Source organism: Salmo salar, chromosome 02 (assembly GCF_965601325.2).
Source record: "Salmo salar chromosome 02, fSalSal1, whole genome shotgun sequence".
Lineage (NCBI taxonomy): Eukaryota > Metazoa > Chordata > Actinopteri > Salmoniformes > Salmonidae > Salmo > Salmo salar.
The window spans coordinates 16,819,297-16,890,540 of record NC_138292.1 but is presented as its reverse complement, the minus strand read 5'-3'; the positions used below and the strand labels follow the sequence as shown (position 1 = coordinate 16,890,540).

At 42.6% G+C, this 71,244-nt stretch overlaps 5 protein-coding genes and 1 non-coding gene across 11 annotated transcripts in view; 2 read left to right on the top strand and 4 right to left on the bottom strand.

Moving 5' to 3' along the window:
* LOC106576002 (disintegrin and metalloproteinase domain-containing protein 22) overlaps positions 1–17,312 on the bottom strand; it is a 107,386-nt gene extending 90,074 nt beyond the window's left edge. For both annotated transcript variants that reach the window (XM_045698510.2, XM_045698520.2), the window contains exons 1-3: positions 17,180–17,312; positions 16,678–16,838; positions 13,177–13,253 (exon numbers count right to left, since the gene is read on the bottom strand). In XM_045698510.2, coding sequence (XP_045554466.2) covers positions 13,177–13,253; positions 16,678–16,838; positions 17,180–17,270 — 329 coding nt within the window. In that variant the 5' untranslated portion in view covers positions 17,271–17,312. The remainder of the gene's footprint in view (positions 1–13,176; positions 13,254–16,677; positions 16,839–17,179) is intronic.
* Positions 2,059–2,115, bottom strand: LOC123739662 (U7 small nuclear RNA). Its single transcript, XR_006767840.1, has one exon. It is a non-coding gene; the product is annotated as a U7 small nuclear RNA (small nuclear RNA).
* Positions 17,313–23,626: 6,314 nt separating the features above from the next.
* LOC106576036 (protein DBF4 homolog A) lies at positions 23,627–32,796 on the bottom strand. Of its 2 annotated transcripts, XM_014152873.3 has the most exons (13): positions 32,579–32,796; positions 32,152–32,244; positions 31,866–32,038; positions 27,878–28,072; positions 27,696–27,746; positions 27,427–27,496; positions 27,237–27,319; positions 27,097–27,142; positions 26,196–26,241; positions 25,946–26,071; positions 25,515–25,638; positions 25,242–25,366; positions 23,627–24,916 (listed from the first exon to the last, which is right to left on the bottom strand). In XM_014152873.3, the coding sequence occupies exons 2-13, from the start codon at positions 32,195–32,197 to the stop codon at positions 24,049–24,051; spliced, it is 1,953 nt and encodes a 650-aa protein (XP_014008348.2). In that variant the 5' UTR covers positions 32,198–32,244; positions 32,579–32,796; the 3' UTR covers positions 23,627–24,048. The 2 variants fall into 2 exon arrangements, with proteins under 2 accessions (XP_014008348.2, XP_014008339.2); XM_014152864.3 differs by having other exon boundaries at positions 32,152–32,786.
* A 205-nt stretch (positions 32,797–33,001) lies between these two features.
* LOC106576048 (solute carrier family 25 member 40-like) lies at positions 33,002–48,495 on the top strand. Its single transcript, XM_014152881.3, has 11 exons — positions 33,002–33,285; positions 33,399–33,512; positions 33,662–33,721; positions 33,817–33,923; positions 38,055–38,122; positions 38,636–38,760; positions 43,214–43,387; positions 43,727–43,836; positions 44,064–44,145; positions 46,862–46,942; positions 47,226–48,495. Exons 2-11 carry the CDS (start codon positions 33,404–33,406, stop codon positions 47,345–47,347), a joined length of 1,038 nt encoding a protein of 345 aa, XP_014008356.1. The 5' UTR covers positions 33,002–33,285; positions 33,399–33,403; the 3' UTR covers positions 47,348–48,495.
* Positions 48,496–51,426: 2,931 nt separating this feature from the next.
* On the bottom strand, positions 51,427–64,230 carry LOC106576055 (RUN domain-containing protein 3B-like). Of its 3 annotated transcripts, XM_045698493.2 has the most exons (11): positions 63,604–64,230; positions 58,576–58,691; positions 58,295–58,428; positions 57,754–57,839; positions 57,505–57,594; positions 57,323–57,403; positions 57,017–57,194; positions 56,512–56,669; positions 54,107–54,236; positions 53,750–53,853; positions 53,523–53,660 (listed from the first exon to the last, which is right to left on the bottom strand). In XM_045698493.2, exons 1-10 carry the CDS (start codon positions 63,696–63,698, stop codon positions 53,779–53,781), a joined length of 1,143 nt encoding a protein of 380 aa, XP_045554449.2. In that variant the 5' UTR covers positions 63,699–64,230; the 3' UTR covers positions 53,523–53,660; positions 53,750–53,778. The 3 variants fall into 3 exon arrangements, with proteins under 3 accessions (XP_045554448.2, XP_045554450.2, XP_045554449.2); XM_045698492.2 differs by lacking the exon at positions 54,107–54,236 and having other exon boundaries at positions 51,427–53,660; positions 63,604–64,203; XM_045698494.2 differs by lacking the exons at positions 53,750–53,853; positions 54,107–54,236 and having other exon boundaries at positions 51,427–53,660; positions 63,604–64,218.
* Positions 64,231–69,115: 4,885 nt separating this feature from the next.
* LOC106597751 (ATP-dependent translocase ABCB1) overlaps positions 69,116–71,244 on the top strand; it is a 35,260-nt gene continuing 33,131 nt past the window's right edge. The window contains exons 1-3 of one of the 2 annotated variants that reach the window (XM_045698466.2): positions 69,116–69,265; positions 69,741–69,810; positions 70,051–70,126. In XM_045698466.2, coding sequence (XP_045554422.2) covers positions 69,749–69,810; positions 70,051–70,126 — 138 coding nt within the window. In that variant the 5' untranslated portion in view covers positions 69,116–69,265; positions 69,741–69,748. Of the gene's footprint in view, positions 69,266–69,740; positions 69,811–70,032; positions 70,127–71,244 lie in introns of both variants that reach the window. The other variant, XM_082960309.1, reaches the window with a different exon arrangement.

The window sequence follows — 71,244 nt, the reverse complement described above, 5'->3', positions numbered from 1 at the left end:
AGAGAGACAGACAAGCAAAGAGAGAGAGAGAGAGAGAGAGAGAGACAATGAAAGCGAGAGAGGGATTGCACAGTGTGCCATCACAGCAGCAAGATTTGTGACCTGTTGCCACAAGAAAAGGGCAACCAGTGAAGAACAAACACCATTGTAAATACAACCCATATTTATGTTGATTTATTTTTCCTTTTGTACTTGAACTATTTGCACATCGTTGCAACACTGTACATAATATGACATTTGAAATGTTTTTATTATTTTGGAACTTTTTTGAGTGTAATATTTAGGGTTAATTTTTAATTGTTTATTTCACTTTTGTTTGTTATCTTTTTCACTTGCATGGCAATGTAAATATATGTTTCCCATGCCAATAAACCTCCCTTAAATTGAATTTAATTGAGAGAGAGCGAGAGAGAAGTAGTGAGGCTGGGGTAGAGGATATAGGAATATAGCATTAAAGGACATTGCTGAGGTGACATTATCACAATAAAAAGGTATGATGAGGAAATGAAGGGAGATAGTCGATAGAAGAGATACTCAGATTCCACCCCCCTCAGCCTTATTTTCATCTCCTTTAGATTTAAACACGCTTTCTAAATGAATATGACCTGCAGAGGTGTGCGTTGCTCAATCTCTGAGATTAGAAAATATACACAGAACTTGATCTAAAACCAGTTGGATGGAATCACAAAAGCATCATCACTTTCCATAATACCCACTGTTTACTGTGTTGGGCAGTCTATGTTAAATCAGTTACAGTGTGTTAGTAACAAATATGTGTGGAACCCAGATCCTCTGACCTTCAATTACCTTCCCAGCTGTTTGGGGAATCCCTCTCTCCCTCTCTCATCCCATTCCGCTCTCTTCCACTCATCCCCTTTCCTCCCGATGCCTCCCTCTCTTCACTTCAATCCCTCCATTTCTGTTCACTTGTCTCTCACTAAGATACCAGTTGATTTGTCCCTGTTCCACCTGAGCCCCAAACCATAGACAACACAAATACCCAGCAGCAGGCCTTCCACTATTCACATCTGACGTATTAGTAACCCTATAGATACTCCATTCAAACTGAGAACAACTAATTACACCCCCCGCCCTGCCCCCCATCTCTCTCTTACGCACACACGCACGCACACACACACACACACACACACACACACACTCCATCTGCCCTTCAGGTATTACAGGAAATGTCAATCTGAGCTGAATCCATGCATCACTCCGTCCAATCATAAACCAACATTTACCAAGTAGCTTCTAACATCACACGGATACATAAGGTTGAAACAAGGCTTCATAGACACTAACCTCCTACTCCTCATTCTGTAACACTATACACTCCTCCCTTTGGTGGAACGCATTATGCATTTTCCGTCAAATAGTAATTGACTATGTTATTAGCATAAACAGTCTCTGTCTGAGTCTCTGTTGGCTGAAATGGCCAAGTGGTGGAAAGAGAGAGTGGTGGGATCCCACATGAAAAAAACACTATAATATACTATGGTATCAATACTATAAATCAAATCAAATGTTATTTGTCACATAAACATGGTTAGCAGATGTTAATGCGAGTGTAGCGAAATGCTTGTGCTTCTAGTTCCGACAGTGCAGTAATGTCTAACAAGTAATCTAACAATTCCCCAACAACTACCTGCTACACACAAATCTAAAAGGGGTGAATGAGAATATGTACATGTAAGTATATGGATGAGCGATGGCCGAGCGGCATAGGCAAGGTGCAATAGATAGTATAAAATACAGTATACATGCAGATATATATAGTATACTATTCTATGAATACAATAGTATACTATGGTTTAAATACTATAGTCTACTACGGTATAAATAATATAGTCTACTATGGTATAAATACTATAGTATTCACTGTAATGTTTTTGCTGACTTTACTGTAGCATTTACAGTAGCATACTGTAGTGTAAATACCATAGTAAAAGAAAACTGTAGTATATACTATAGTAATTAATGTAGTGTTTTTGTGGACTGTAGTATACTGTAGTATTTATTGTAGTTTTTTTGTTTTATTATCTTTGACATATAATTGGAGGCTTTCTCCTCGAGGAAACCTACTGGAGAAATACTAAAAGAACAAATTTACTACAGTCTTTTCGGGGAGATAATACTGTAGTATTTACTATAGTATTCTACAACATTTTATAGTAAGTACTGTACTCCACATGATTGAGGGACACTACAGTGTGTAGCATAGTATTCTACAGTATACTACAGTTTACTATAGAATTATATAGTAAGTACTGAAGTATTCTATAGTAATCTGTAGTATTTTTTTCATGTGGGGAGAGTCGACACCAAAAATCCTGAAGACGTTAAAAACAAAATCAGCCAGCTAGTCTGGCGTAGGCTACTGAATAGCCTTAAGTATTTTGTTTAGTAGAGATTGTCAGATGGCTCCATATGCATTGCTTATTAGGACACGTGCACACACTGACATAGCAGCTGTAGCTAATTTTAGCTAATTGTGGTCAGTTTTGTCAAATTTGAGTCAGTCGAGAAAGCGTCGACTCCAACGACTCTGATAGCAGGAGTCGGAGTCGACTCCAATAGAAACAGAATATCCAGTCTCTCTCTGGCCTCTCGTTGTCCTGACAACAGCCCACACAGGAACAGCAAGGAACCAGCTCAGTGCTGGAATCGTATCACTCATAACACCAGTTTCATAAACAGACAGGTTATAGCAATTACTGACACCCACTAGCACCTGCCCACCTGCTCCTCTCCTCTCACACGAAGAGGGGGGAGAGACACACACACACACACACACACACATAAATTATTCTATTCTGTCAACACTGAGATGAAATTCTATGGTGTTGTTCATAGAAACTATACGGTATAACAACATCCCTTTATACAACAATGACCTTTGAAGCCTCTGAGAATATTTCATAACATGTCATAACACTGGTTAGACATGTAGTCTACAGACCACCTAACCTCATTCTAAGAGTACATAAAACATGGGGAATATGAAGTGTTAACCCTTTAAGTATTCATGTCATGTTTTAAGACCAAATATAATGCACGACATACAAACAAGACATAAGAGATCTTCTAATCTTTGTATTAGATCATATAAATTATATTTTGTATGAGTTGTAATGTAAATCATATCAACTCAAACTTTGTCCAATGCGCCGAATACAACAAGTGTAGACCTTACCGTGAAATGCTTACTTACAAACCCTTATCCAATAGTGCAGTTCAAGAAGAGTTAATAAAATATTTACCAAATAAACTAAAGCAAAAAATAATAAAAGTAACACAATAACATAAACAATAACGAGGCTACAGTTGAAGTCGGAAGTTTACATACACCTTAGCCAAATACATTTAAACTCAGTTTTTCACATTTCATGACATTTGATCCAAGTAAAAATTCCCTGTCTTAGCTCAGTTAGATCACCACTTTATTTTAAGAATGTGAAATTTCAGAATAATAGTAGAGAGAATTATTAATTTCAGCTTTTATTTCTTTCATTACATTCCCAGCGGGTCAGAAGTTTACCTACTCTCAATTAGTATTTGGTAGCATTGCCTTTAAATTGTTGAACTTGGGTCAAACGTTTTGAGTAGCCTTCCACAAGCTTCCCACAATAAGTTTGGTGAATTTCGGCCCATTCATCCTGACAGAGCTGGTGTAACTGAGTCAGGTTTGTAGGCCTCCTTGCTCGCACACGCTTTTTCAGTTCTGCCCACAAATCTTTTATGGGATTGAGGTCAGGGCTTTGTGATGGCCACTCCAATACCTTTACTTTGTTGTCCTTAAGCCATTTTGCCACAACTTTGGAAGTATGCTTGGGGTCATTGTCCATTTGGAAGACCCAATTGCGACCAAGCTTTAAGTTCCTGACTGATGTCTTGAGATGTTGCCTCAATATATCCACATAAGTTTCCTCCCACATGATGCAATCTATTTTGTGAAGTGCACCAGTCCCTCTTGCAGCAAAGCACCCCCACAACATGATGCTGCCACCCCCGTGCTTCACGGTTGGGATGGTGTTCTTCGGCTTGCAAGCCTCCCCCTTTTTCCTTCAAACATAACGACAGTCATTATGGCCAAACAGTTCCATTTTTGTTTCATCAGACCAGAGGACATTTCTCCAAAAAGTACGATCTTTGTCCCCACGTGCAGTTGAAAACCATAGCCTGGCTTTTTTATGGCGGTTTTGGAGCAGTGGCTTCTTCCTTGCTGAACGGCCTTTCAGGTTATGTCGATATAGGACTCGTTTTACTATGGATATAGATACTTTTGTACCTGTTTCCTCCAGCATCTTCACAAGGTCCTTTGCTGTTGTTCTGGGATTGATTTGCACTTTTCGCACCAAAGTACGTTCATCTCTAGGAGACAGAACGCGTCTCCTTCCTGAGCGGTATGACGGCTGCGTGGTCCCATGGTGTTTATACTTGCGTACTATTGTTTGTACAGATGAACGTGGTACCTTCAGGTGTTTGGAAATTGCTCCCAAGGATGAACCAGGCTCGTGGAGGTCTACAATTTTTTTCTGAGGTCTTGGCTGATTTCTTTTGATTTTCCCATGATGTCAAGCAAAGAGGCACTGAGTTTGAAGGTAGGCCTTGAAATACATCCACAGGTACACCTCCAATTGATTCAAATTATGTCAATTAGCCTATCAGAAGCTTCTAATGCCATGACATAATTTTCAGGAATTTTCCAAGCTGTTTAAAGGCACAGTCAACATAGTGTATGTAAGCTTCTGACCCACTGGAATTGTGATACAGTGAATTATAAGTGAAATAATCTGTCTGTAAACAATTGTTGGAAAAATTACTTGTGTCATGCACAAAGTAGATGTCCTAACCGACTTGCCAAAACTATAGTTTGTTGACAAGAAATTTGTGGAGTGGTTAAAAAACTAGTTTTAATGACTCCAACCTAAGTGTATGTAACCTTCCGACTTCAACTGTATATACAGGGGGTACTGGTACCGAGTCAATGTGCGGGGGTACAGGTTAAAGGTAATTTGTACATGTAGGTAGGGGTGAAGTGACTATGCATAGATAATAAACAGCGAGTAGCAGTAGTGTAGAAATCAAATAGGGGGGTCAATGTAAATGCAAATTGGGGGTCAATGGGCTTTCCTCTGACACCACCTATTATATAGGTCTTGGATTGCAGGAAGCTTGGCCCCAGTGATGTACTGGGTCGTACGCACTACCCTCTGTAGCACCTTATGGTCAGATGCCGAGCAGTTGCCATACCAGGCAGTGATGCAACCGGTCAGGATGCTCTCGATGGTGCAGCTGTAGAACTATTTCAGGATCTGGGGACCATTGCCAAATCTTTTTAGTCTCCTGAGGGGGAAAAGGTTTTGTCGTGCCCTCTTCACGACTGTCTTGGTGTGTTTGGACCATGATAGTTCATTAGTGATGTGGACACCAAGGAACTTGAAACTCTCGACCCGCTCCACTACAGCCCCGTTGATGTTAATGGGGCCTGTTCGGCCCACTTTTCACTGTAGTCCACGATCATCTCCTTTGTCTTGCTCACATTGAGGGAGAGGTTGTTGTCCTGGCACCACACTGCCAGTTCTCTGACCTCCTCCCTATAGGCTGTCTCAGTGTTGTCGGTGATTAGGCCACTGTTGTGTTGTCAGCAAACTCAATGATGCTGTTGGGAGTCGTGTTCGGCCACACGGTCGTGGGTGAACAGGGAGTACAAGAGGGGACTAAGTACACACTCCTGAGGGGCCCCAGTGTTGAGGATCAGCGTGGCAGACGTGTTGTTGCCTACCCTTACCACCTGGGGGCGGCCCGTCAGGAAGTCCAGGATCCAGTTGCAGAGGGAGGTGTTTAGTCTCAGGGTCTTTAGCTTAGTGATGAGCTTTGAGGGCACTATGGTGTTGAACGCTGAGCTGTAGTCAATGAACAGCATTCTCACATAGGTGTTCCTTTTGTCCAAGTGGGAAAGGGCAGTGTGGAGTGCGATTGAGATTGCGTCATCTGTAGATCTGTTGGGGCGGTTTTTGAATTGGAGTGGGTCTAGGGTATCCGGGAGGATACTGTTGATGTGAGCCATGACCAGCCTTTCAAAGCGCTTCATGGCTACCGATGTGAGTGCTACTGGACGGTAATCATTTATGTATGTATTTGCTGTAATGTAAACAATAGGTTTGAATTAGTTGTAATATAAACAATAGGTTTGTACTAGTTGTAATGTTAACAATAGGTTTGTACTAGTTGTAATGTTAACAATAGGTTTGTACTAGTTGTAATGTTAACAATCGGTTTGTACTAGTTGTAATGTTAACAATCGGTTTGTACTAGTTGTAATGTTAACAATAGGTTTGTACTTGTTGTAATATAAACAATAGGTTTGTACTAGTTGTAATGTAAACAATAGGTTTGTACTAGTTGTAATGTAAACAACAGGTTTGAATTAGTTGTAATGTTAACAATAAATTTGTACTAGTTGTAATGTTAACAATAGGTTTGTACTAGTTGTAATGTTAACAATAGGTTTGTACTTGTTGTAATGTAAACAATAGGTTTGTACTAGTTGTAATGTAAACAATAGGTTTGTACTAGTTGTAATGTAAACAATAGGTTTGTACTAGTTGTAATGTAAACAATACGTTTGTACTAGTTGTAATGTTAACAATAAGTTTGTACTAGTTGTAATGTAAACAATAGGTTTGTACTAATTGTAATGTTAACAATAGGTTTGTACTAGTTGTAATGTTAACAATAGGTTTGTACTAGTTGTAATGTTAACAATAGGTTTGTACTAGTTGTAATGTTAACAATAAGTTTGTACTAGTTGTAATGTAAACAATAGGTTTGTACTAGTTGTAATGTAAACAATAAATTTGTACTAGTTGTAATGTTAACAATAAGTTTGTACTAGTTGTAATGTTAACAATAGGTTTGTACTAGTTGTAATGTTAGCAATAGGTTTGTACTAGTTGTAATGTAAACAATAAGTTTGTACTAGTTGTAATGTAAACAATAGGTTTGTACTAGTTGTAATGTAAACAATAGGTTGGTACTAGTTGTAATGTTAACAATAGGTTTGTACTAGTTGTAATGTTAACAATAGGTTTGTACTAGTTGTAATGTAAACAATAAGTTTGTACTAGTTGTAATGTACACAATAGGTTTGTACTAGTTGTAATGTAAACAATAGGTTTGTACTAGTTGTAATGTAAACAATAGGTTTGTACTAGTTGTAATGTAAACAATAGGTTTGTACTAGTTGTAATGTAAACAATAGGTTTGTACTAGTTGTAATGTAAACAATAGGTTTGTACTAGTTGTAATGTAATGTTAACAATAAGTTTGTACTAGTTGTAATGTTAACAGTAGGTTTGTACTAGTTGTAATGTTAACAATAGGTTTGTACTAGTTGTAATGTAAACAATAGGTTTGTACTAGTTGTAATGTTAACAATAGGTTTGTACTAGTTGTAATGTAAACAATAGGTTTGTACTAGTTGTAATGTACACAATAGGTTTGTACTAGTTGTAATGTAAACAATAGGTTTGTACTAGTTGTAATGTAAGTAATATGTTCTGTGGGCCCCCAGGCTCTAAACTGGCCCATAGTTTATAAGAGCCACATTAAGGCTTAATTGGTACAGCAGTAAGAGCACCAAACTGAGCCATTCACACACACACACACACACATCCCATTTCAGCTTCCCCCTTTAATCTTACTGGGACATCAATTATTCAGCGTGAGCAGGTGGGAGGGGAGGTGAGGGGTGAGGAGGAGGTGTGGTTTATGAGGAATTGGGAGCATCATTCAAAGAAGCACCCCCATCCCATCCCAGCCCACTCCCACTCCTACCCCATCCCAGCCCACTCCCGAGGCCATGAATGGCAATTTGGAGGCAGCCAAAGATGTAAGAGGGAGAGGACAAAGAAGCCTAAGGGAGTGATGTGTGACCTTAGTACGCTAGGCAACACAGACACACTTCTGCCCTGTAATACTTTGGTATTTGTACTACTACATTGTTACTGACTACTGCATTGTTGGGTTTAGGGCTTGCAAGAAAGGCATTTCACTGTACTTGTGTATGTAACATTAAAACTTGAAACACTAAAAATACACACACCCTCACAGTTGCAGTTACAGTAGGCATAAGCTAAAAATACCTGATGCGTTTCTGAGAGGTTCTTCTTCATCATCAAATCTGGGATCTTATTAAAAGATCCCAGTGGAAAGAGAGAGTAGCATCTCAAAATAAACTGAAATAAAAACAAGCAGCCTCTTGTTTGTTATGCTTGTAACACACACACACACACACACACACACACACACACACACACACACACACACACACACACACACACACACACACACACACACACACACACACACACACAGAGGAGAGAGGCCATTGATCAACCTAAGGAAACTAGGTCTCGCTGCATGAAGCCAAGAAACATGCACGCCCAACCTCAATGCCCTCCTCACACACACACATCAAGAAAGTTATCTCGTCAACAAAGGGAAAGGGGGATACCTAGTCAGTTGTACAATGGAATGCATTCAACTGAAATGTGTCTTCTGCATTTAACCCAAGCAGGGTGCAGTGTGATTGGTTAAAGAGTGAGGTCAGTGAGCAGCACTTGGGGAGCGAGGGATGGATGGAGAAGAGAAGAGCAGCACACACACACACACACACACCACACACACACACACACACACACACACACACACACACACACACACACACACACACACACACACACACACACACACACACACACACACATTTACATTTACATTTAAGTCATTTAGCAGACGCTCTTATCCAGAGCGACTTACAAATTGGTGCATTCACCTTATAATATCCAGTGGAACAACCACTTTACAATAGTGCATCTAAATCACACACACACACACACAGAGCATATAACAGAAACTCATGAAACACATAGCCACCGCAGGAGAGAGAGAGATGGAAAGAGGGAGGGAGAGAAAGATACAACAGGACAGAGAACCATTCTCTCCATACTACCATTGTACTGATCACTACAACAGGACAGAGAACCATTCTCTCCATACTACCATTGTACTGATCACTACAACAGGACAGAGAACCATTCTCTCCATACTACCATTGTACTGATCACTACAACAGGACAGAGAACCATTCTCTCCATACTACCATTGTACTGATCACTACAACAGGACAGAGAACCATTCTCTCCATACTACCATTGTACTGATCACTACAACAGGACAGAGAACCATTCTCTCCATACTACCATTGTACTGATCACTACAACAGGACAGAGAACCATTCTCTCCATACTACCATTGTACTGATCACTACAACAGGACAGAGAACCATTCTCTCCATACTACCATTGTACTGATCACTACAACAGGACAGAGAACCATTCCCTCCATACTACCATTGTACTGATCACTACAACAGGACAGAGAACCATTCCCTCCATACTACCATTGTACTGATCACAACAACAGGACAGAGAACCATTCTCTCCATACTACCATTGTACTGATCACTACAACAGGACAGAGAACCATTCTCTCCATACTACCATTGTACTGATCACTACAACAGGACAGAGAACCATTCCCTCCATACTACCATTGTACTGATCACTACAACAGGACAGAGAACCATTCTCTCCATACTATCATTGTACTGATCACTACAACAGGACAGAGAACCATTCTCTCCATACTACCATTGTACTGATCACTACAACAGGACAGGGGTTCAAATCTATATGCAGGCTTCCCAAACCATACAGACACACAGTTACAGCACAGACTCCATATGATGGATGACATCCAGCACCTCAGGTCACCAAACACAACATACGACAGAGACGTGCCTGACCGTGTCCCACAGGGACACTGTGTCATGACACATGACGCTTCATGCATCATACAGTAACCCTACGAGTGGCAGCACTGTGCTGTTTGGATATTCCTGTGATGTCATTTCCATTTCTCTCAGTCTACTGTGTGTGAATGGCTCTGGGTGACAGGGGAAATAGATCCTCGTACAGAGAGAGATGACTTCAGTTATAATGACACGACAGAGTACAGACTCACTCTAATGATGCAGACTCACTTCTACACACAACTGCCTGCTTAGGTGAGCTTGTTTGATTTATTTCACCTTTATTTTGACAGGGAGTCATGCTGAGACCAAGGTCTCTTTTTCAGAAGAACCCTGTGATTACAAAAATGATACACATCAATACACTACAAAAAGCACAACAGAGATACAAAACACAATCACAGAAAACACACATTCTTCAGTAAAACAGATAATCAATCAGCAGCCATCTGAATAGCCCTAGAGACACCAAAACATCACATTTAAAGAGTTTTGGAAACTATTCCAAGAGTAAGGTGCAAAAAAACTTAAAGCAGATTTACCAAACTCAGTGGAGATGGAAGAGATGTCCCGAGTTAGCCCTCCCTGAGACCGGGTCTGGTAGCTCCTACATCTGTAGGTTAACAATGACGCAAGGTACGGTGGAAGTTGTGTAAGGGGGCTTTATAAACTAAAATACGAGACCTCAAAGAGGGCCAGCCTACTTTCATCAATGTACCGATCTACGAGACCTCAAAGAGGGCCAGCCTACTTTCATCAATGCACCGATCTACGAGACCTCAAAGAGGGCCAGCCTACTTTCATCAATGCACCAATCTACGAGACCTCAAAGGGCCAGCCTACTTTCATCAATGTACCGATCTACGAGACCTCAAAGAGGGCCAGCCTACTTTCATCAATGTACCGATCTACGAGACCTCAGAGGGCCAGCCTACTTTCATCAATGCACCGATCTACGAGACCTCAGAGGGCCAGCCTACTTTCATCAATGCACCGATCTACGAGACCTCAAAGAGGGCCAGCCTACTTTCATCAATGTACCGATCTACGAGACCTCAGAGGGCCAGCCTACTTTCATCAATGTACCGATCTACGAGACCTCAAAGAGGGCCAGCCTACTTTCATCAATGCACCAATCTACGAGACCTCAAAGAGGGCCAGCCTACTTTCATCAATGCACCGATCTACGAGACCTCAAAGAGGGCCAGCCTACTTTCTGATACAGAAAGCAGTGATGTGTACTGAACCTGTCACCCTGTGTCTTTGTGTCTGTGACACAGACAAACACAGACCGAGAGAGAGAGAGAGAGAGAGAGAGAGAGAGAGAGAGAGACACACAACTTCCCCTCATTAGTGAAAGACCATTGGTCAGCAGAGTGTTAGGGCCAGATAGAGAGAGCTTGAGAGAAGGGAAGAGAGGGAGAGAGAGAAGTGGAAAGAGCTGACAGAGAAACAGTGAGTGGGAGTAAAAGTGAAAAAGGGAGAAAGCTGAGTGAGAGAGAGATGGCGGGATGGAGAGCGAGAGAAATAGCCCCAAAAACACACAGCATATAATTTCTTCCCCAAAACAAGTTGGCCCAAGCCTCCCGGGTGGCGCAGTGGTCTAAGGCACTGCATCGCAGTGGTAGCTGTGTCACCAGAGACTCTGGGTTTGAGCCCAGGCTCTGTCGCAGCCGGCTGCAACCGGGAGGCCCATGGGGCGGCGCCCAATTGGCCTAGCGTCGTCCGGGTTTGGGAGGGTTTGGCCGGCGGGGATATCTTTGTCTCATCGCGCACTAGTGACTCCTGTGGCGGGCCGGGCGCAGTGCACGCTGACTAGGTCGCTAGGTGTACGGTGTTTCCTCCGACACATTGGTGCGGCTGGCTTCCGGGTTGGATGCGCACTGTGTTAAGAAGCAGTGCGGCTTGGTTGGGTTGTGTTTCGGAGGACGCATGTCTCTCGACCTTCGCCTCTCCCGAGTCCGTGCGGGAGTTGTAGCGATGAGACAAGACTGTAACTACTAACAATTGGATACCACGAAATTGTGAAGAAAAAGGGGGTAAAAAAAACACACAAAAAAAACAAGGTGGCCCAAAAGACACTGGACACTGGCAGGAAATATGGTCCTGTCTGCTCTGTACCACTACGATCAGCCAGAGGTGAAAGATGTCTCATTCCTCATGCCTCCATTACAGAGACCATTAGAGCACTGTGATAAAGATGTACTGCCAGATTCTGTTGTTCTACATACCCAGAGGCACAACTCGTGGGTCCCATTTTAATGTCTCTGCATGCACCATGAAGGACATGCACCTGTAGACTTCCAAACATTGCGCTAACACTAGTTAGCACAGGCTCGCGAAACTACCTCTTAACTTCCTTTATTCTGTGCGCAATGACAACTGCTAGAATCTTGCAGTATCCCTTTAAGACCTCATTTGAAAGCCTGGTTATGAACGGCTTATAACCTGCATAATAATGGCTTAGAACCTGCTTATGAACAGCTTATAACCTGCTAATGAACAGCTTATAACCTGCTTATGAACAGCTTATAACCTGCTTATGAACAGCTTATAGCCTGCTTATGAACGGCTTATAAACTATTGTTCCCGAGTGAATAAGCAGCCTATAAGCAGTATTACCAACCAAGTATTCATAATCAATGATAGGCGTAGAGCACTGCCACTAGCAGGTTTTCCCAGATCAAAGCTTCGTGAGGAAGACATTAGGGACTAATTAAACAGCTCTTAAAGACATGCTCCGGTACTTTGGCGACTAGTAAGTATTTTTGAAACCTCCCGCTTTGGCCTGGATGTGTCAATATGTAGTTCACCTATGCATAATCTATGATCGGAATTACTGACTTACCTCAATTAGGCACGAAACTGCTCGTTTGAAAGTGACTATTTTCTGGAAGCTGTGCTGCGCCATTTTCCCTACATTTCCTCCCGCATGGGCCAGACCCTAGCAATTTGAGTTCCAGCCAATGAGATTCAGCCCCTCGTAATTTGAGTGACAGCTAGCAAGAATCACACACAGCAGAGCGAAAGAGAGAGCAATGACATGGTGCACATACAGTATCTGCACATATGTGATGTAGTACACTATTTTCGGGGACCACTTTTGGCTCATGGGTGCTACTTTCAGAACTACTTGCTAATAAGTATACAAAAGTAACGGAGAATCCCTTTAATCCTACAAAATATCGTCTAGTACTACTGGCTATTTTACTATCAGAAATCATGACATAGAGAGAAAGGGGATTTATCGCAGTAGATACAGAGAATGTTGGTGATAGGTCAAAGGTTATACTCACTGGTTCAGTTCAACATCCAAGATGAACTGCTCACCAAACGCGTCCACCTGGAAGCTGGCTTGGGCCACGTGGTTCCCCTGTGAATAAAAATAATTTCATAAACGTTGTACAAGCATCTCTATTCCATTGAGTGCTGAAAAAGCTTTTACAAAACAACTAACAATATACATACTGTACATGAACTTTAAGGAAAGGAAGACATTCTGAGAGACAGGGTAGCTGTGATGGAAGCTGAACCAGACCCAGACATTCTGAGAGACAGGGGAGCTGTGATGGAAGCTGAACTAGACCCAGACATTCTGAGAGACAGGGGAGCTGTGATGGAAGCTGAACCAGACCCAGACATTCTGAGAGACAGGGGAGCTGTGATGGAAGCTGAACCAGACCCAGACATTCTGAGAGACAGGGGAGCTGTGATGAAAGCTGAACTAGACCCAGACAAGTCCTCGTTGCCCCTGGGGCCTGTAATAGACCACGCGCCATATGTGCCCAGAGCTAGGGATGTATTAGACCTTCCCCCTCAACCCAATCAATCAAAATGATGACTTCCCACTATTGTTCCTGTGTAACTCTGAGGGAGTCCCCAGCTAGTCTAATACAGGACTAACCCCTCCCCCAGGCATGGCCCACGGGCCTGAGTCAATACACACCGAACGCTGCATTAAAACCAAGGGAGTGTGTGTGTGTGTGTGAGTATGAAATGCCCCAATCTTCACCCAAGGATGACCTTAGACCTCGGGGTACCCTGTGGCCACAGACACTATTGTTACTATGTGTGTGTGTGTGTGTGTGTGTGTGTGTGTGTGTGTGTGTGTGTGTGTGTGTGTGTGTGTGTGTGTGTGTGTGTGTACGTACGCGCATATACCGGTACACGAGTATGTGATTCCTTTTCAGGGCACACTTTAAAATCAAATTAAGCGAATTGAATCCACATGAAGTGGTACCAGTAATTGTGTTCTCCTGGACCAGATTTCCCAGTTTGACTGGGCCGAGCCGAGGCACCGAGACCATCAGCGACTCCTGTTTCATTGATTACTGCATCATAGCAGGACCTAACTCCGCTGATGGAGCTAGGGGCCTACCAGGGAGTGCTGTTATCCTACTACAACACAGACAGCCTTACACACACACACACACACACACACACACACACACACACACACACACACACACACACACACACACACACACACACACACACACACACACACACACACACACACACACACACCAGACTCCACTGATGGCTATGGGCCCATGACTATAAGTGCTTTTCTTCCACAGAAACACTTAAACAGCACTCAGCTGAGCTCTTCTCAAAGCTCCTCTTTTAAAAATGTGTACAGTAGGTTACGCCTTTAACTGAAAATAGTAGACTCAACCCAAGTCTATAAATAGTTATTTTTGTGTGTCATACGTTTAAGAATGATTTGACAGGTTCCTTTGAGATGTTATGATACCGAGCTAAAAACAGCCGAAATCAGAGCAGAATCAGACAATATGACGCTGAGAATGCAGGCTGTGTGACGAAGTGGCTGATTTGAGGTCAGTTTAAAACTCTCTCTGGGGATGACAAGAAACTCAAAGACTGATCAGATCAAATGAAGATTCCATCATATCTCTCTCTCTTTCTGTCCCTTTGTGGGGCAGTATAATTTCATCTGGAGACACCTGATGCAGTTGTGCTTTAAATAGTGGGAAAAAGATGAGGCAGTGTTTCCCCCAAGAACTTTCTTTTAGGCGGCACAAGAATCTTATTTTGAAGACAAATGAAGCCAAACCAGTTGATCAGTATCTGGCAGACATGTTCCAGTCCCAAGTTAACTGTTCTAATGACGTACGCTCATGTTCCTTATTAGAGCTCAACATATAGAACACCAGTGAGGTCATATAAACAATGTTGAAGCCAATGACAGATGTGTCCAATTAGTTTGGTTATCATGGCTAGCCTGGTTCTCTCTCCCTTGGAGTGAGAGACAAAGGGTTAACACCTCCCCTGCCTGCCACAATCTGCAGCCCTTTACCTGACCCTGTGGGAGCCCTGAGCAGGCTAGCCTTTAGAATAGCCTCTGGAACTATAAACCCATAATAGGTTAGCGTCCAGGGGCAGATTGGCCATTTGGCAAATGCCAGATGGTCTTTGCGTAATTTCTCCGTTATTCTACTCCATAATGAGCCTTTGGCTGATCAGTGGGCAAAGGCCGCCCCCCCTACCAAGATGGGCCTGCCTGGTTTTCTGATAGGCTGAGCTGAGGTCATGTTAACTCACATTCAAAGTTAAACGCAGTATGAGCAAAGGGAACTGCTCCGACCTTGTCATTATACTAGTAAACACACTGAAAGGGTGGATATAAACGGAGAAAGAGCACATTCTACATAGTCACCTCACTCAAAACGTCCTATTTTTGGGGCGACTAAAACCATGGTTTGGTCAAACTATAAAGTGCATTATCCTCATGATTCCTGTAATGAAAGTGTCTGCCCTTGTGCCTGTGCTCTCGATGTCCCTCTGCTCAAATTTCAGGCGGTCTTTTCAAACAGCTCTTATACTAAATGGGCACTATCATCATTTTCACAGTATTATTCCAACTTCATAGTGTAGAAATATATACACAGACAAATCACATGTGTTGACTGCACTGGGCCTTTAATATCAATGACACAACTAGATTTTAGATAAAAGGAAGGAATAGTGGAATATAAATCTGATGATTTATAACGTGTACATTTCAGAGGTAGAGAGCCTTATGATTGTATCTGAGTATCCAGACTAGGTCTTCACATCAAACAGATAATAGCCAAAGCAACCAGCCAGCTAGTGAACTGTAAAGGATGCCAACCAGACAGAGAGCAGACTCTCTTTAACCATCCAAGAAGCAGTGTGTCTCAGACATAGGGCCATGTGGGTTACGGGCGAATCCATTGTAAGGGCACAAACCAATCATTATTCAATAGATTCTGAAGATATTGTGTCAGGTCCACTCACCTTTATAATAATAAGAATCTCTCCTACTATATAACAAAAACTAAATATTTGACCCAATTAAACATGTATGGATGTTATAGGTGTATTTGTCTATTCATTCTAATGCATAGGCTTCATCCCCATGTGTTTCATGCATGGGCTCTTTTGCTGATCAGGCCTGAGCCTGTCTTTTGTGTATGTATGTGCATAGAAAAACCCACAATATACCACTAGGCTATCTTTATTTTGCTCAACGAAAAGACACTGCCTACGCTTTTAAATGTGGCGAAATTGAATAGCCTATACTTCTGTAAATAGACCACAAGTCAAAAGAACTAGCTTGTTATAGGTGAAAATGTGATCTTGCCGAATTCTCTGTGAAATGCATAAAAAGGAGATGATTCAACAAAAACATAAACAACATGAGAATAGCGGGATGTATCCAATAGCAACGCGTACCAAAGGCATTTGTCGCTCTGCACATAGCGGAGCTCCATCGCCACCATAATAAATAACACCAGCACTGTGTAGGCTACCTGTGTGGGGCTGGAACTGGCTCTAGTCCTGGTGCTGATGACATCGTGGGTGATTTGACTGTGGTTGTGCATGCTGTAGAGCAGACGGAGAGGGACCGTGTCCTCCTTCCCGGCGAACCTGCTCGCATCACGAACAGCCTTCGCCTGCGACAAGGCGTCTCCTGCACAGGGAGGAAACAGCGATGTTTAAGACTGTGATAGCTATCCTGGCGCAAAAAAACACAGCTACAAGCTCCTATACCAAAACATAAATCAATGTGAAATAGCACTGTAATGGTTTTGGAATATCTTTCCTCAAATAGTTTTAATTAATAATAGACCGATTCCCTTTCATAAGGTTACATTATATGCATATTTTACAGGTTGTTTACGTTGGGGATTCAGGCTCCCTCTCTGGCAGCATAATAACATGGAATGTGGAACATGTTATTGGTGATGCTGTTGCCATTCGGATCTATTCCAATAAAATACATAGAAATATTTGTTGTCATAAATACATTACCATTCCGAGGCATATGATTGCTGGAATGAACGATGCACATCAGTCCATAGACGCACAAAAGGGAAATCCACCATCGCCGATACATCGTCATCAGTTCTTCTTCATCGAATGGACAGAAAGAGGAGGTGGGTGGGGGGGGGGGGGGGGGGGCGATATCCTAAAACGGATTTGGGCACCTCTCTCTTCGCTAGAAGAGGTTCGGGGTTGAGAAGCACAGATGAAAGCGCGCGCTGGTCGTCTGCTTAGCGCAGTCTCTTGTGCTGGTGGCCATCGGGGTGCTCTTGCTGCCCCTGCATTGAGACGCTCCCGCTGCTGTTTCTACCGCTAGAACGCCAAGTGCATCTTGTCGGGAACTGTAGTGTGCACGCTCCATCTCCATACAGACCTAGACTACATTCTGACCTCTTCTGCGCATAATCATAGAAGGGCACAAACACTGAAGGGCACGGTCAAGATAAACAAACTGTAATACTGCTATGTTGTGTAATAACAGCCCATCATGCTCTTTCTAGACTATATTCTCAGTTGCTGTATAATTAGCCCAACCCACAGCCAGATGACGCTATTATTCATTTTACGTCATCTGCGTCCACCTGTTATGTGCCCAGCCGGCTATACACTGGTGTCCCTCTGCGACCGGCTCATACATAAAACATCCTCCGTTCAGGCTGCAAAGGCATAAGTTTCCTCCTAAAATCGGTTTAATTGCCCTTCGGCCTAAAAAACCCTGAAAATATACGTACTATTTGAATAAAACACAATTTTCCACTACCATGCTAGAGTGGCTAATGCTACTTCCTGATGTTGCGCATTGTGTTTTGCCATGGATAAACTACTGTAAGCAGGTCCCCTACAAGCATACACATACACCAGAAATCATCACAACTTGATCATGTATTAAACCCCTTTAGGCCTATAGCGCATTTTAGGAGCAATCCAGAGGTAAAAACACACAAGTGCAAGGTGACCAAGAACCCGATGGTCACTGACAGAGCTCCAAAGTTTCTCTGTGGAGATGGGAAAACCTTCCAGAAGGACAACTATCTCTGCAGCGCTCCACCAAATCAGGCATTTATGGTGGAGTGGCCAAACAGAAGCCATTCCCTAGTAAAAAAGCACACAGCCCGCTTGGAGTTTTCCTAAAGGCACCTAAAGGACTCTCAGACCATGAGGAACAAGATTCTCTGGTCTGATGAAACCAAGATTTCCCTGTTTGGCCTGAATGCCAAGAGTCACGTCTGGAGAAAACCTGGCACCATCCCTACAGTGAAGCATGGTGGTGGCAGCATCATACTGTGGGGATGTTTTTCAGCGGTAGGGACTGGGAGACTAGTCAGGTTTGAGGGAAAGAGGAACAAAGCAAAGTACAAAGAGAACCTTGTGGCCAGACGTAAGCCACTCCTCAGTAAAAGGCAGTAGCCAGCCCGATTGGAGCCAAAAGGCACCTAAAGGACTCTCCGACCATGAGAAACAAGATTCTCTGGTCTGATGAAACCAAGATTGAACTTTTTGGCCTGACTAGTCAGGATCGAGGGAAAGATTAACGTAGAAAATTACAGAGAGATCCTTGATGAAAACCTGCTCCTGAGCGCTTAGGACCTCAGACTGGGGCGAAGGTTCACCTTCCAACAGAACAACAACCCTAAGCACACAGCCAAGACAACGCATGACTGGCTCCAGGACAAGTCTCTGAATGTCCTTGAGTGGCCCAGACAGAGCCTGGACTTGAACCTGATCAAACATCTCTGGAGAGACCTGAAAATAGCTGTGCAGCGACACTCCCCATTCAACCTGACAGAGCTTGAGAGGATCTGCAGAGAAGAATAGGAGAAACTCCCCAAATACAGGTGTGCCAAGTTTGTAGCGTCATACCCAAGACTCGAGGCTGTAATCACTGCCAAAGGTGCTTCAACAAAGTACTGAGTAAAGGGTCTGAATACTTTTTTAAAATACATTTGCAAAAATGTATAAAAAGCTGTTTTTGCTTTGTCATTGTAGGGTATTGTGTGTAGATTGAGGGAAAAAACCTATTTAATACATTTTAGAATAAGGCTGTAACGTAACAAAATGTGGGAAAAGTCAAGGGGTCTGAATACATTCCAAATGCATTGTATGGCTAGCCCCCTATTCTCCTCAACATTACTTCCACCTGCTCTCATTAACTATTGATTGCTCATTGTCAGCAAATAATCCTTGCCTCTGTTCAGGCATGTGCACAGATAGGGCTCTACCTGTGCAGAGCACATGCCCCTTCCAGTCTCCAAAGTGCCCTTTTCCGTGGTGGTATAATTTCCCCCCAAAATGTGTAAAAAAAAATACAATAAATATGTCATTGTTCTAAACCCACTGAAGTCGAATTCGAACCAAAAATGTGTGCGTCTTGATTGTTGACCAATGACCAGCAGCGTTGCATGGGTAAAATCACTGGGGAAGCCTCCAGTATTCCAGCACCATTTCAACTTCAATATCATCAAATCACCTTTGCTTAGTCTAATAGAGTGACAGCTAAAAGATACCAAAAACGATTTAGTCCAATCAACATATGCTAAATATGATGTGGCTGTCCATGGTTCTGATTTTATGTGTGTGTGTGCGTGCTCTTTCATGCAAGTAGAAAAACATGTTGACTCACTCTACTTGTAGAGAAACGCCAATGCCATCCTCCTCTCTTTCATGTTGACGAAATGGTCTATCACTCTGTCATACAGTACACGCTTTTATTTTTTGGTGTCCTGGGCTACCTGGCTAAAATGCTTGCTAGCTAGCCTAACTTTAATTCATGGGCAACGCTAGCTATTTAACATTAGTGTTCTACATCTAGCTACATATTGAACGTCCATCCTCTCAGGCCAGGGGCACAACAATATATAAATTAATGGTTGGATCAGAATCGCTGTTATAATCATTGGAAAGTACAGAGAATTAAGTAAAACCACAAGTCCAAATCCCTATATCCATCCATGGCTAATTTAGGAAAGTGCCAATTTTAGCTAGCTGGCTAGCTAGCCAGTGGAGGACAACAACACAACGAGATGCAACAATTAAAGTTTTTCTGTCAATGAGGTATGCGCTCAATGGGATTTGATAGTAGTGAAGCCAAAATCCAAGCTGGCTTCCCTTGACACTTTGTTTTGGTGCGCCAGGTCCATTAAATTGAGCTCGCTCAGTTTAGCTCAATGCTGATATACTTTTTTCTGTCAAGGGAGGCCTGACAGAAGGTTAAATAAAGGTTAAATAAAAAATAAATGTTTAATTTAAATGCTCGTTGGCTTCCCTTGCCTTCAATTGTCACGTCCTGGCCAGCATAAGGGTTAATTGGTATGGTAGTTTGGTCAGGACGTGGCAGAGGGTATTCGTTTTATGGTATTCGGGGTGATGTGTTTGTTGTAGGGGATTTGATTTGTGTATTCCGGGGTTTTTGGGCACTGTTCCTTGTTATGTATGTCTATGATTGATCTAGCTGTTGTATATCTATGTGTGGTCAATTGGGGTTGGGACTCTCAATTGAAGGCAGGTGTTGTCCATTTGCCTTTGATTGAGAGTCCCATATATTAGGCTGTGTTTGTATGTGTCTTTTGTGGGAGATTGTTGTGTGCACTGCGTTTGTTTGAGCCTGCCACACTGTTGCCGTTGTGAGTATTGTTTGTTGTTTTTTTCTCAAGTGGATACCTTACATGTTTTTATCAGTAATAAACAGGAGTGTCCATAATCCCGCTGCATTTTGGTCCTCCTTTCCTCAACACGACGAAATCCGTGACATCAATGCTTCGGCGGCAACAATGTCATCCTCGTTTGGACCAGACAGAATCAGATAGATGGCCTACACATGCAGACAGAGGGGCGCTGTTTCGCTCTCTCAGATGCTTTCTCCTGTGAGATACAGTCAGCCTCTTACGAATTAAAGGAAAATTATGAAACACAGAGACGAAAGATAAATTATTTAGTTTTTTATTTGTTCCTTGGTAATTTTGGGGGGAAGCCTGGCTTCCCTTGGCATCCATGAATACACTCCACTGCCAATGACCAGCCATCAGCATTGTTGGGCAAAGGTGGTATGGGTTAAACTAAGCTTAGGTTTAGGGTAGGGACGTCCCAAGGATTCCAAATAGCCCTAACCTATCCAGATTAGTGGCCAGAAAGACTTTATTTCCGAAGCATCGTTACCCATCGCGCCACAAAAGCCGCGGCCCTTGCAATGCAAGGGGAAACCCTACTTCAAGTCTCAGAGCGAGTGACGTCACCGATTTTTAAACGCTATTAGCGCGCACCACCGCTAACTAACTAGCCATTTCACATCGGTTATGCAAGCACTTTGTAGGCAGGCTGCCCTCCAAAGTAATGGCTGGTGTAAACGGAACGCGCTTTCTGAAATTGTGTGTACTTTACTCATCAGATAGAGCTGCTTTTCTCTCATAATTTTTGATTAATGAATCTGTAAACGTAGTGCAGGTTTTTTTTTAGTGGGGGGGTGTGCCCTTTTGTTTTTGTTTGAGCACATGCCCCCCCCCCCGAAAAGGTCTGTGCACGTTGTCTGCCAGTTTACACCCCAAGTTTAAATTGCATCTCCTTTTCCGTCACTAATCACTTGCGCCACATAGCAACTCCCATCTGACCCCAGTGCATTTATTTTAAAGAAATGAGGGAGAACAAGAGCACTATGCTAAATACAGGCACACAAATAAGGAAAATCTAGAAAACCGATGCATTTCTCCTTCAGTTATGCTGAGGGGAATTCTAGATGCATTCAGTACATGAGAAAGTGCAAATACTTCTTTATTACTGTGTCGTGTCTTTGGGTACCATTAAACTGAAGACATGTTTATCAAATAACTCCCTGTAATTATTATTACGCAATTAAACTGATTAATCGTTTAACTGTAATTAACTAGGAGATCGGGGGAAAATATTCAGATTACAAAGTTATAATTTTCCTAATATAACTTTCCTATATTGTAACATATATTATAGTATCTGACCGATTATCTTCTTGTTTAAATTGTCTATTCTACCTCGTCCAGTCTCATTCCAAACGTCGTAAATTGTTGTATCTGCACGAACCCAGTCTTCACTAAGTCATCCATACATCAACTGTCTTAAAATCATTTATTTACTAAACAAAGTAATTCACAGAAAGCATACAAACAGTAGTTATCGTCACAAAGAATTGGTAGAGTAATGTGGGCTAAACCGGCATGGGGGCTTGTTAAACAAACAAGGGGTTGGGGGCAGTGGAGAAGGCAACAGAGTTGATAAATATTAACAATTGATATGCTAATGAACGCTCACTCATTCGGGAACAATTGCAATCAATATATATTTACGCTCAGTGTGTCGTCGGGATCCTTGTTGGAAAGTTTTTTGTCCGCGTTCTCTCTCTCTCAGTTAGAATGGATCTTTCAAAGCGACATTCATTAATGTTGTTATAGAATGGATGTTTCGTCGGTCTTCGCGTTCGATGATATCGAAATTCTAGCTGCAGACTATTAATTAATATCAAAGACTTATTATTCTGTCGGTATCGATAGTCTAAAAGTTTAACCACGTGGTACGGTTAAACTTCAGTAGAGGAATGCATGGTCAAACCTTGGCTCTCTGAGGTAAACTGGTCTTAAGAAAGTAACCCTGGGTGGGCTTATATACTGAACGTAGAAAAACTGTCACATGACTCCTTGTCCTGTCTGTGTCCCTGGGGGCGTGCCGATGACTGAGTTAAGCTTTGAACAGAAATACAATTCTATCACATTAACATCAGTACATAGCCTCTCAACATATTCCAAATAGCTTTAATCTTATTAAATCATTGTATACAACCATTTGATGTAAGTCTCACCACTGAGGCTAGTATATAAACCTTAGTATGGTAATATGGCCATATTGTCTCTAATGAGCCTCACAAAATTGTACCAAGCGGACCTGATCTGTTATACCTTCTCCAGAACATAAATGTCGTTCGGTTCTCCAATTCTGTGAGGTGGAAGAATCCTTTGTTCTCTCCATGAAAACACTCTCTCTCTATACTGGGGCCATGAGGCAGGACATTCTCCTTTGGAATTTTACGACCGCCTTCACACAGCCTTGTGTCAGAAGTATAGAGGTCGGGGGATGGTGCATAGAAAACCCAGAGGGCAACGTCACGACAACTGTTATGGAGGGAAAGAGGAAGCAATCCCTCTCGCCTTGTCTCAGAGTGTCTCTGTGTTGGTGGCTGTGTAAGAGGACGATGTGCTTTATGACAAGTTAGCCTTGAGGGAGTCCTCTCCTTTGTGTAACACAGCATGTCCAGGGTCAGAGCTATGTACTCCATCTATGAGAATGTGCTCATTCAACTGATCACAGACATGTCAGAGCGGTTTAGGTAGTCTTTCATTTATCAAACAGACATCACGTAGATACTTTTTTCACCTGTACAATACATACGGAAATGTAATGACAATTCAATAGAAGACCTTCGGTTGTATCTCTTTTTATTATTATTACATTTACAATACCACATACCAAAAACACAACCATGCAGTTCCTCTGGACACCAGAACACATGCAGGATAGTGCTCCAGCCTGTTCTCCAGATAAAACCAGTCATGGTAAAAAAGCCAGGTAGACTAAAAGCTGCCATGGTTAAATCAACACAACAGTGTTGCGCCACCACCCTCCCAACCTGAAGGGAACTATTCCCTTTATAGGTTTAAAGAGCCACAGTCAATGGGTTCCCATGTAGATCTGCTATGACACTCAATGAAACTGTCATACAATAAGTTCATACAGTGAGTCTGTTACAGGTTAGTGCTCATATTGGGAAGATTCTGGGTCACCCTAAACCCCCCCACTCTCCTCTCTAGCTGGGGAAGGCCTGGAACTCCCAGTCTATGTTCTCACTGCTCACTGGAGTTGAACAGTGGGGAAAAGCCTCTGAACTCACAATCCATGTCCTCACTGGAGTGGAACAGCTGCCAGAGGTTCAGCAGAGAGCTGCTGGGAACATTGCTAGTTTTTTCCTGCTCCTGAGCAGTCTGCTGCTTCTCAACTTTCCTTCTCTTCCGTCTGTAATCCCTGACCCTCCTCTGTAACGTCCTGGCAGGAGGAGGGGTGTGTGTCTCCGTGTCACCTGCCTCGAGCTCCAGAACACCTCTAGTATTCCCGGGAAGAGTATCCCCAGCCAACGTATCGTGACTCAGTTCACTCTCCTCTAAAGCTCTGAGCTTGTGGTGTTCTGAAGGCCCTGCCACCTCGTGCTGACTGGAAGGGACCTTCACACGTACAGCTGGATCGCCACATTGTAAATCCTCTGTGTGACCAAATGAAGAGCGGCCATCTTTGTCTGTGTGAGTTCTCTGGCCCTGATGGGAAAGTCTGGGGTTGACGACAGAGTCATGGGTAGAAGGGTCTATTTCTGCATTAGACACAGGTGTCTGACTCAGCCCAGCCCCCTGGGGGTGCTTGTGCGGGGATCCCTGTCGGCAGCGTTGTTTGCAGGACAGGGATCTGTGCTTGGGCTGGGGTCTGTCTGGAACGTAAGAGCACCTCTTCTCCCCCTCGCTGATGCTGTGGGGAACAGGGGCTCCTCGGCTGCGCTTCCGAGGCTGTTCCAAGGGGTTTTCCACACTCTGGGAGAGAGGGGGCTCCACTGTAGTAGACCAGAGGGACATTAATCCCCCCTTCAGCTCTTTGGTTTCCACACCTCCCTCCATCTGTATGCTGGGTCCAGGAACACACAACAGGGAGGTTATGCTGTACTTTGACCTGTGGGAACAAAAAATTACTTATAGATGTGGTGATCAGCACAACATAGAAAATCAGGGGTGAAAAAAAAACAGGCAATCTGCAAAATGTTTCACACAACATTGCATTAGTTTTCCTAACAAACATGTGACTGAACAACATTCAATATGTGTGCATTTACTTTTGATTTGGGTAGATTTTGCTCGTGTGGACAAATGGTAGCGCATGGTGCCTGCAACGCCAGGGTTGTGGGTTCCATTCCCACAGGGAATTATGAAAATGTAAGTCGCTCTGGATAAGAACATCTGCTAAATGACTCAATTGTAAAAATGTAAGACTACTGCACCTTGTGGTTGGAGTTTGTGTTGTTTTGACGTGACTGAAGTTGAAGGGCAGTGTGGTGATGAGCCTGTCCACCACCAGGTACTCATCACTTCTGGAGAAGGCCTTGTGCTGCTCGCTCTGCAGGTGCTGCAGAATACAGACACAAGTCAAGCATTACTACAACGTCTGCTACCACTACATCAAGTACATAAGGCCTTTTGTACATGATTAGGTCCTCGTTATAAACACATGTTAACTATGTTTACATACATTAAACAGATGTATTCTAACTCACAGCTTTGATGTTGTTGTATTTGAGCGTGCAGCACTCGCAGTAGCCTCCACGTTTCTTCTCCCTGTTCCTCCTGCCCCGGTCCTGCCCCCTCTCCTCACTGGCTGACTCTCTTGCCCCTCGGTTCCTGAGACACCCATAGGTCAGTAAGTAATAGCCAGGTCAAAGTTCAATCACATATTAGTTGCCTAGCAACCAAGACTTAGCAGTTAGTCCCGGAGGGTGCTAAGCAATACATAACCGTTTCCTGCTGTAGCAATCCTCATCAACAACAGTAGGAAAAGCTGGATGTTTTGGTGAATCAGGTAAAACACAAATGCCAAGACAGGGGAATATACTGCCACACTGCTTCTTCTGTAATTGGTGGATTTTCTTTATGTTCACAACAAGAAGGGTTAAGAAAGGTGAGGCGTTTAGTGAATGAGACTCCATACCCGTGCTCTTTAGGTCTCTTCCCAGAGTGTTCCTGGTCCTCTACATAGAATGGACTGCAGGGGGGAGCTGACGTTAGGTTAAACTCTGGCATGTTCGGCATGGCCAGATAAATTGGACGGTAATGTCTGGCAGAGAGACATAAGATAGATGCTATATTACATGCTCAAACACCAACTTAAGACAATAAGAATTGCCTTAATATGTCAATACTACAGACATCGGAGTATGTCATCTCTTTTATAGACCCACCTGCTGGAGTCCTCTACCTTTACAAAGGGTTTACGGATCCTTCCACCTGAGCAAAACACAGAACAATGCATTAGAGACAGTGAATTATAGAAACGTCTGACCTCTGTGATTGCCAACAAGGGTTTTGCCACCAAGTACTAAGTCATGTTTTGCAGAGGGGTCAAATACTTATTTCCCTCATTAAAATGCAAATCAATTCATAACATTTTTGACATGCGTTTTTCTGGATTTTTTTGTTGTTATTCTGTCTCTCACTGTTCAAATAAACCTACCATTAAAATTATAGACTGATCATTTCTTTGTCAGTGGGCAAACGTACAAAATCAGCAGGGGATCAAATTCTTTTTTCCCTCACTGTATGTCTGGGTCAAATAACTTCTCATAATGATATACAGGAGGACGGCTCATAATAATGGCTGGATGGAGCAAATAGAATGGCATCAAACACATGGGATCCTGAGTGGCGCAGCGGTCGAAGGCACTGCATCTCAGTGCACAAGGCGTCACTGCAGACCCTGGTTCGAGTCCAGGCTGTATCACAACTGGCCATGTTTGGAAGTCCCAGAGGGCAGTGCACAATTGGCCCAGCGTCATCCGGGGTAGGCCATCATTGTAAATAAGAATTTGTTCTTAACTGACTTGCCTAGTTAAATAAAATAAAAAAATATATTTGATACCATTCCACTGATTCTGCTCCAGCCATTACCACAAGCACGTCCTCCCCAATTAAGGTGCCACCGACCTCCTGTGAGTACCAGTGTTATCGTACAACCACTATCAACATCAACCTTAATCTACTGAGACGATATACGTAGAAGGTTTAAGAAGTTCTCTATAACAATAATACAGTGATGAAGCGGTAAACAGACAACAGAGTCACATGCAACAGGACATTATTTACCCTTATACTTCTGGAAGGCTGGTTTTCCTGTAGGTTCTCCTTTGGCCTACATTAGTAAGGAATCACACACAAGACTCATGTAAGTGATTTGTTATTCCAGGAAAGAACTGTCAAAATATCAGTCAAGAAACATGACTTACACTTTTCTTGACAGCAGCTGTGGTTGGCTTTTCAGCAGTATTCTTAACATTCCTTTTCTTCTTTTCCATATAAGCTATTACATCTGGAATTGAAGGAAATTCAAAAAATATTTTTTGCATACGAAAGTATCATTGTCATAATAAGCATTATGTCAACATTTCTTATCAAACAAATGAATAGACATGTTACCATCAATGTACAGGATTTTCACTCCCCACTCCAGAGCATTGGACAGGATCTCGTTGACTTGTATTCTCACCTACAGGGTAAAAACAAATAAACATCTTAACCGAAGAACTGAAATCCAAAGTATCTCCTGAAGTATGAACAGACATTTTGATCCAAAGTGCAAACTTTCCTGAAGTTCCTGACGACTATCAGTCAGAAACAATAAACGTAACATGTAGCATTAGGTTGGAAATAGCTTGCCAAACTCATTAGTGAGGATCTTAACAAACCTGCTCTTTTACGACTCTCTTCACAAAAGACTTGCCCCTGCTTATGACCACCTGTCAAATACCAGAGAGATAGGGAGAGATGGATAAATATATATGGATAGCTTCGGTTATACAGCAGATCATGGAAAATTATCCCACTGAGATACAGATACCAGTGAGACACAGAGGAATAGTTGGCTCACCATGTCTGCCTGGCCCTGGGAGCTTCCTTTGAGGCTGTCTCTGTGGCTGCCGGGACGGGGGCGAGGGTGGGGGGAGCTGTGCCCAGAGTCAGGGCTTGGGACAAGTGAGTCACGGCCATGACACTGCACATACCTGGCCTCTCTCTTATTAGACACCAGGTACTTGATCTCCTTGCTGAAGAACTTCTCCACCGTCTGAGAGAGGGGACAGAGACACTGGGTCAGACACGAGGGGGGACGGTCTGTGCATATTTGTAAACAACAGCTGGTGCACGAAATCTAAGGAAGTCTCTAGATTTTGCTCGCTTGAAGTAGAGTATATTGTGATAAATTGCAGGCCACACTACTTGCCTAGAGAGTTTTCAGCCATACTTTTCGTGGCTGTTTATTTACCACCACAGACAGATGCTGGCACTAAGACCGCACTCAGTCAACTGTATAAGGAAATAAGCAAACAGGAAACCACTCACCCAAAGGCTGCGCTCCTAGTGGCCAGAGACTTTAATGCAGGGAAACTTAAATCAGTTCTACCAAATTTCTATCAACATGTTAAATGATCACCTGTACGAAACGTACAAAGCTCTCCCTCGCCCTCCATTTGGTAAATCTGACCACAACTCTATCTTCCTGATTCCTGCTTACAAGCAAAAATTAAAGGAAGCACCAGTGTCTCGGTCTATAAAAAAAGTGATCAGATGGAGCAGATGCTAAACTACAGGACTGTTTTGCTACCACAGACTGGAACATGTTCCGGGATTCTTCCGATGGCATTGAGGAGTACACCACATCAGTCACTGGCTTTATCAATAAAGAAGCCATGGATTACAGGCAACATTCGCACTGAGCTAAAGGGTAGAGCTGCCGCTTTCAAGGTGCGGGACTCTAACCCAGAAGCTTACAAGAAATCCTGCTATGCCCTGCGATGAACCATCAAACAGGCAAAGCGTCAATACAGAGCTAAGATTGAATCATACTACACCGGCTCCGACGCTCATCTTATGTGGCAGGGCTTGCAAACTATTACAGACTACAAAGGGACGCACAGCCACGAGCTGCCCAGTGACACAAGCCTACCAGACGAGCTAAATCACTTCTATGCTCGCTTCAAGGAAAACAACACTGAGGCATGCATGAGAGCATCAGCTGTTCCGGACAACTGTGATCACGCTCTCCGTAGCCGACGTGAGTAAGACCTTTAAACAGGTGAACATACACAAGGCTGCGGGGCCAGACGGATTACCAGGACATGTGCTGACCAACTGGCAAGTGTCTTCACTGACATTTTCAACATGTCCCTGATTGAGTCTGTAATACCAACATGTTTCAAGCAGACCACCATAGTCCCTGTGCCCAAGAACACAAAGGCAACCTGCCTAAATGACTACAGACCCGTAGCACTCACGTCCGTAGCCATGAAGTGCTTTGAAAGGTTGGTAATGGCTCACATCAACACCATTATCCCAGAAACCCTAGACCCACTCCAATTTGCATACCGTCCAAACAGCTCCACAGATGATGCAATCTCTATTGCACTCCACACGGCCCTTTCCCACCTGGACAAAAGGAACACTTATGTGAGAATGCTGTTCATTGACTACAGCTCAGCGTTCAACACCATAGTACCCTCAAAGCTCATCACTAAGCTAATGATCCTGGGACTAAACACCTCCCTCTGCAACTGGATCCTGGACTTCCTGACGGGCCGCCCCAGGTGGTCAGGGTAGGTAGCAACACATCCGCCATGCTGATCCTCAACACTGGAGCTCCACTGGAGTGCGTGCTCAGTCCCCTCCTGTACTCCCTGTTCACCCACGACTGCATGGCCAGGCACGACTCCAACACCATCATTAAGGGCGGCAGCGTAGCCTAGTGGTTAGAGCGTTGGACTAGTAACCGAAAGGTTGCAAGATCGAATCCCCGAGCTGACAAGGTACAAATCTGTCATTCTGCCCCTGAACAAGGCAGGTAACCCACTGTTCCTAGGCCGTCATTGAAAATAAGAATTTGTTCTTAACTGACTTGCCTAGTTAAATAAAGGTAAAATAAAAAAGTTTGCAGACGACACAACAGTGATCAACGACGAGACAGCCTATAGGGAGGAGGTCAGAGACCTGGCGGTGCCAGAATATCTCTCTCTCTCTCTCTCTCACCAAGACTAAGGAGATGATTGTGGACTACAGGAAAAGGAGGACCGAGCACGCCCCCATTCTCATCGACGGGGCTGTAGTGGAGCAGGTTGAGAGCTTCAAGTTCCTTCATGTCCATATCAACAACAAACTAGAAATGGTCCAAACACACGAAGACAGTCGTGAAGAGGGCACGACAAAGCCTATTCAGGAAACTAAAAAGATTTGTCAAGGGTCCTGAGATCCTCAAAAGGTTCTACAGCTGCAACACCGAGAGCATCCTGCCTGGTATGGCAATTGCTCGGCCTCTGACCACAAGGCACTACAGAGGGTAGTGCGTACGGCCCAATACATCACTGGGGCTAAGCTGCCTGCCATCCAGGACCTCTACACCAGGTGGTGTCAGAGGAAGGCCCTAAAAATTGTCAAAGACCCCAGTCATAGACTGTTCTCTCTACTACCGCATGGCAAGCCGTACCGGAGTGGCAAGTCTAGGAGAAAAAGGCTTCTCAACACTTTTTACCCCCAAGCCATAAGACTCCTGAACAGGTTATCAAATGGCTACCCGGACTATTTGCATTGTGTGCCCCCCCCCCCCAACCAACCTCTCTTTTTATGCTGCTGCTACTCTCTGTTTATCATACATGCATAGTCACTTTAACTGTACATTCATGTACATACTACCTCAATTGGGCCAACCAACCAGTGCTCCCACGCATTGGCTAACCGGGCTATCTGCATTGTGTCCCGCCACCCACCAACCCCTCTTTTACGCTACTGCTACTCTCTGTTCATCATATTTGCAGTCACTTTAACCATATCTACATGTACATACTACCTCAATCAGCCTGACTAACCGGTGTCTGTATGTAGCCTTGCTATTTTTATAGCCTGTCTTTTTACTGTTGTTTTATTTCTTTACTTACCTATCTAACACCTTTTTGGCACTATTGGTTAGAGCCTGTAAGTAAGAATTTCACTGTAAGGTCTACTACACCTGTTGTATTCGGCGCACGTGACAAATAAACTTTGATTTGATTTGGGGGAGAACACACAAGGTCCATCCTGAGCCAGAGTATTAATCAAATACTGTATTTAAAATGGTGGTGAAAAGAGAGAAATGACAGCGGGCAGCAGTGCAAGGGGCTTCAGGGCCTCTATGAGGACCCCACACGCACAATCTTGCACAAAGTTTTGAGCTGCTGCACTCCGGAAGGAGATATAGGTCCCACTGTTCAGCAAGAATAGGAGCAGGTTGTGCTTGATTGCGTCAGCTATCAGGTTGCTGAACAGTGGGACATAGGACAGATGCAGGCCCAATACATGGTCGGAGAGTTAGGCCGCAGACTTTAAATATATGTGTGACTTGAGTACTAACTTTCCAATGTTTTCCGTACTACATGTATTATAGTGTAGTGTTTGTATGCTGACTTCACAAAATGAATTTCTATGTAAATGGACAATAACTTACAGTATGTATATTGTATCAAAGTGAGTCAACCAGAGAGATAACAACTCCGGTAACTAGAAAGAAGCAATCACTAGAAGAGTTATGTTCCAAAAGACTGAAAGCCACTCCTCCTCCACAGTAAGTAGACAGTAGCCACATTGGTGTGAAAGGCAGCAAGTTGTCATTTCACTTCAAAATGGTCCATGATCAGCAGTATGTCAACACAATAGCTTATTAACAATTCACACAACCTGTCAATTTGAATGTCCTATTTCGCTGGCTCAGGAATTATTATCCCTTTTGTTAAAGGCAGGCAAGCTGATAACTATCATCCACATTCAATTTGCTATAATACTTTACTGTCTATGTCATGATGTCAAATGTTAACAGATGTAAACACATATTCACTTACCCCTCCAAACATTTTGATATCATTCTCTAATGTCTCTGCTCTTCTGTTCGATGGCAAATCTAAGTAGAATAGTTTCCCAGTGAAAGGCTTTTTTTGGGCAGGATAAGATTCACATGGTGGTTTGGCATGGCTCTTCGATGCTGACTTGTGCCCCTTATCAGCGAGTTTGGGGTCTGAAAAAGTAGCAAAGTTAGTTTCAATTTTTGATGGAACTTTCTTGTAGATAAGGCTCATCAACAATGTAGAAATAACGTTCGCTAGTTACATGTTTAAAAATATCCCTTACCTTGTAAACGGGGTTTTGTAGACCTTTGGGTGCGTCTAGATTTCATCTTATTCAATATAATTTGAGAGGAGAATAGAATATCCTTGTGTTCTCCTGTGTTGTAAGCAATAGACATGTTTACAAACTGAGTTAATGCCAACGTTAACCGTTGTAACGTTATCTAGCTAAACTGCATAAAATCGTTAGCTTTAAAAACAAACAAAAATAAGTTTAAGGAGTAATGTAAATATTGACATAGTTAGAGAAGTTTAAAACGGAAAAATAGGACTTCAAAGAAAACGAACAGACCCAAGCAAGCAACAAAACCGTACCACGGCAATTTATTTGTTTTTATAGCCTGTTTTTTAAACTACAGGAAGTGGAATCTGCCAGCTAGCTACTAAGTAACGTTAGCTTGCTAACTCACTGGCTAAAAGTTAATATATACCTCGTGAGAGCCTGTGGTCTTGTAAGACAATATATTTCCGTAAATTGACATTTGTTACAACCGATTTTCACGAAAGTTCAGTACAGTATCTTTAAATTGTTTTGGTTCCGCTAAGATTACTTTGATGCCATAATATGTTGTTGTGCTATAGGTGTTCTATGTTCTTTCCCGCTTCGAAAAATCCCGTCATTCCAAAAAAGGGGGTGTTGTTGCTGAAAGTTATCATTGCTTTCGAATGCGATGTTTCCACATATTTTTTCTGGATTTTTTTAAAAGTAAAAATTGATCAAGCAAGCAACTGATGACTTTATCCTTAACGAATAATTTATTGAGAAATTGGAATTTGTCATATTTATAGGTATTTAGTTAGTTAGCTAGTGTAGCTGTAACCATGTGCTGGCTGTCCTTGTGCCAAGAATGTGCTCTGCTGAAAGTCAAAATATTTTTACAAATGTCATGTTGGGTAAACTAGCTTTTCTTCTTTCACTTTATCTTGTGAATGAAGCCTTGTATTGTGGAATTGCCCCATGAAGCACATGTACGCAGATACGAGTTATAAGAATACCGGGACATCACATTTAAAATGGGTTTGCTTTGAATTCCGTCGCTGACAAAGAGCAAGACTACTTGTCCACTGTGGAAGAGTAGCTAGATAAGTTAGCTAGCTTCTAGTTCCCGCAATATAGCTAGCAAGAAGCTTCTCTAAGGTAAACATAATGATTACAAATTGTCACTGGCCAGAATTCAACAAGAATTTATTGGTCAATTAAATGTTTATAACAACAACTGAATCAAATGTTGTTTTGAATATCTTTCGTAGGCAAGATGAGTGGTAATTCTGTAAAAAATCCTGTGCCCGTCGACACCAATGGCATTACTCCATTTCAACAGATGTTGGCTTCCTGCTCAGGGGCTCTCCTGACGTCATTGTTTGGTGAGCACGGGAACCCTCCCCTACATACACTGACTATATATATATATATATATATATATATATATATATATATATATATATATATATATATGATTGTGGAACTATTATATTTAAATATTTAAACTGGTTGTACAACTGTCTTTTTTCAGTCACACCTCTGGATGTTGTCAAGATCAGACTCCAGGCTCAGAAAAGTCCTTTTCCCAAAGGTAATAAGACAATAATCAATGTAACCTACCATTCCTCTGTCCTCTCTTTAAACCACAGTGCTCAACCCATTATGTATGTCTTCATTGTTCTCCAGGGAAATGCTTTGTGTATTGCAATGGCCTGATGGACCATACCTGTGTGTGTACGAACGGCAACTCCAAGGCCTGGTACAAGGCCCCCGGCCACTTCAACGGCACTCTGGTAAACATCTCTAGCCAATTCCCAACCCCCATCTAGATATGCAAGGATTGGGTTTGTGTGTGCAATGTGATGAAAATTCTGTCTAGCCTATCAGAGGGTAACATTGAGATATTGCTCATTGTGGCCAAGGGTCAGAGGCTATGGGTGGGATGGGACTAGGGCTGTTATGGTGACTGTATTACTGCCACACGGGCGGTCATGAGTCATGATGGCAGTCAAATTCCACATGACCGTTTAGCCACGGTAATTAGGCTTCTCCAAGCTCTGATGCTGCTGATGGTCATTAGTAGCCTACTAAACTTGCTAACTGCCTGGTACTCAGCACTCTATTGTCCCTCTAATCACTCTGACATCAATGCAAATGTAATAGAAAATCTAATCAAACACTTCATGAGAGTCAATGAGCTCATGTTGTGCAACCTTTTTTATAGGCTATGCAGTCGCATGAGAAAACAGAGTGATGGCCTCTTTTAAAAAGATAAGGATCCCATCAGATTTCTATTGACTAGGCCTACTATATTTATTTCTCAACTTTCCTAATATTAAGCACATTGCTTATCTTTACAACAGGAGTACAGCCTACCTGGCTGGCATGATAATGAACCATGGGAAAAGCATCCTCCATTTGCTATTTAAGTGCATGATGTCTTTTTCCCCCCCTAATTTTGAAACGGGTGCATGAAAATTGTCCATTCTAAATCAAAACAAATTTCACACATATATTATTTAGTTTATGTAAAGACAAGGTTAAATCAAGAATAGTCTGATGTGTGACAATATTAGCATATCACTTGTGAATGATATAATATCACTTGTGGATAATGCCCAGCGTAAGGCAACAAACAGCACATGCCTTTTTTTTGCGAATTTTTCTAATTATAGTCACACACCTCATGTAGCCTAGCCCATAGGCCTATATGTTTTGACAAGGTTTGTATCACAAATAAAGTGGCCAAATAACTTATTAAAATGAAGCACATTAATCTGCGTCACAATGGGTGTAGAGCCTAACTGGCATACATATGCAGTGCGTTAGTTTCAAGTTTGGGGAAGATCATTTTCACCATAAAAAGGCACCTTTATAATAAAATCATTACATGCATAATCACATTTGCGGTCACTTTTGAGAATGGTGTTTTCCCACTAATGGAACAGTCGCGCTTCTAGCCTACTGCCGTGTGCGCATTGCTGCGCATATAATGCGAATATAAATAGCCTAATCGTTTATTGAAATGTTAAGCTAAAAGTTTTGATCTGTTGCATCAGCCTCATCATTTAAAAACATTTTTTGGGATGCTAGTGGTTATGAGTGAGAGGTGCTTCAGAGCGCGCAGCCAGGAGAAGGTAATTATAATTATTATATTCAGCCCAAGGGCACCACGGCCACTGGCCGCAAAAGGCATGGATTTTTTTTAGGGGGCATTACGGCCACACAAAGGGGATGCCACCGGGAAATTTGAGGCATTATCAAGTGCTTGTCGAATTGTGATTGAGAGACTGATTAAGTGTGTACAGCCTGCACTGTATACACTTCAACAAACAAAGCAAAGCTTATGTCTTTCATGCAACTTTTTTCTAATCATCATTAGTTACTTCTTGCAGCCTTAGAATGTATTAAAAAGCAAAACCATATAGCCCAATGTTTGAATCACAACTAAAGATACATAAATAACTCTAAATTAAGCAAATAGGATTACCTGTTTCTTTGTTAACCGCTCAACACAGAATAGCCGCATGTGGACACTCTCAAATCGTTTGGAGAAAATATCCTTTCTATTTTATTATGCTATGTTCAATGGTATTCTTCATAATATAAAACAATGCTACGGAATTCTAAGCAAATCTTGTCTGCTAAATGAACTAGTGTAGCCCACAGCCATATGGCATAGCCAGATCAGGACCTAACATAAGGACAACTCAGAGTATGCTATTCTGTTAATCTGAAAGAGACTAAATTTTCTTCATATCATATTTCTTTAGACCTGTCGAAAATAAATCATGGATTTATTGTGATGGTGTAGGCTATATTACATGGATTTATTAGACTTTTTAAAATGTAGATGTTCCAAAGGTCTGCATCAGTAGCTTGTAGGCTATGTGTGGAAACCTGGAGATGTTAAATGTGTTTATGTTAATTAACTGTCAGTTACCATTAGACCGGCTGTTATTTGCTTGACAATCACCAGCTGACAAAATTTCATGACCGCCACAGCCCGTGGGACTTCGAACCAGCCTCAAGTGATGCACCCATTGAAAGCTAACCACAAGCATTATAAAGATGTACAGTGGCAATAAAAAGTATGTGAACCCTTAAGAATGATCTGGATTTCTGCATAAATTGGTCATAACAACAGACAAACACACTCTTCTTAAACTAATAACACACAAATTATTGTATGTTTCCTGTCTATATTGAATACATAATTTAAACATTCACAGTATAGGTTGGAAAAAGTATGTGAACCCCTAGGCTAATGACTTCTCCAAAAGCTAATTGGAGTCAGGAGTCAGCTAACCTGGAGTACAATCATTGAGACAAGTTTGGAGATGTTGGTTAGAGCTGCCCTGCCCAATAAAAAACACCCCAAAAATGTGAGTTTGCTATTCACAAGAAGCATTGCCTGATGTGAACCATGCCTCGAACAAAAGAGATCTCAGAAGACCCAAGAATAAGAGTTGTTGACTTGCATAAGCTGGAAAGGGTTACAAAAGTATCTATAAAAGCCTTGATGTTCATCAGTCCACGGTAAGACAAATTGTCTATAAATGTAGAAAGTTCAGCACTGTTGCTACTCTCTCTAGGAGTGGCCGTCCTGCAAAGATGACTGCAAGAGCACAACGCGGAATGCTCAATGAGGTTAAGAAGAATCCTAGAGTGCCAGCTAAAGACTTACAGACATCTCTGGAACATGCTAACATCTGTTGATGAGTCTACGATACATAAAACACTAAACAAGAATGGTGTTCATGGGAGGACACCAGGGAAGAAGCCACTGCTGTCCAAAAAAAAACATTGCTGCACATCTGAAGTTCGCAAAAGAGCATCTGGATGTTCCACAGCACTATTGGCTAAATATTCTGTGGACAGATGAAACTAAAGTTGAGTTGTTTGGAAGGAACACACAACACTATGTGTGGAGAAAAAAAGGCACAGCACGCCAACATCAAAACCTCAACTGTTAAGTATGGTTAAGGGAGCATCATGGTTTGGAGCTGCTTTGCTGCCTCAGGGCCTGGACAGCTTGCTATCATCGATGGAAAAGACATTATCAATACATTTTGCAGGAGAATGTAAGGCTATCTGTCCACCAATTGAAGCTCAACAGAAGTTGGGTGATGCAACAGGACAACGACCCAAAACACAGAAGTAAATCAACAACAGAATGGCTTCAACAGAAGAAAATACGCCTTCTGGAGTGGCCCAGTCAGAATCCTGACCTCAACCCGATTTAGATGCTGTGGCATGACCTCAAGAGAGCGGTTCACACCATACATCCAAAAATATTGCTGAACTGAAACAGTTTTGTAAGGAGGAATGGTCCAACATTTCTCCTGACCAGTGCAGGAGTGCAGGTCTGATCTGCAACTACAGAAAACGTTTGGTTGAGGTTATTGCTGCCAAAGGAGGGTCAACCAGTTATTAAATCCAAGGGTTCACATACTTTTCCCACCTGCACTGTGAATGTTAACACGGTGTGTTCAATAAAGACATTAAAATGTATAATTGTTTGTGTGTTATTCGTTTTAAGGAGACTGTGTTTGTCTATTGTTGTGACTTAGATGAAGATCACATTTTATGACCAATTTATGCAGAAGTCCAGGTAACTCCAAAGGGTTCACATACTTTTTATTGCCACTGAATAATGGTTTGGACACACCAATAGCATTTGCCTGCCGAGAGTACTTTGCTCCTCTGAACAGAGTGCCGGCTGTAATTTGCGAACCGAGTGTGAACCCGATTCTACATGTAGAATCGCACAAAAGTGTCGTCAGTCAGACATCAACAGCGTGCTGAATGAACGGTAGACGAACGGGAGATCCACATTCGGTACAACCCTTCAGCGTTTATAAACATGTACATCAGTATCATGTATTAGTTATTGCTCTGGTTCTTTGACCCTCTCTCTGCAGGATGCCTTTATTAAGATAGTCCGCAGGGAAGGTATCAAGTCGTTATGGAGCGGCCTCCCTCCAACCCTGTGAGTCTGAAGTCTGCCGTTACTCTGCCTCATTACTAATTCACACTGCTTACTTGCCTTCAGCACTGATTTATGGTCAGCTGTGTCTTGAGTGGCTGGCCCGCTGTGATTCAGCAAACTCATAGTCTATTGATAATTCAGTTGTTTATGATTGCTTCCCATTATTCTGCTCATTTGTATCGAGCAGTACGGATGGACACTGATTTTGTAGACTCAGGGTTTATCGATATTTGATTTGTTAATGTTTTATTTTAAATCTCTCAGTCCTGGATTTGTGTCTGAGCGGTGTGGTAATCGGCTGAGTCATGGGCTGTTGATTATTTTGGGAACATTTTATTTGTACCTCTTGCTTGTACCCATTTGTTTTGTGTCTGATATGGTAAAAGCTGATTCATTTTATTCATTGTTTATGGATATTTCATCTGTTGGTTTCTTGTTTGTAATGCCAGATTTGAATGAGTCAGGGTTCTTGAGGAAACATTAGATTTGCATCTCTGTTAATGCTTCTTGCAGTATCATGGCGGTCCCGGCGACGGTGATCTACTTCACGTGTTACGACCAACTGCGTGCTGCCCTGAGGGTCAGGATGGGGTCACACGCTGAGGAGGCGCCTCTACTAGCAGGCGCCCTCGCCAGAGGTGAGCTGACCTCTGACCTTACAGGTCACTGTGGTGATGTATACTTGAGAGCGATAAATAGTGATAGAGTGATTAACGTTTTTTTGTCTATCCACTAGAAAGACCTTAGTAACCCAACTGCTGCTTCCTATCCTAGACTATGGTGATATCATCTATCAAAACACAACCAAGACCTTACTTTGCAAATTAGATGTCATTTATAACTATCTTTGCAGATTCATTCTTGGATGCCATTATAAGACATCATTGAACAATGTCTGAATCACTAAACTAGCTGTCAATCCCAAACAGAAGACCACTGCATTGGTACTAGTTCCTTTTTAAATGTATCAACTTAAAGTTCCCTGTATATATTAAGGAATACCTAACTTCACAAAACTCGCACTACTTTCGACAACGGCAGCAATTCCAAAAGGGGGTTGGAGTAAGATCTTTCAGATACGGTACAAAGGCCTGAGTGACTGGAATCATTTAGCTACAGAAACTAGGACATTGTAATCACACAGCGCATTTACGAAACCCTTTTTCAACTGTTAAGAACAAACTGTTTGTGTTTTTAACTAATAGAAACATCACCATGTGAGGATATTTGTAAATATGTATGTATGTATACTCTATATTATAGGTACTTAGTTGTAGTTGTAGCAGTAGTTTTTATTAGTTATAAGCCTATTAGTAGTTGTACAACAACTTTTTATGCTGTTAATGTAATTATATTTTATTATCATTATAATTGTTTACTTGTTATTATTATTAGATAGTAGTTGCCATATTCTTCTTCTTACTAAGTACTTAAAAAAAATATATACATATATATATACATACATATACATACATATATATATATATATATATATATATATATATATATATATATATATATATATATATATATATATATATATATACACATACATACATACATACATACATACATACATACATATATATATATATATATATATATATATATATATATATATATATATATATATATATATATATATACATACATATGATGATGTATGTATATATACATATGTATGTATATATATATATACATACATATGATGATGTATGTATATATACATATGTATGTATATATATATATACATACATATGATGATGTATGTATATATACATATGTATGTGTATGTATATATATGTATATATATACACATATGTGTATGTATATATATGTATATATACATATGTATGTGTATGTATATATATATATATATGTGTATATATATGTATATATACATACACATACATATGTATGTGTATATATGTATATATATATATGTGTATATATATATATATATATATATATATATATATATATATATATATATATATATATATATATATATATATATATATATATATGTGTGTGTATGTGTGTATATATATATATATATGTGTGTATATATATATATATATATATATATATATATATATATATGTGTGTGTATGTGTGTATATATATATATATGTGTGTATATATATATATATATATATATATATATATATGTGTGTGTATGTGTGTATATATATATATATGTGTGTATATATATATATATATATATATATATATATATATATATGTGTATATATATATGTATATATATATATGTATATGTTGGGACACTCTTGAAAACGAGATGGTGCATCTCAAGAGATTTCATCCTGCAAAATTTCAAATGAATATGGAAACAACAGACACCTTATTTTCAATCAAATCAAATCCAATGTTATTAGTCACATGCGCCAAATACAACAGGTGTAGAACTTACAGTTAAATGCATACTTACAAGCCCCTAACCAACAATGCAGTTTAAAGAATAAGAATAAGAAATTTAAGTAACAAGTTATTAAAGAGTAAAATAACAATAGCGAGACTATATACAGGGGGTACCGGTACAGAGTCAATGTGCAGGGGCACCGGTTAATTGAGGTAATTGAGGTAATATCTACATGTAGTTAGAGTTAATAAAGTGACTATGCTTAAATAATAACAGAGAGTAGTGGCGGCATTGGCGGGGGGGGCAAATGCAAATAGTCTGGGTAGCCATTTGACTAGATGTTCAGGAGTCTTATGACTTGGGGGTAGAAGCTGTTTAGAAGCCTCTTAGACCTAGACTTGGTGCTCCGGTACGGCTTGCCGTGCAGAAGCAGAGAGAAAAGTCTATGTCTAGGGTGGCTGGAGTCTTTGACAATTTTTAGGGCCTTCCTCTGACACCGCCTGGTATAGAGGTCCTGGATGGCAGGAAGCTTAGTGATGTACTGGGCCGTACACACTACACTCTGTAGTGCCTTGCGGTCGGAGGCCGAGCAGTTGCCTTACAAGGCAGTGATGCAACCAGTCAGGATGTTCTCGATGGTGCAGCTGTAGAACCTTTTGAGGATCTGAGGACCCATGCCAAATATTTTCAGTCTCCTGAGGGGGAATAGGTTTTGTCGTGCCCTTTTCACGACTGTCTTGGTGTGCTTGGACCATGTTAGTTTGTTAGTGATGTGGACACCAAGGAACTTCAAGCTCTCAACCTGCTCCACTACAGCCCTGTCGATGAGAATGGGGGTGTGCTCGGTCCTCCTTTTCCTGAAGTCCACAATCATCTCCTTTGTCTGGATCACGGTGAGGTTGTTGTCCTGGCACCACACAGCCAGGTCTCTGACCTCCTCCCTATAGGCTGTCTCGTCGATGTCGGTGATCAGGCCTACCACTGTTGTGTCATCGGTAAACTTAATAATGGTGTTGGAATCATGCCTGGCCGTGCAGTCATGAGTGAACAGGGAGTACAGGAGGGGACTGAGCACGCACCCCTGAGTGTTGAGGATCAACGTGGCGGATGTGTTGTTACCTACCTTTACCACCTGGGGGCGGCCCGTCAGGAAGTCCAGGATCCAGTTGCAGAGGGAGGTGTTTAGTCCCAGGGTCCTTAGCTTATTGATGAGCTTTGAGGGCACTATGGTGTTGAACGCTGAGCTGTAGTCAATGAATAGCATTCTCACATAGGTGTTCCTTTTGTCCAGGTGGGAAAGGGCAGTGTGGAGTGCAATAGAGATTGCATCATCTGTGGATCTGTTAGGGCGGTATGCAAATTGGAATAGGTCTAGGGTTTCCGGCATGATGGTGTTGATGTGAGCCATGACCAGCCTTTCAAATCACTTCATGGCTACAGACATGAGTGCTACGGGTCGGTAGTCATTTAGGCAGGTTACCTTAGTGTTCTTGGGCACAGGGACTATGCTAGTCTGCTTAAAGCATGTTGGTATTACAGACTCGGACAGGGAGAGGTTGAAAATCTCAGTGAAGACACTTGCCAGTTGGTCAGCGCATGCTCACAGTACATGTTCTGGTAATCCGTCTGGCCTTGTGAATGTTGACCTGTTTAAAGGTCTTGCTCACATTGGCTGCGGAGTCGCCTGGAACAGCTGGTGCTCTCATGCATGTTTCAGTGTTATTTGCCTCGAAGCGAGCATGGAAGTAGTTTAGCTCGTCTGGTAGATTAGGTAAAACGGATTTAAGTTTCCCTGCATTAAAGTCCCCGGCCACTAGGAGCGCCGCCTCTGGATGAGCGTTTTCCTGTTTACTTATGGTGGAATACAGCTCATTGAGTGCGGTCTTAGTGCCAGCGTTGGTCTGTGGTGGTATGTAGACAGATGGTATGTACGAAAAATACAGATGAAAACTCTCTAGGTAGATAGTGTGGTCGACAGCTTATCATGAGATACTCTACCTCAGGCGAGCAAAGCCTCGAGACTTCCTTAGATATCGTGCACCAGCTGTTGTTTACAAATATGCATAGTCCGCCACCCCTTGTCTTACCAGACGCCACTGTTCTATCCTGCCGATGCAGCATAAAACCAGCCAGCTGTATGTTGATAATGTCGTTATTCAGCCACGACTCCGTGAAGCATAAGATATTACAGTTTTTAATGTCCTGTTGGTAGTTTAATCTTCCTCGTAGGTCGTCGATTTTATTTTCCAATGATTGCACGTTAGCAAGTAGAAAGGAAGGCCTACGAATTCTCAGAAGGCAGCCCGACCTTTGCCCTCTTTTTCTCCGGGGGATTTGGGCCTGTTCCCGGGAAAGCAGTATGTCCTTCACGTCGGGCTCGTTAAAGGAAATAAAAGTGCCTGCCAGTTGGTGGTGAGTAATCGCCCTTCTGATGTTCAGAAGTTATTTTCGGTCTTAAGAGACGGTAGCAGCAACATTATATACAAAATAAGTTAAAAAATATGTTATAAACAACACAAAAAATGAACAAAAAAACAGTTGGTTAGGAGCACGTAAAACATCAGCCATCTTCGCCAGCACCATGATATAATTATGGCCTCCAAAGAAATGTATGTGTTTAACTGCTCTGTTTAACTGCTCTTTCTGTGTGTAGTGCTTATAAGTGTTTTTTCGCTCTCTCTCTTTCTCTCTGTCTCTCTGTGAGTCAGTGGGCTCTGTGACAGTGATCAGTCCATTGGAGCTGATCCGTACTAAGATGCAGTCCCAGAGAAGTTCGTACAGGGAGCTGAGTGAGGTTATCCACTCTGCAGTACGCAACGAGGGCTGGCGGTCTCTCTGGAGGGGCTGGGGACCCACACTGCTTAGAGACGTGCCCTTCTCAGGTAGAAACAACACAATGTCTATCACAATATCTCTCTCAGGTAGAAATAACACAATGTCTATCACTATATCTCTCTCAGGTAGAAACGACACAATATCTATCACTATATCTCTCTCAGGTAGACACAACACAATGTCTATCACTATATAACTATCTCAGGTGTACAACACTCTCTATTTCTCACTCTCTCTTCTCTCTAGCGCCCTCTCTCCTTCTCTCTAGCTCCCTCCTCTCTCCTCTCCCTCCTTCTCTCTAGCCCCCTGTTCTCTCCCCCTCTTCTTCTCTCTGTCTCTTAGTGTTTGATAACAGGAGTTCCATGTTGTGTCTGTTTCCTCCTCAGCCATGTACTGGTATAACTATGAGAAGGGGAAGGCGTGGCTGTGTAAGCACAACAACATCAGAGAGCCAACGTTTGCCATCACCTTCATATCCGGAGCGGTGTCTGGCTCAGTGAGTATTCTAGCTGTCCTCTCAGCTCAACTCAAACTGTTCTGTCTAGTAGAGCACCTAGATATATTGAACATTGAATATCTGATATAGTTTGTTGTACCTTTGTAATGTTATTCTAGCTCTAACTCATCTTCTGTGCTGACATGGTGTTATTCCATCTAATACTGCTAGAGGGCAGCATTGTCAAATATAAGTGATTTCTAACCCTTGTTTATGTCTTCCTCCAGATCGCTTCCATAGTAACTCTTCCCTTCGACGTCGTGAAGACCAGGAGGCAGGTGGAGATAGGGGAACTCCAGGCTATGAATTGTGGGTATAGAACTCCAGGCTGATCACCTGATTCATGGAATCATCCTTATGATCATCCTGCACCCGTAATGGGTCAGCGGTCAAACGACCTCCACTCATCACTGTCAAACGCTCCCTGAAACATTTCAACGAGCAAGCCTTTCTAATCGACCTGGCCCTGGTATCCTGGAAGGATATTGACCTCATCCTGTCAGTAGAGGATGCCTGGTTGTTTTTTTTAAATGCCTTCCTCACCATCTTAAATAAGCATGCCCCTTTCAAGAAATTTAGAACCAGGAACAGATATAGCCCTTGGTTCTCCCCAGACCTGACTACCCTTAACCAACGCAAAAATATCCTGTGGCGTTCTGCATTAGCATCGACCTGCCCCCGCGATATGCAACTTTTCAGGGAAGTTAGAAACCAATACACACAGGCAGTTAGAAACGCCAAGGCTAGCTTTTTCAAACAGAAATTTGCTTCCTGCAACTCAAACTCTAAAAAGTTCTGGGACATTGTAAAGTCCATGGAGAATAAGAACACCTCCTCCCAACTGCCCACTGCACTGAGGATAGGAAACTCTGTCACCACCGATAAGCCCACTATAATTGAGAATTTCAATAAGCATTTTTCTACGGCTGGCCATGCTTTCCACCTAACTACCCCTACTGCATTCAACAGCACTGCACCCCCCACAGCTCCTCGCCCAAGCCTCCCCCATTTCTCCTTCTCCCAAATCCATTCAGCTGATGTTCTGAAAGAGCTGCAAAATCTGGACCCCTACAAATCAGCTGGGCTTGACAATCTGGACCCTTTCTTTCTAAAATTATCTGCCGAAATTATTGCAACCCCTATTACTAGCCTGTTCAACCTCTCTTTCGTGTCGTCTGAGTTTCCCATAGATTGGAAAGCAGCTGCTGTCATCCCCCTCTTCAAAGGAGGTGAAACTCTTGACCCAAATTGCTACAGACCTATATCCATCCTACCCTGCCTTTTTAAGGTTTTCGAAAGCCAAGTCAACAAACAGATTACCGACCATTTCGAATCCCACCGCACCCTCTCCGCTATGCAATCTGGTTTCAGAGCTGGTCATGGGTGCACCTCAGCCACGCTCAAGGTCCTAAACAACATCGTAACCGCCATCGATAAGAAACAATACTGTGCTGCCGTATTCATTGACCTGGCCAAAGCTTTTGACTCTGTTAATCACCACATCCTCATCGGCAGACTCAGTAGCCTTGGTTTCTCAAACGATTGCCTCGCCTGGTTCACCAACTACTTCTCTGATAGAGTTCAGTGTGTCAAATCGGAGGGCCTGCTGTCCGGACCTCTGGCAGTCTCTATGGGGTACCACAGGGTTCAATTCTTGGGCCAACTCTTTTCTCTGTATACATCAATGATGTCGCTCTTGCTGCTGGTGAATCTCTGATCCACCTCTACGCAGACGACACCATTCTGTATACTTCTGGCCCTTCTTTGGACACTGTGTTAACAACCCTCCAGACGAGCTTCAATGCCATACAACTCTCCTTCCGTGGTCTCCAACTGCTCCTAAATACAAGTAAAACTAAATGCATGCTCTTCAACCGATCGCTGCCTGCACCTGCCCGCCTGTCCAGCATCACTTCTCTGGACGGTTCTGACTTAGAATTTGTGGACAACTACAAATACCTAGGTGTCTGGTTAGACTGTAAACTCTCCTTCCAGACTCACATCAATCATCTCCAATCCAAAGTTAAATCTAGAATTGGCTTCCTATTTCGCAACAAAGCATCCTTCACTCATGCTGCCAAACATACCGTCGTAAAACTGACCATCCTACCAATCCTCGACTTCGGCGATGTCATTTACAAAATAGCCTCCAATACCCTACTCAACAAGCTGGATGCAGTCTATCACAGTGCCATCCGTTTTGTCACCAAAGCCCCATATACCACCCACCATTGCGACCTGTACGCTCTCGTTGGCTGGCCTTCGCTTCATAATCGTCGCCAAACACATTGGCTCCAGGTCATCTACAAGACCCTGCTAGGTAAAGTCCCCCCTTATCTCCGCTCACTGGTCACCATAGCAGCACCCACCTGTAGCACGCGCTCCAGCAGGTATATCTCTCTGGTCACCCCTAAAGCCAACTCCTCCTTTGGTCGTCTCTCCTTCCAGTTCTCTGCTGCCAATGACTGGAACGAACTACAAAAATCTCTGAAACTGGAAACACTTATCTCCCTCACTAGCTTTAAGCACCAGCTATCAGAGCAGCTCCCAGATCTCTGCACCTGTACATAGCCCATCTATAATTTAGCCCAAACTACTACCTCTTCCCCTACTGTATTTATTTATTTTATTTATTATTTTGCTCCTTTGCACCATATTATTTATATTTTAACTTTGAACTTTCTTCAAATTACAAATCTACCATTCCAGTGATTTACTTGCTATACTTTATTTACTTTATTTACTTTGCCACCTTGGCCTCACATTGTATATAGTCTTATTTTTTTTCTACTGTATCACTGATTGTATGTTGTTTTACTCCATGTGTAACTCTGTGTTTTTGTATGTTGTCGAACTGCTTTGCTTTATCTTGGCCAGGTCGCAATTGTAAATGAGAACTTGTTCTCAACTTGCCTACCTGGTTAAATAAAGGTGAAATAAATAAATAAATAAATAAAAATGATCTTTAGTGATGTGTAGTGATCCTGTACTACTAACCCAGCTATGTTGTCATGTGTCTCTGCAGTGTCGTCCAAGGCCTCCTCCTCCACTCTCAGTGTGATGACCAAGATTGTGGCTGAGAATGGCATCGGTGGACTGTTTGTAGGTAGGTCAGGCTACAGGGATAGTTCACCCAAAACACACAGTTACCTCAGGTTAGTCTCCTAACTGGTGACCTACTTTCTCTCCTTATCCCTCTCCTCCACCCCTCTCTCTCCCTCTCCTCCACCCCTCTCTCTCCCTCTCCTCCACCCCTCTTTCTCCCTGTCACTCCCTCTCCTCCACCCCTCTCTCTACCCCTTTCACTCCCTCTCCTCCACCCCTCTCTCCCCCTTTCACTCTCTCTCCTCCACCCCCCTCTCTCCCCCTCTCCTACTTTTCTCTCCTAGGTTTCCTTCCCAGGGTGATCAAGGTGGCCCCAGCCTGTGCCATTATGATCAGCAGTTATGAGTTTGGGAAAGCCTTCTTCCGCAAGCACAACCAGGAGAGGCTGCTGAGCAGCAACACCTGACCTGACTAGGGCCTCTCACACACACAAACCACAGATAATACCAAGAACACAATCAGCCATCGCCAACAGTAGGTATTGGCTACCTCTACCTTTCCCTGGGTCCTTAGAGATTTTCAGGCGTAACTTTGCATGCCTGTGTCCTCCCAGCTGCTTAGACACCCCAACACCCCTCACTGTTATAAAGTGTTCAAGTGTGATATGTTATGTGACTAGCTGGAAGTAGCTAATGTTGGCGTTTGACCTAAGAACGCCAGGAAATACTGGCAGACATGAAAACAATATTGAAGACAAATATTTGTAGATCATCAATATTATTCATATTTTATCTTATTTCTCAATCAAGGTATACTGCACTTAATCAACATACTAATTGTGACAAGAGAAAATAGTAAACGTGCACAGATTGTATTTGAAATATAAGTTTTTTTTTGCCAAATCATGAAGGTATTATCATAACTACTTAAAAATAATTAGCATCATCTTTTTCCTGTGCACCCATGGTGAAATATCATGTTATGAAGTGCATTTAATTCCACTGCCCTGTAGGTGGTATCAGAGAGTTGTCTGTAACCAGAAACTGGGGGGGGGGGGGGGGGGGGGTGTTGTGTGCACTGTGCCATCCGGGGTCTGACAGTAATAATAATAATTTGATGGATGCTTATATTTGTCCTTTCACACATGTACACTTGTGTATTATACCCATGTCTGAAATGGGGAAATGTGTTTTTTGCATATCCCGACTCCTGAGACACCCTCGGAGAGTGGAGTCAGGGACAGTAGAGGCGGGATAACTTCTGGTTAGTAGTCTCTGCCCCGCAGAACCCCCTCTCAATTCATGACCCTAAACTCTATCACCTCATTCTCAACCCTATTGGAAGAGAAGGTCCAAGGTCCTTCAGGATACATGTTCTGTTCAGTGCCAGACTGCCAGTTTAAACCTGAAATTCAACTCTTAACTTGCACCTCTTCCAGAATCCCATATTCAATCCCCAGACATGGACTGTGACAACCTGTACATGTTCTCAAAACATGTAGCAATGATATATATTTCTATTGTTTAATATATTCTACAATGATCACCTGCAGTGACACGTTTTCCAACTTTGTCCAGAAATACAGAGAATAAAAGTCACATTTTGACATTTGAATTGTTGAATCAATTGTTTTTATTAGATCAGCAAAGATTTGTGATTTGGTTCAATCCAGTAGTTTGTTGTTAACATATGATAACAGTTCATAATTGAATCCTGCCGAACAAATCTAAATCACGGAGGTAGTGGAGCCTTCCGTTGCGTGAGCGTACCACAACAGCTGATCAAGTTAAAAGGAAGAAGGGCTAACATGGGGAGGTATAATGTGCTGTTCCACTGTTACAGAGGCTTTCCCTGGTAAGATCCTAGCAGCGTAGAGATTACTGCCAATATTGATGTATGGAAACAATCTCTCTGTAAAAGTGTGTGTGTATGTGTTATTATCAAGGTCGTAAAAGGACAGTGTATCTCTGTCCCAGTCCAGCTGCACTCTGATCCGATGGGGTTTATTTTCCAGTGTCAGGACAGTCTGTGGCCCTTTTGGACAACGTGCCCAGTATTTATCTTATTTTTTATTTTTTTTTCTTCTCACCAGGTAGGCAAGTTGAAAACAAGTTCTCATTTACAATTGCGACCTGGCCAAGATAAACATACAACAACACAGAGTTACACATGGAGTAAAACAAACAGCGTCAATAATACAGTAGAAAAATAAGTCTATATACAATGTGAGCAAATCAGGTGAGATAAGGGAGGTAAAGTCAAAGGCCATGGTGGCAAAGTAAATACAATATAGCAAGTAAAACACTGGAATGGTAGATTAGTAGTGGAAGAAAGTGCAAAGTAGAAATAGAAATAATGGGGTGCAAAGGAGCAAAATAAATACAGTAGTAGTAATATTATAATAGCCTACACGCCAGAGTCCAGTCTGTACCACTCCCTTCCTCTGGACAGACTTATAGACCACCTACAAACCATACTGTATTGTCCCCGACGTCTGTGTCCCAACTGTGTGTCTCAGAGTCAGAGCCCTCAGAGGACAGGACCATTCGATAGTTATCAAACCTCTCTGGGTTGTCAGGAAGCAGCCGTATCTCATCACTGGTCAGATCGTCAGACAGGATGAGACATGGATGGGCAGTGTTGGGGTCCAGAATCACAGGCGCTGAAAAGAGAAAAATAGATGTTTAAAACCAGAGAACCACTGTTTGTTTAATTTACTGGGACATTATTGCCAGATGACCAGTGATATTTTTTTTTATCTGAAATTGTCTGAATGCAATTTAAAAATATTTGTGAAGATATGAACATTGTTCAATGAAGTGAGTCTGATTTGATTCTTACCAGACTTCAGCATCATCTCAAACTCTGACCTGCAGGTTGCCCAGGTGCTTTGCCACATTGATCAGAGCTCCAGAAACAAGCTCTGGATCTGGGCTTGTGCACTGGGCTCTAGAAGAATATCCAAGAGTTAGTGATACGGTGGGGTTGGGTTCAGAACCACAGGGAAGAGAGAGAGAGAAGAGGCCGATCACTTAGGGTTAGTGTCCAGATCCTTCACCTGAAGTGTGGTGGACAAATAGGATGTAGCCTTACCTTTTTAACGTGTCCTTGTAGTTCTGCAGGAGAACAAAAGAGCAAATTAATCAATACATGTAATCACTGAAATCAGTCATCAGTTAATCAATAAATCTATCCCAAATAACCTCTAGACAACAGAGATATTGGTCCTTACCTGCAGGAATGAGATGTCATCAGATACCAGGTCCTTCTTTATGGCTCTCGTTGTGTCTAAAATGGCTGCTCTCTCTCTGTTCATATCGTCAATCTTCTTCATCCTCCGACTCTTCTCCTCTTCCTCCCTCAGGACAGCCATCCTGGCTGCCTCTTCATATCGTAGAAACTGGTGAAGTTTCTCAAAGTCCTCCTGAATCTGATTTTCTGTCTGCTGGGCCTGGAGACAGTGTATCATCATCAGGCATTACACTATATTTCATATCAATCTGAAAAGTTTTTCAAAACATATTATACTGTTAAAGAGGCTGTATGGAACGTTAGTTGCTTGTTGGCTTGAGTGTTGCCTCTATGGTTCATATACACATGATATAACAATCAACTTCTAGACTCATGAAACCACACAATCCTTAGTTTAAGGCTTTTGCTCATAGTTGTGGGAAGGTGTACCCCTTTTTTTGTCAAATTACATTTCGGGGTAATATTCATGTCCATTTAGGGGACCCCGTTTGGTTCAAGCCAAATGCTAAAAAAAAATAATAATTCTGATCCACTTTCATATACATATTGCCTTATAACATTACAAAGCAGTCTTACCTTAAACAAAGCTTTGAAGAAACGGCAGAGCTTATTAACTTCTTTAAATCCATCCAGCTGCTCCTCTAAGGGCTTCAGGCCAGTCTAAGAGCTCTTCCTACAATTCATTTTGCTCATTTACTTGTGATCTTTTAATGATTGCACGCAAAATTGGATGGATTTATGAGAACGTCACATTCTTCTGATCAATCTAAACAGAACAAGGCCTTAGAAAAGTTTTGCTTTTCAAAGAGAACATCAAGGCTGTACAAGTACGACAGGGTAGCTGGATATGATAAGTAACTCTTCTGCACTAGACATTTGCTAGGAGGGAATGATCCTGTTATATCTATCTATAAGCCATTTTATAACTAGACTAATATTTTATTTTTTTCTCAGCTGTTTGTATCAGTCTTGTTTAGTGAGCAGGGATTTAAATATGTGTTGCTGGAGCTTCCTCCTACTCCTCAGTAGCTGCTGGAGTAAGTTGTGATTTACTGTGCTTAATTTGACTCCTGTGGTGACAGAACAGGTCATTAAACACCAGTTTAATGTTACTGTCAGGGACTTTATTTTGGAGCAGGGCCTGCTGGGTTAAACGTTACATACCGCTCTAACGCTAGGAGCGTGGTAGGGGAAAAACATGGAGATCTATGTGTATACATGGGGAATGAACATACTGTACTAAACATACACATTGGTACGGGATACAATTCAAACAAAACACAAGACTAAATATTTAGTACAGTAGTTTATTCAAAATAGGAGAAAATAAATTAATCGAAGTAATAAATCAATGTGCAATATCGCAATACAATTAACTGTGTGTGTGACAGACACAGAACACACCCTGAACACTTTCCTCACATGTCTCTGATCAAAATAAATCTCAAAGCAGTCAGACACAGAACATGTAACCCCAATACAGACTTATGTTCAACCTAACCAAACTGTTCAACCTAACCAAACTGTTCAACCTAACCAAACTGTTCAACCTAACCAAACTGTTCAACCTAACCAAACTGTTCAACCTAACCAAACTGTTCAACCTAACCAAACTGTTCAACCTAACCAAACTGTTCAACCTAACCAAACTGTTCAACCTAACCTTGTTGAACAGAAAACATTTCCTGAGAACACAAACCCTTTGACGCATAAAGACAACATAATACTGTAGTTAAATCCAAAACGGATTGTGGATGAGATATTCAATAATTTTTTTAAATAATAAATAAACATTCGCTGGCACACACCCAGAAAAATGTGTTTGTGAGGAGGTGCTGACTAATGGCAAATAAACTATCAAAATAAAGTCTCACACTACATATATAAACTCCCAGTCATTTATTGGGTATTTACCAATGTGTCGCCATCACTGTGCCTGAAGAAGGCACAGTGATGCCGAAACGTTGGTAAATACCTACGTGCCTACCCTGAAGAAGGCACAGTGATGCCGAAACGTTGGTAAATACCTACGTGCCTACCCTGAAGAAGGCACAGTGATGCCGAAACGTTGGTAAATACCTACGTGCCTACCCTGAAGAAGGCACAGTGATGCCAAAACGTTGGTAAATACCCAATAAATTACTGGGAGTTTATATATGGAGTGTGCGACTTTATTTTGATAGTTAATGAGATACATTCAATGCCATCAATAATATGATTATGGCTGCAAGTCAGATACCACAGAGGATTAACCGTAGAAACTGAAGACATAAAAGCAATAAAAGCAATTTCAAGGCCCTTCCAACATGGAAGGATGATTACACTAAAGACTTATAAATAATGAGGATAGTCCAGTCCTCTGGCAGGAATACAATACCTAAATATGTCCGTTCTTTGAGATGTATTTCTTTGGCCGGCTGTGTCTGACCCACCATGGCCATCTATAGTAGAGCTCACTTAAGTTGCCAGGGTAACAGGCCAACACCTGCAAGTTGATGAGGCATGAACAGAACCACTAGTCTACAGGCTTTAACACTGTTGAGAAACAAGAAACCCTAACCTTCAACACTCCTTACCCCTCCCTAAACAAAGCCTAAAGAAAGCAATTCCTCAGGTTGTGTCAATCTCTGGGACGCTGAGCATGTTTACATCATGAGGAGTCCATCAAATTGAAGAGGTCAGAGGTCAAAGATACTTTTAAAACACATCACCATTTGTGGTTCTAGACATCTTGTGATAACACTCCCCCTGCTGGCCAGGGGAAAGACCTCCACTTTAAGTGACAACAAAAGGGCTGCATCCCAATAGTGTCAAGTGGTATTCTCCTTGGTCTGCAGTGATCTGAACACATAAGATAGGTGACAACAGTATGCCTACCCGGAACTGGCTTTCAAATATGCAGTTGTTTTCCCATCGTGCAGATATACAACAAACTAATAAATAAACATGAGGTCGGTCCTGGTCAATACAGTCCTGGTTTTTCCAACGGCTCTGCGCTTACATTGAAGGACTGACTACTGAAGCGCTGGTTCCAGGGTCAGTTCGAGTTGTAAATTCCAAATGATTGACTGCGGCTCTCATGTTTTGAGCTATGAGTTCCTTCTTCAATATTTCTTTAAAACTCGGAGTTCCTGGATCCAGATTCCATGTGATTTAGTCATAGAAATTCCAATAAATAAATCTCTGCACAGTTGTCTGATTCTACAACCTGTGTTGCATCTCTGGTAATCTATCAATTGAGCCTGGGGACGAGGTTAGATCTCTGGGTTGAGGAGGGGATGGGGTGGAATGTTATTCAAAAAGGCTGAGTTCCAATTCCAGGATCCAAATCATCTGGCTCCCTTTCTCCAAACCATGTGCTGGGTCTCTTGGTCTCTGGTTCTAGGACGGGGTGAGGTCAGGACTGGTCATCTCTGTGGTGGGGCTGGCTAGACACTCACTGGACTTCAGGCTGGCCAGTGACTTATTGCTGGCTACTGACTGCAGAGACCCACACAGACCTATCAGAGAGGGGGTGTCCTCCTTCTCTGGGGAGCAGAAGAGGGGGTTAACACGTGCACAAAATAACTATTACTTATTGGTAGTGGGGGGATAGCACAGAAACGCACACACACACCATGGTGGTGCCAGTGTGAGCTGGCTGGTCTAGTGTCCAGGTTGAGTGTGTGTGAGGGCTCCAGAGAGGTCTGGGACAGCTGCTCTAGACTCTGGAAACTCTTCCTGTAGAACACACACAGAGACATTAGAGCGGACTCTCTGGATGCATCTAAATAGTGTGATGGTTACATTGGACTAACCATTTGGAATGTTAAAATTCATATTTTTTTCACAGCACTTCACAGATATATATATATATAGTAAACTGTGTCACCACATTTGGGTGGACCGTATTAAATCATACTATGGCGTGTAAGGAAGTGAGAAGTCGTGGAATAGGAATTTATCCGTTTACATACTCCTCCCACTGCCCTACCCTATTCCTGTATAGCATGGTATCCAAGGCAACAGCATTGGTATCCATGGCACTGGGCGAAGGCCACTGATTGGTCAGATGTGTGGTCAGTTCTTGTCTGGACCTCAAGTCATGGTTCTTCAGCACCGTCCTTGAGCAGGATGAAATATACACGCACACGAAGACATAAACCGCTACCGTCAAGGCACGAGCTACTCATATTGTGTTCCTGGAACATTCTGTCCCAAAATATGCTACGTATCCCAGTCTCTCTCTGTAATCTCTTCTGTTGTGTCTGTAAATCCATACCCCTGACTGATTGTTGGTTTGAGAGATGACTGCAGTTTCAACCCAAGCATTTGGAAAGCTAAGGAAATCCTCACAATCCAAATTAAAATATTGATCAGAGGATGGAAAGGAAGAGATCAACTTGATCACACCATTAATTTAGAGACACTCTCAGTGATAAACCAAACTCCAAACCATCTCCTCTGATGATTCACCCAGGCCAAGTCATCACACCAAGGTTATTACAGTAAACAAATTATGAAAAAAAACTATACTAAACTATTATCTTTGACTCCAAAATGAACTCAAATAAAATAGAATGGGGTTTTCAAGCTTCTGAATCTGGCAGGCCACATTGATATTTAAAGGTAGATTCAGCAAGATGACGTCGCCATGAGCAGCACCGCAGATATTGGGGGGTTTGAGTGGTAAGGCCGAAAGCAACCGACTGTAGACAAAAGTCGAGGAGTGAAGTCAGGGGAGATGCATCTGCGACAGCCGAAAGTAATGTGGTTTTCCAACAGCAAGGCTCAGATCAACATGGCAGTGTTGCCATCGTTTATAAAATGTTTTCTTTATAAACATCTATTCCCCATATCACACACACTCAAACTGAAATCATAGTATAGTGTACATTGTACAATCAATTAGTGAGAGAGAGGCTCAAATAGCATATATCTCCACACATCATGGCAAATTGGTTCCTGTTTCAGTCATGTCTTTGGTCACGTTCGCGTGGGTCAAACAAAAACACCCTAATGATTGGTTGGCAATAGAGCTTCCCACAATACAGGCGATGGCTGCAGAATTAAGTTGGTGAAGAGCAGAAACTTGCAGTCGACTGCAGTCAATGACCTTTGATCACATTTTTGTAATGTTCATTCAGTTGACATGTAGGCGCAAGTCAGACCATTTTTTTCCTCCCACAATGCAACACACTTTGAAAGGCTTGACAAAAGTGATCCGCTCTAACACGGCCATTGAGATTTGCACGATGCAACATGGTAGCTACGGGACCAAAACAGAGGAGAAGTTAAGCCTCACGTGCCAACGCTCATAGTTGTGGAAATTGACGTACTACTACTGTGTACACAGTGCGTCTACGTCATCTTGCTGAGTCTACCTTTAAACCTAACTTAAAAACCTCTTAAGGATCTGACCCTCAATTTTCACCTAAAATGACATACCCAAATCTAACTGCCTGTAGCTCAGCACATGCATATTCTTGAAACCATTTGAAAGGAAACACTTTGAAGTTTGTGGAAATGTGAAAATTAATGTAGGAGAATAACACGCATCTGGAAAAAGATAATACAAAGAAAAAAAACATGCACTTTTTTTTTTAACCATCTCTGAAATGCAAGAAAGGCCATAATGTATTATTCCAGCCCAGGCACAATGTAGATTTTGGCCATTAGATGGCAGCAGTGTATGTGCAAAGTTTTAGACTGTTCCAATGAAGCATTGCATATCTGTTCAAGACTGCCTAATTGGTTTATTAATACATTTAAGTTCATAATTGGGCACTCCTCAAACAATAGCATGCTATTATTTCACTGTAATAGCTACTGTAAATTGGGCAGTGCAGTTAATTAACAAGAATTTAAGCTTTCTGCCCATATCAGCCATGTCTATGTCCTAGCTCCATAATCATATCAGCTCAACTGTCCCGTGGGGGGGGGGGGGGGGGGGAACACCTATGACCTGACCCATCACCTTATGTATTACTGGCCCATAGTGGCATAGGCTACTCTGTCCCTAACACTAAAATATTTTTTTTCTTCATAAACTAAATTAAAAGAATAAGTGGATCAGGAAACTGACCTTCAAATAACAAGCTTAAAACTACTAATAATAACAACCTTGCGTCACACACACACTTTCCTATACCTGTAAGTCCAAGTCCTCAGAGAAGTGGGGACATTTTGCAGGTCCTCACTTGTGAAAATAACTATTTTAGTCTTAGGGGTTAGGTTTAGGGTTAAGATTAGAATTAGTGGTTAGGTTTAGGAGTTAAGGTTGTTGGTCCCCAAGAAGTCCTCACAAGTATAGTAAAACATAGCTGTGTGCACTACTCCTGCATTCCCTGGCCCTCTCGCTGTGGTTAAAATGTCACACTCACAGATACACAAACTCACAGTTGGTCCTGGAGCTCCAGTACGATGTATTCCAGCTGTTCCTTCTCCAGTGTGTGTGAGAGGTGTGTGTCTGTTAGTCTCTGCTGAAGAGCTTTGTTCTGAGGAATCACTTGAGACAGCTGGGCCTCTCTCAGACAAACCATCTCTTCCAGATAACACTGGAGCACACACACACACACACACACACACACACACGTGAGTTGTTGCATTATTACATTTTTCGCAGTAGCAAAACAGATAAAGAAGGGGAGATTTTAGTTTTGGTAAAGGAGGCACTATAGATTTGTACTCTGGTGAGGATGGAATGGATGATAAAGGTGTGTGCGTTTCCATTTCCTCAACAGAGCACTGACAGTTAGCCTGACATTTTGATTTCTAACTTTCCAATTATTCCACAGACACCTCACAGTCTGTCTCATGCACAAATACACCGGCATTCTATAATGCAATACAGTGTTCTGCAGCACACACACGTACAATACACACACACACACTGAGACTTTACCTTCTGTTCCAGTGCCATGCGGTATTTCTGCTCGAGTCGTTTACACCTGCAGACCCAGCTGCTCTGCTCAGTTAAGATGGTCTCCGCAGTGCTGGCGGCCATCTTTTCAGGGGTGTTCTTCTCGCTGCCGCTGCTCCCCAGGGTCCTCAACTCCTCATCACTGCTGATGCTGTTTTCTCTACACAGGGGGAAAGGGCACACTTCAGAGGGTACTACAGAGGGGGTAGGAGTTCAATTTATAGGGCACATACAGGGGGAAGGGTACATAATAGCAGGTAAAGGACTAAAAGATTGAATCCCACATACCTCTGAATCGACTTCAGATAGGGCGTATAGTCAATCACCGCTGGGCAGCTTCCATTCAGCCCCTCCCCTTTCAGACAGAAGCTAGCCACCAGAGGAAAATACACTTTAATTGAGACCTTCACTGTATAACCTGAGCTCTGACTCAGCAACACTATAAATAATATACAGTATGATACGAGTACCTGAAGTCAATGGTGTTGAGACCGATGAGTGTATCTGCTAGCAGCCCCGCCTCCTCATCTAGCATGATGGCCCCATCCTCATACCATCTCCTACACATAACATAGAACACACACACACTAGCTCCATCCTCAGAACACACACACACACACAAGCTCCATCCTCAGAACACCTAAAACCAACACTCAACTCAGTCTGGTGTTTTGTATTGCCATTGTGTGTGTGTGTGTGTGTGTGCCAGAGAGAAAGACCTGGTGGTTTTGAAGTCCCTCAGGGCGGAGGAGATGTACTCAGACAGCCTCTTCTCCATCAGCACCAGTCTGATCCACGCCCGACCCTGTGGACACACACAGTGCTTAAGTTTCCATTATACATCAGACCTGCATAGTAGCTCTTTAAAACAGACATCATTATAATACAAATACATACTGCCCTTCCTACTTAGCCACAGTCAGCTGATTGAGTTTGTGCACCTGCACGCAAGTGTGCATGCATGGGTGCGTACATGTGTGTGTGTGTGTGTGTGTGTGTGTGTGTGTGTGTGTGTGTGTGTGTGTGTGTGTGTGTGTGTGCTTGTGCTGGAGCGTTCTCTTGGACAACACTACAGTATTTATTGTTTAAAGCTTCTGAACAAAGCTGTCTTTTGTTCTGTGTGTAATTTCATCCAGCGGAAAAGGCTGAGAGAGTTGTGTGTTTTAGATCAGTGGGAATATTGATGTTATCATTAAAGTCCATGGCTCAAGGCTTTCCAGCGTAACCAGCAACCTCTCCCTCGTGCAGACACACACACACCTTAGCTCTGGAGGAGCGTACATTCTCCATGGTCTCAATGCTGTGGATGCAGCTGTGAGAGACTTTACTGCAGGCTGCTTTCACATAGTCCCAGAAACTACGATGAGTCTCATAACCAAACCACGTAGTCTGACCTGGGAGAAGGGAGGGAGAGATAGAAAGAAGGGAGAGAGAGAGAATGAGATTGCTACATTTATAGGTGGCATATTGACTCCTATACCCAGCCACCCTGCAGTGGTCCAGATGGGAAGGGCTTTTAGCACGTGTGTGTGTTACTCTACCTTTGAGTCTGTGACTGAGGATCTGTTCCAGGATGGAGACGAAGTTGGTGAACTCTGGAGATGAGTCGTCTATCGTGTCTAAACAGGAGCGGTCAATCAACGTCTTCACTGAAAACCTGCACACACAGTTAACGGAGTCTGCACTGGTTTCCAACCGGATCAGCGCATTTCTCTGACATGTTAAATGTGACTCTAGGGAGATCATCTCTGACTGAACAGATGATTTACAGGCTTTAGGAAACACAATCTCTACTGCACACTATCAGTGGAGCGTTGACAATATACAAATAAAAAACACTGTCATATAAGCATATAGGTAGATTGCACAGAGGTCAGACTGAGGCATGACAACAACGATAGGGCTCCTGACCAGAGATACTCTCTAATTAGTGTCTAGGTTATTAAGCACCGAGGAGATTTAATGGAATGAAGCAAACACAGGAAATGACTGTGTTGATTCTGGAATACAGGGATGCATCTCAGTAGACTTAAATGGCCTCATGTCCATGTTGGTCAGACAAAGATGCAACAGTCATCTCTGTGCTGTGGGGTTTATACTGCACAGACACACAGTAGCAGGTTGAGTGGCAGTGGGGTGACTGGGCAGACGAAGCTTTATCTAAACAGGACAGGCAATAAGGTTTCAGTTTTTTTCCTTTACATACACAGAGAGAGGGAGACATACCAAATTACCCCACTAGAATCCCCATACTTTAAAGACAGATTTCCCCCTGCGGGATGTCGACGCTATCATTTCCAGGGACATGTACTAGTCTGTGGCGACCTAAATGCCAGAAGCGGACACCTCAGCACACAAGGGGACAAACACCTACCTGGAGGTGACAGCATTCCCGAGTGGCGCAGTGGTCTAAGACACTGCACGTCACTGCAGTACCTGGTTCGAATCTGTGATTTTGAGTCCAATAGGGCGGCACACAATTTGGTCCAGCGTCATCCGAGTCTGGCTGGGGTAGGCCATCATTGTAAATAAGAATTTGTTCTTAACTGACTTGCCTAGTTAAATAAAGATATAATTCCGTCCCCCATATGCCCAACTACGACAACAAAAACGGGTCACAACTCCTGCAGCGCTGTTGCACACTGAGTATGGTATGTACATAGTCAATGGTAGGCTTCAAGGGGACTCCTACGGTAGGTACACCTATAGCTCATCCCTAGACTACTTTATCACTGACCTCAACCCAGAGTCTCTCAGATATATACAGTTGAAGTCAGAAGTTTACATACACCTTAGAGAGGTGTATGTTTACATACATTTAAACTCAGTTCACAATTCCTGACATTTAATCCTAGTAAAAATTCCCTGACTTAGGTCAGTTAGGATCACCACTTTATTTTAATTAAGAATATGAAATGTCAGAATAATAGAGAGAATGATTTATTTCAGCTTTATTTCTTTCATTACATTCTTTCATCACATTCCCACTAGAACAGTCTGCAGCCTCACCCTGCTAGAATCTGAAATCAAATGTCTACAGTTTGCTGATGATCTGGTGCTTCTGTCCCCAACCAAGGAGGGCCTACAGCAGCACCTAGATCTTCTGCACAGATTCTGCCAGACCTGGGCCAGGACAGTAAATCTCAGTAAGACAAAAATAATGGTGTTCCAAAAAAGGTCCAGTTGCCAGGACCACAAATACAAATTCCATCTAGAGACACCATTTCCCTAGAGCACACAAGAAATGATACACACCTCGGCCTAAACGTCAGAGCCACAGGTAACTTCCACAAATCTGTGAATGAGCTGAGAGACAAGGCAAGAAGGGCCTTCTATGCCATCGGAACACAAAATTCGACATACCAATTAGGATCTGGCTAAAAATACCTGAATCAGTTATAGAACCCATTGCCCTTTATGGTTGTGAGGTCTGGGGTCTGCTCACCAACCAACAATTCACAAAATGGGATAAACACCAAATTGAGACTCTGCATGCAGAATTCTGCAAATATTTCCTCAGTGTACAACGTACAACACCAAATAATGCATGCACAACAGAACTAGGCCGATACCCGCTAATTATCAAAATCCAGAAAAGAGACGTAAAATTTTACAACCACCTAAAATGAAGCGATTCCCAAACCTTCCATAACAAAGCCATCACCTACAGAGAGATGAACCTGGAGAAGAGTCCCCTAAGCAAGCTGGTCCTGGGGCTCTGTTCACAAACACAAACAGACCCCACAGAGCCCCAGGACAGAAACACAATTAGACCCAACCAAATCACGAGAAAACAAAAAGATAAATATTTCCAATGTGTCAAGTAATTAACAAAAAAAAGCCCCTTGAATTGAAATGAGAGAAGAGGAGACAGAGAGAGTGAGAGAAAGAGAATAAACACAGCATGCATAACCAGATGCTTTTAGTGGCCTACTCCTCCACTTCTAAGAAGGCATTTAGGCACACATAGATCTGATGACATGTAGACAGGTGCTCAGAGGTCTCAGGAGTACTTAAATGAGTGCCCGTCTACCCTGTGTACCACTGAATCCTCATCAACAAGTTCAGACCTAAAGCGTTTACGGTTGTCCTTATATATCCCCCCCCAATCAGTGATTAGAAATGACAGTTCCCAGAGCATGGTAGATGACATTCAAAAATATATGTCACATGCTTTGTAAACAGGTGTAGATTAACAGTGAAATGCTTACTGACGGGCCCTTCAACAATGCAGAGATAAAAATACATTCTAGAAAAAGATAACAAGGAATAAATACACAATGAGTAAGGACAACTTCGCTATATACAGAGGGTACCAGTACTGAGTGGATGTTCAGGGGTACGAGGTAAAGGAGTTCGATATGTATAGGTAGGTATAAAGTGACTAGGCAACAGGATAGATAACAGCAGCAGCTGCGTAATTAGTGCAAAAAAGGTCAAGGCAGACAGTTAAATAGTTAACCAATAGCTACCCAGACCAACTATTTAGCGGTCTTATGGCTTGGGGTTAGAAGCTGTTCAGGGTTCTGTTGGTTCCAGACTTGGTGTGTCAGTACCGCTTGCCATGCGTTAGCAGAGAGAACAGTCTATGACTTGGGTGGCTGGAGTCTGACCATTTTTAAGGCCTTCCTCAGACACTGCCTGGTATAGAGGTTCTATATGAACTGGGCCTTACGCACTACCCTAGCGCCTTCCGGTTGGACGTCAAGCAGTTGCCACACCAAGTGGTGATGCAGTCAGTCAAGATGCTCTCAATGGTGCAGTCAGTCAAGATGCTCTCAATGGTGCAGTCAGTCAAGATGCTCTCAATGGTGCAGCTGTAGAACTTTGAGGATCGGAGATCCCATGACAAATCTTTTCAGCCTCCTGAGGGGGAAGATGTGTTGTCATGCCTTCTTCACAACTGTATTGGTGTGTGTGGACCATGATAATTCCTTAGTGATGAGGACACAGAGGAACTTCACAGCCTTGTCTGCATATTAAATCAATGAAACCAATAAACTGTATCTATTCATGTTCTGCAGCAGTGTTTGATTGGATCTGAACTCATGCCACAGGATTTATATTTTCATTATTCAGATCATTGGTTTTGGCAGAGTCGGTCCTGATGACCCAAAGCGAGTATTAAGACCAGAGCAGTTGCTCACTATAAACTAACCAATATTGAACCCAAGTGCTCTGCATACATCAACTAAGAATTTGAGAGCTTGGGGCTAAGGTTCTATCTGCAAAATGATGATTCTGAGATAATTGGCTTTATAGTTCCGACCCCTCATTGGTTTGAAAGGTGTCAGCGATTTTTATCTTGTATTCTGTTGCACTTAACATGAATTGGGGTATTTAGACTACTATATAGGTAGAGAACATTGAACAGAACAAGGCTATGTCAATAACTCAATCTGGACAAAATGCAGATAGAACCTTATAGTCCCAAGCTCTCGATTTAGCTCACTGAGAAAGCCTAGGCATTAGCATTAGAGTCTTTGGGAATCAGGCAAGGTTACGCACAACGTGAGCATAGTTCACCAAACCAACTAAATAATATCACAAGAACTGCACATTAAATGTTTTAGAAAAGTGAAATTCCTGGACAAAACACTGACAATGAGGTTGTGAAAAGCCACTCCAGAAAGGGATAACAAAGCCTGATAACTCTTCTGTTGTGCTTTCCTCACCAGTCACCAACCATGGCTTGGAGATGAGATACACCACCTCGCCATGAAAATAAACCCCAGCCCTGGGGACTCCCTGCTTTCTGATACCAGTGATCTTTAATGGCGATACACCAGTGGTCATGTGTGGGAGCAGCAAAAAGGGGCTCGTGTGTCTACTAATTGAGTGGGAGTATGTAGCATATATCTACAACATAGATGGTGTATCTACCCAATCTCTTCACTAGAACCACAGGGGGCATACGGCTGGGTCTGATGGAGCTATACTTGATAGGGCGTTCAACAGCATGTTATCCACAGAGAACGACATCTAAAACACACACTTTCACATGTGGGAAATAGGACCAATATAAGCACCCACCAAACTATTATTATTTATACTGTTCGAAGAACATGAGACGTCAGATTAATAGTTTAAGAGAATCGTCACACATTGCACAGTTCCGTGCCAATTCATAGCTGTGTGTTGAATTGTCTTCGTTCATGTGAAATATATAGACTATACCGGTATTGAGTTGGGCACCTAATGAATGAAGGTAACTGTGATTCCATTAATGATTAAGGCTCATAGGTGGCGGAGGCGTGCGTGTGTGTGTGTGTGTGTGTGTGTGTGTGTGTGTGTGTGTGACCATTGGAGAACCCCCAGAACTAGTGCGGCGTTATAGGTTACAGTTCATGTCGATATAACACCATCAATACTGTAATGTAAACGCGATGCCACTGAAGCAAGACAAAGGATGGTCGGTTATGTGCGCTATTTAGAAATATAGCCTATACCACCAATTAGCCTACCGTCTTCAACAGCATCCACACACAATCCCCAGTCGCGTGAGAATGTGGTCATTTATCATCTCACCAATTAGTAAATTAACACAATCAAGCCGAGCATTCTTTTACCTGCAGACAGTGAGTAGATTTCTCCTCTCCACAGCTCCGCTTCTGGCAGCGTCCTGTTTGCGAGCTACATGCAGCCCCAGGCTACGTGACGCCATCCTCGCCACAGTTAGTCGTATCTCCCCCGTGTAGGTGCGCAGTATTTGCTGTCCCTGTTTCTTTTAAATCAGCAGGTTGGGTTCAACAGTGCACGCCACCGCACGCGGGCTCTATCCGCGTCACACCGGCACGCTCGCTCGTTTGTTGACAGTCAACGTATAAGGGCAAGAGGGAGGTGGATGGATGAACAGAAATCACCCAGTAATTTGGGAGAGAAACAGTCACGGGGTTGTGCTACAACGCCCAAACCAAGTGCCGGGAAGTCTGATGGGTTTAAATGCCTGTTTAGAGCGAATTAGGCTACCGATGGTAACCTCGATGGTCTTGGGAGACGAAGAGACTTTCTATGTGTGCATCCCAATAGTATAAAAATAACTTTATTCTCTCCTACATCTGCACCCATCTAAAAGGTTTCATGAAAATGTTTCACACCAAACATACCCTGGTCCCAGATTGGTTTGTGCTCATGTCAACTCCAGTGCTGTCATTGTTAAGCCAACATTTGGCAGCCAATTCAATAAGGAGTTATGGCATTTAGAGTTCGCAAGAGAGTAGAAATAGACTGGCATCCAGGCTAGCTGAAACAAGAGAGTTCGTTTAGGTTTTGTCTACTTCCTGTACAGGCCCAGTTGCCTATTATTTCATAGAGAATGAAAGAGGACTCTAGTAGCCGAAAGGCTATATCAGCATGGGCAGCGCCATTGAGGGCCATTTTAATGTTGTCAACTTGGTGGGACTTCCAACTTCAAGACTGTGGACAGTGGCTGGCTGAAGCTGCAGCAACGTCAATGGCCACTGGGAGAATCACTTGAAGAATAATCATAGAGATAGATTCAGGACTCATCTTTGTATCAGTGCCATTATAGTGTCTGTGGTAGCATGGGCAGCGCCATTGAGGATATCTCCATATTGAAGTAGTACATTTTATTTTTCATGACTGGCTGATCCTTCCTGATGACCAGGTTGGACATGACTCCAACAGGATCACCAGGAGGTATCAGCCGCTGTCCAGTCTTGTGGTTCTCAAATGTCAGATCGTGGGTGGTTCCGATGGCCGCTATCCATGGTGCTGAATCTGGATCTCTGCTACTAGCGCTATTTGCTGGTTTGTTTACCTTTATCATTATTTGTGAGACAAAATCCACCGCAGGTCTAAAGCCCAACCTTTACTGAACAAAAATATAAATACAAAATGCAACAATTTTAAAGATTTTACTGAGTTATTGTTCATATAAGGAAATCAGTCAATTGAAATAAATTCATTAGGCCCTAATCTATGGATTTGATATAACTGGGCAGGGGCACAGCCATGGGTGGGCCTGGAAGGACATAGGCCCACCCACTTGGGAGCCAGGGCCACCCACTGGGTAGCCAGGCCCAGCCAATCAGAATGAGTTTTTCCCCACAAAAGGGCTTTATTACAGACAGAAATACTCCTCGGTTTCATCAGCTGTCCAGGTGGCTGGTCTCAGACTAGGTGAAGAAGCTGGATGTGGAGGTCCTGGGTTGGCGTGGTTACACGTGGTCTGTGGTTGTGAGGCCGGTTGGACGTACTGCCAAATTCTGTAAAATGATGTTTGAGGCGGCTTATGGTAGAGAAATGAACATTCAATTCTCTGGTAACAGCTCTGGTGGACATTTCTGCAATCAGCATGCCAATAGCATGCTCCCTCAAAATGTAAGACATCTGTGGCATTGTGTTGTGTGACAAAACTGCACATTTTAGAGTGGCCTTATATTGTCCCAAGCACAAGGTCCACCTGTGTAATGATCATGTTGTTTAATCAGCTTCTTGTTATGCCACACCTGTCAGGTGGTTGGATTATCTTGACAAAGGAAAAATGCTCACTAACATGGATGTAGACTAATGTGTGGGGTAGCTTAGTGGTAGCTTAGTGGTTAGCGTGGTGGGCCAGTAACCAAAGGTTGCTGGTTCAATTACCTGAGCTGACAAGGTAAAATCTCTTGCTCTGCCCTTGAGGAAGGCACTTAACCCTAATTTGCCCGAAGGGTGCTGTACTACTATGGCTGACCCAGTAAAACTACACCTATCTGGTGTATGTGAGAATAAAACAAAAATAAATATGTTAGAAATGTCAGTTTTCAGGTAGATGGGGACCCCCAGTGGCCATGGAGTGAGCTGCAGCTGTTCTAATACCTGAATCTTTCCTCCCCTTTCCTGACAGACCAATCAAAATTCTACTGAAACAGACCAATCAAAACTCTACTGAGACAGACCAATCAAAACTGTTTTGATGTGTTTTGCGTTGTCACTTTTTTCTCTGAGGTAACAAGATGCCTCATCTCAGGGCTTAAACTATTTTCTAACTAAACAAGAGGTGCCCCTACTGCAGGGGTAGGCAACTAGATTGAACCGGTGCCGATTTTTGTTGGAGTGGATGATCAGGGGGCTGGAACATAATTATAATAATTTGTTCACTGCAAATTGTCCACAACTACGCCCAAAAATAGATTGCATTTGAAAATAACAATAATTCCATACCATTGTATTTGGAAATAACAATAATTTCATACCTTGATTAGATTGAGACACAATCACATATGTCTCTTTTTAGTCATAGGAATACGAGGTGAACAGATGACCTAAAACAAACTAATTGTGAGCTGAATTCCTGGTGATTTTAGTCATTTAGTCGTGGGTTGCTCTTGCAAAAGAGATTTTCAACCTCAAGGGTATTTTCTGATTGAATAAAGGTTATTAAACAGTCTTTACCAATCATAATCTCTGACCCTGTTCTTCTTCCCCTGTCCCTCAGAACTGGTTGGAACTGGTTTGAGCCTGAGAAGAACCCTGAAGACTAGAATACAGACTTGCGCTCCACACCTCAGCTTCTATCACTGACCTCCTGTCTGTGTAGTCACTAGTTCTGTGATTAATATCAGAACAAGAGAGAAAGAGCAGATCTCTCTTCCTGATTCTCAGGAAGTAAGTAAAGTGGAAAATCTGAACCTATTGAAGTTTCTCAATAACAGTTGAAAGAGCTTCAGTGAATGATTCATAAATATAGAAGATTATTCAAATCCAATCACATTTTTTTTGTCACATGCGCTGAATACAACAGGTGTAGATTTGATCTGTGAAATGCTAACTTCGAGCCCTTTCCCAACAATTCAGAGATAAAAAGGAAAATGGTATATTGTCTTTGGGATGAATTGGTGTCTGAAGTTTTGACAGGGAGGAGGGACCTTATCTGACTGACTAGTAACGGATTCTTAACCTACTTTTGTGAGACACAACCTCGATCTGTCTGTAGATTGACTGAACAAACCTAGATACTTCATATATTCATCCTATAGTAAGACATCAACAACAAGGAAGTTAACCTATCCTAACATGCTTTTTGTCTTAATACCTTTTAACTCATATTACTCCAGTGCCTATATGTTGCTTTTAGGTCAATCCTTCATTAACCGGTGACATCCCTTTATGTCATCCACTTCTACTGAGTCAGAGTGTGATGGAAACCCAAGAAGTGATGTCACAGTATGACACCCCCTTTTTTTATGAGGATATTGTCAGTGAGTGACACTTCATGGTTCAACGTGAGAACACAGTGGTAGTTGATTATATGGCATAAATAACCCAAGAGACTAAAACCTCTGGATAGGCCTACAGGTTGAGACTAATGGTAAACATGTGCTTCATAACATCAACAATAAAACAAAGAAGTGATAGGAAAAGGAGACATAGATGGGGAGCATATTATGATCGCTGAGCCGTCTGTCTGTCTGTCTGTCTGTCTGTCTGTCTGTCTGTCTGTCTGTCTGTCTGTCTGTCTGTCATCCATGTCTTTACTAGATTGTCTCTGAGCTTGAATGACAGCTGGAGTCTGGCTGGCTAATATCTGTTACCACAGTGATGAAGGCAGAGAGAGAGGAGGATTGAGAGAGGGAGAGAGAAAAAGGTAGGGCAGAATTATAGATTGAAAGAGGGGGACTGAATGAAAGAGAGAGAGACAGACCATTGCGTGTGTAGTGTGAAAAGTCTCTGTTACAAATCCACCCCTGGCTGTTTAGTCAGACTCTACTGATGCTAGCTGGGTCCTATCTGCTTCATCATGACACTACCTGATGTACGTCTGTCTGTCTGTCTGTCTGTCTGTCTGTCTGTCTGTCTATCTGTGTTTGTGTAGAGAAGCTCCTGACTAACGGTTTTATGGTTTTTATCAATAAGAGCAACTCACTGGCCACCATACTGTCTGTCTGTGGGTATGTGAACCCTGTGCCAATCCCTGATGATGACAATGATTAACAAATGTAGAGAGGTACATGGCAGTGTGGGAGTCTTTATCCCTTTACAATTCTACACAAGCTGACAGAAGTCATTAGAACAGAGTGAACAAGACAAAGCACTAACTCAGACTGGAGGAAAAGAACATCATCAATGTTCATTTATAGTTGAATGAACAAGTTGAGCAAACACATCATTTTTAATTGACTGAATTTTTGGCAACGTTTTCTCAAGTTGGAGCTAAGTTTGGGCCAACAATTCTTTGTTGTTGTTCAGGTAACACTTAGCCCCAAAAGTTGAGTAAACAAAAAAATAGTATGTGGAACCAGTTACTTAATTAGTTGAAACAATCGATTTGTGGGGTTTCTTTTCTTTTACAGTGTGTGTTCTCAATGTAATTAATAACAGAAACGGTTTTGGCCTAAAGCTGAACAAGTACAAGTAAGGGGCATTGGAGTGTGATAGTAACTCAATTTTTATTTTATTTAACTAGGCATGTCATTTAAGAACATATTCTTATTTACAATGCCTGCCTACACTGGCCAAACCCAGACAATGCTGGGCCAATTGTGCACTGCCCTATAGGACTCCCAATCACGGTCGGATGTGATACAGACTGGAATCGAACCAGGGACTGTAGTGACGCCCCTTGCACTAAGATGCAGTGCCTTTGACTACTGCGCCATTCGGGAGTTTTACTATAGGCTAGTCCTAGATCATTTCTAGTCATTGTTCACTCTGTGTTCTAGGCACGTCAATAGATGAGACAGTCAATAAGATGTTCATTTTGCTGAACTGGTAGGCTCTCCATTCTTTATAAGAGATTGGACATATGGATGCTATATGGCTATATGGATGCCCACTGCTGGTTCACGATGTTGTGAGAGAGAAAAATAATATCACTTTTGTAGAGTAGCGTTGGTTGTCTCAAATAGCGACAACATGAGATGGCCATGTTCGGTATCTAATGTAAGTTACACAGACACACACTCAGCCATAACCCTATAGGTCATTGTCGCCTCCCTTAAAGCAGCTCCTGACGTCGAAGTCAAGGACAGACAGACGTTTGATGGACATCAGAAGGTGTGATTTGAGCAGGGGCGGCACGCGGCAGTAAATGATGTCACCGCGGTGTAACTATGATATAAGAGAAGAGCTGCTGCCTCGTTTCTCTATTGTGAGAACGAAACAGAGGTAGATAAAGAGAGGACAGCACCGGAGCTGGGGGGGTAAGCACCGATAGTGGACCAACTATTGTCAAAAATAGAAACGAGGGAAGAGAGAGGTCCTGTGCGGGGTGGCGGGAAAGAATCGGTGAGTTTATCTAACAATCATTATGTATTTCTAATGTGCTCGACCGTTACACTTTGTAATGTCAACTGCTTTTTCTAATAGCCTACAAGACAAGTCTAGACTATAGTCTATACCACAAAACTATTTCAAAAGTAGGCTTAATAAATATGAAGTAGACTTCTGGGGCATATTGAGGGTGTTAATTCACTACCCAGTCCAGCCCATAGAAATATAATCTCATTCTAGTTCTGTGGTCAAGATGTTATAAACCGGAGTCAGTATCATGCAACCAGTTCGTTATCGTTTAAACAATGAATTCGCACGCACGCCCATGATGAGTTTAGCCTGTGGGTTAGCCCCTTAAATACTTTATTGCAGGTGTCAAAGTTTGTCTTTCCCCAGACTCTTGAGGACGCTTAAATATCTTACCGTTATACGTCTTTGCGATCTCACCTGTACGGTTGTACCTGTCTGTATGTTTCCTACATGCCATAAGACCCAGACATGAGCAAGAAGGACGAGATAGCCTTGGCCAAAGTCAAGATTGAGCAAAACGGAGACATTGGGTAAATATTTAGGTGCTATGCTGATAATGTTGTCTTTGGGTGTTTGTATTTTGCCAACAATTGTTTCTATAGTCAGTATAATATCGACTTGTGTTATTATTCCTTCATTGGAATTACGGTCTAGTTCATGAGTTAACTAACTCAATAACTTAATAACTTTATCTACCGTTTTTAAAGTTTAAAGATTATAATATACAATTGATTTATAAAATGATGTTGTAGATATTCTGTCTCTTCTAGAGAGGATAAAGATGAAGAGAAAAAGGGAGAAAAGGAGAAAGAGCCAAAGATGCCGATGATTGGCGCCATAGCTCTGGTGAGTAGCCTAGACAAACTGTCACATACTTCTCCAGCTTTACACGCTGTAAACTATTTATTATCAGGGCCCTGAGGTATTATTTGTGTGTGTGTGTGTGTGTGTGTGTGTGTGTGTGTGTGTGTGTATGGGTGGGTGGTTGTGCGAAGGTGTGTGCATGTGACTGTGTGCCTGCAAGTGAATGTGTGCGTGCAACGTGCTTGCATGCGTGTAAAGTTGGAACCCAGATCAGACATGAATGTGGAAATAGGGGGGGTTGGGGAGTGGTCTGTTTCCTCTGGTCCCCTGCTGGGCCAATAGAATAGCTGAAGGTTGAATTTCCTCTGGTCCCCTGCTGGGCCAGTAGAATAGCTGAAGGTTGAATTTCCTCTGGTCCCCTGCTGGGCCAGTAGAATAGCTGAAGGTTGAATTTCCTCTGGTCCCCTGCTGGGCCAGTAGAATAGTTGAAGGTTGAATTTCCTCTGGGCCCCTGCTGGCCCAGTAGAATAGCTGAAGGTTGAATTTCCTCTGGTCCCCTGCTGGGCCAGTAGAATAGCTGAAGGTTGAATTTCCTCTGGTCCCCTGCTGGGCCAGTAGAATAGCTGAAGTTTGAATTTCCTCTGGTCCCCTGCTGGGCCATTAGAATAGCTGAAGGTTGAATTTCCTCTGGTCCCCTGCTGGGCCGTAGAATAGCTGAAGGTTGAATTTCCTCTGGTCCCCTGCTGGGCCAGTAGATTAGCTGAAGGTTGAATTTCCTCTGGTCCCCTGCTGGCCCAGTAGATTAGCTGAAGTTTGAATTTCCTCTGGACCCCTGCTGGTGTGAAATGTGAAATGGCTAGTTAGTTAGCGGTGGTGCGCGCTAATAGCGTTTAAATCGGTGACGTCACTCGCTCTGAGACTTGAAGTAGGGTTTCCCCTTGCATTGCAAGGGCCGTGGCTTTTGTGGCGCGATGGGTAACGATGCTTCGTGGGTGTCAGTTGTTGATGTGTGCAAGAGTCCCTGGTTCGAGCCCAGGTTGGGGCGAAGAGAGGGACGGAACCTACACCGTTACACTGGGCCAGTAGTTTAGCGGAAGGTTGAATTTCTTCTGGTCCCCTGCTGGCCCAGTAGAATAGCAGAAGGTTAAATTTCCTCTGGT

Bases quoted from the DNA above. Each gene is read 5' to 3' on its own strand.
- LOC106576036 (XM_014152864.3), bottom strand. From the start codon at position 32,266: ATGTCTATTGCTTACAACACAGGAGAACACAAGGATATTCTATTCTCC. The intron at 25,367-25,514 runs GTGAGTTAGAAT...TGTATTCTGCAG, and splicing joins AATACAACAACATCAAAGCT to CACCTGCAGAGCGAGCAGCA. The intron at 24,917-25,241 runs GTGCAGTAGTCT...TTGTTCCCACAG, and splicing joins ACACAAACTCCAACCACAAG to GTCAAAGTACAGCATAACCT.
- LOC106576048 (XM_014152881.3), top strand. From the start codon at position 33,404: ATGAGTGGTAATTCTGTAAAAAATCCTGTGCCCGTCGACACCAATGGC. The intron at 43,388-43,726 runs GTAGAAACAACA...TTTCCTCCTCAG, and splicing joins TAGAGACGTGCCCTTCTCAG to CCATGTACTGGTATAACTAT. The intron at 46,943-47,225 runs GTAGGTCAGGCT...TTTCTCTCCTAG, and splicing joins CATCGGTGGACTGTTTGTAG to GTTTCCTTCCCAGGGTGATC.
- LOC106576055 (XM_045698492.2), bottom strand. From the start codon at position 63,698: ATGGCGTCACGTAGCCTGGGGCTGCATGTAGCTCGCAAACAGGACGCT. The intron at 58,429-58,575 runs GTAGAGTAACAC...CCCTTCTCCCAG, and splicing joins CCTCAGTCACAGACTCAAAG to GTCAGACTACGTGGTTTGGT. The intron at 57,595-57,753 runs GTCTTTCTCTCT...TGTTATGTGTAG, and splicing joins AGGGACTTCAAAACCACCAG to GAGATGGTATGAGGATGGGG.